Raw genomic sequence first — 72,089 nt, forward strand, 5'->3', positions numbered from 1 at the left:
GAGATATTCTTTCTCATGCTCGTGAAACTGCCTTCAGGGAGAAGAAGGAATGGTTCTAAGAATTTGCTGGGAACCTCTGAGCTTGCCAAGGAAGAAGCAAATGAAGCTCAAAGGCAAAGCAAGACTGACTTGTTAGATTTATTTATTCATTTATTTTTAATTTGTGAAAGCTGCTCTATTAATTTTGAATAGTTAACTTTTTAAAATGCTTTTTAAGTGTCTTATCTTCACAAAATTAATGATGAGACAAGTAAAAATAAAGTTTTTTTTTGCATTTTGGATCAAACAAATGCTGCATTGGTGAGAATGAAATAAATATTTTAAAGAAAGAGTCCAAATGTGAATGCTGAAACCAATATCAATTGACTGTTAAAATAGCAATAATAGAGGTGATAACAAGAAAGTAACATAAATAATAGTAATATTTTCAGGGTTTTTTATGTAAACAATACTATAACCTTTTTTTTTGAAAACTATAAACATAAAAATACTTTTTTTGTAAACAATTGTTTTTATTATTTCAGTTTTGGTTAATTTAGAAAGGATACAGCATATGACTATATCGTAAAACAATCCTGAACCCCCACCCCCCACCTAGGAAGACTTGTTCTATAATAATTTAAGTCAAAATATAGCTGTAAATAGAAATATTTTAAATAAAATAAATAAACAAACAAACAAACAAACAAAAAACACAAAAATAATAATGTTAAACCACATAAAGAAATGAGGTAAGTACAAATAAATAACTATTACATCATGAGATAAAGTACATATAAACAGAAAAGCTGTACATTAAAAGGTAGAAACAAAAAAATTGGCAATATTAAAAGCTATAATCCAGCACTTAAAAGTTTTTAACTGAACTCCATGCGCGCTGTTAAAAGTTCCATACAAATAATGTTCAGCCCCATTGACGTCTACTCATAATACGAGGATGCATCCAACATGAAAGTAATTTAGTAAAAAATTAAATGTAAGGATGTCAACTGAGTAATATATAATAAATAATTATAATTATAATTATAAATAATCCTAAATAATTCTGTGTTAAAAATCAGTCATTTAGATTGGTTGGGTTGAGTTTGTAAGGGTGTGAATCATGTATAAAAAAATTAAATCGCTAGAATAATTACCATAGAGCAAAGAGAAAAAGTCAAATAAACAGTTCCGGTTTTCTGGAGAGCCAAACTATATTCAGATAGAGAAATCTAATAATGTAATATAAAATATTATAATATAGTCTTATTGTATCAACAAATCAGCAAAAATGTTGTTCATTAAAGTTAAAAATGTTTATGTTGTTGCCCCCAAATACTTTACACTTTCTTGAAAATCCTTTAAAACACATGCAAATGATAAAGTTTCACTCTGTTATAATTATACATTGCAGTGACTTTACAAATCTCATGCATTCTCAATTGTTGATCGACTCTAATCCCAACTTAACATTGTATTTCCTGCGATGTGACTATTGCAGACACACACATTGCGATATGCATGTTGAAACGATTTAGGCATATGGTGCCGCCCTACAAGAAAGTAATTAACATTTTTTACCATACCATATACAATGATGATACCATTTAGACATTGTACAGGCTTATCTTTGAAGTATGCTAACTTACTCTTCTATTCTTCTAAGCCAAACCTAAAAATAGAGGCCACGTCCCATAAGTGATAATGCATTTAACAACAGCTCAAAAGCACAAATTGAAAAAAAAGAAACAACAACAGCAGTGTGCAAATAAATATTATCAGTATGGTTTCTGCCATGAAATGCTTAAGAAATGAGTAATACAGTGAAGCAGTGAGAATATAGTAGTATGTTCGCCTAAGAGCAAGAAGGTCGCTCGTTCGAGCTTCGGCTGGGTCAGTTGGCGTTTCTGGGTGGAGTTTGCATGTTTTCCCCGTTCTCTGCGTGGGTTTCCTCTGGGTGCTCTGGTTTCCCCCACAGTCCAAAGACGTGGTATAGGTGTATGGATGTTTCCCAGTGGTGGGTTGCAGCTGGAAGGGCATCCGCTGCATAAAAACCAAGTGTGCCGCAAGCCTACGTTTGAGTGAAGGTTTCGGCCGTTAGATCGCCCCCTGGGGGCTGGCTGCAGTACAAGTCATAAAGCCCGCCTCCTCCGTGTTAATGAAGGAGACTTGAGCCCAAATAAAAAAAAAATATTACACTTGCAATAAAATGTCCCGAAAGATAGTTCTGGTCGATTAAGGCACTGGTTATTGTGCTGAAATAGGTGCAGATCTTCATTTTTGTAAACAGTTTGTTTTTAGCAGTAATTTAATGCTGGGCGTGTCATCGTGATTGACAGCTGTGATTGACAGTTTCTCAAAGCGCGGCGTCTGAGCTTCGGCAGGAGACTGAAGTAGACTGAAATGTTTTTATTCGATTTCTGTGTTATTTTACCATGACAAAATGAGTTCAGCAGTAAACTATAGTTTCTGACATACATGATCCTGGTGGAACACTGTTTATTCGCTAAGTTCAGGGCTTTTTTTGGGCTTTATTAGTTTGCTGATACACGCCTAGCCACCCAGATAGCAAAACACAGTTCCGGCTAGATTCTCGCCTGCCGGAGACTTATCTCTTAGAGCTCAGACTGACTAATGTTACCTCTGCTGGACCTACTCCGGATGCCTGGACTCACTACCCAATTCCAGCCCGAGTCAATCGAGCCAGATGCGGCGGCCAAGCGAGCAGGCGCTGCCGCATGCGAGCCGGAATCAGCCCGCGACGCCGCGAGTAAGTTATGCGCTGCGGCCTGGAGCTGGCGCGATTGAATATATAAAACCCTCATATTTGTTAACGTTATTACATCCATTTGTATTGATATGACAGCAAACGCATGCTGAGAAGTTCGGGGGGCGTAGTTGATTTTACATAAAGCGTTTGATTGGAAGCTCGACTCTGCTCATTTTCGCGGCTCCTCCTCTGGCTCCATCAGACAATCCTTCTGCGCATGTCTGGCTCCAATTTCAGCAGTCTTTTGCGACAGTTTGTGCCCGTCAAGCAGGCGTTTTGCCCTCAAGGCGTTCAATGGGAAAAAGGGCTGTCGCGTCGTCCATATTTTTTACAGTCATTGATAAAAACATATGCTGGATAAGTTGGCGATTCATTCCGCTGTGGCGACCCCAGATTAATAAGTGGACTAAGCCGAAAACAAATGAATAATATAATATAATATAATATAATATAATATAATATAATATAATATAATATAATATAATATAATATAATATACATTTTTTCTTGCCTTGAGCTCAAATCTCTTAACAAAACCCATATATTCTGAGGAAAAACAGTGTTGTAGTGCAGATCTCCAAGGCCAGACCCCGCTATAAAGATAAGCTTGGACCGTATCCTTACGTTTGTTCATAAGACTGTGCTCTGCCATGGATTATATTAATAACACATTTCTGATATTACACTCTGCCGATTTGATACTTAAAAAGGCAAGAAACAAAAGGCTTTTGGATCATATCTGCATGTTTTAACTGTTGAGAGCGTGCAGTGCCTCTATTTTCTATTTCTGTGAATGATGTAATTTCATTTGTCATGCAAGCTATTTTAAAGCATTCAGAAATGTAATGGATACATTTATGTAAAAATGTAATAACATACTTATCCTAAAAAAATGTATAAACATTTGAAGGATAGAGGCAAAGCATAAACAGTCTTTTATCATTTTATAAACTGATAAATAAACGGTATACCTGACAGAATTTATAAACTACTGATAATACTAAATACCATTTTAATGAGTGTATTCTGTAAATGTGTAAAACAGATAATTCACACAGGCTCACCAAAATTGCACAATAAAAGATTGGAAAAACGTTGCCTGATCTGATGAGTCTCGATTTCTGTTGCAACATTCGCATGATAGGGTCAGAATTTGGTGTCAACAACATGAAAAAATTGATCCATCCTTCCTTGTATCAACAATTCAGGCTGCTGGTGTAATGATGTAGGGGATATTTTCTTGGCACACTTTGGGCCCATTAGTACCAATTGAGCATTGTGTCAACACCACAGGCTTCCTGAGTATTGTTTGCTGACCATGTCCATTCCTTTATGACCACAGTGTACCCATCTTCTGACTTGGCTCCTTCCAAGCAGGATAACACGCCATGTGATAAAGCACAAATCATCTCAGACTGGTATCTTGAACATGACAATGAGTTCACTGAACTTAAATGGCCTCCACAGTCACCAGATATCAATCCAAAAGAGCACCTTTAAGATGTGGTGAAACAGGAGATTCGCATCATGGATGTGCAGCTGACAAATCTGCAGCAACTGTGTGATGCTATCCTGTCAATATAGACCAAAATGTCAGAGGAATATTTTCAGTACTTTTTTGAATCTATGCCACAAAGGATTAAGGCAGTTCTGAAGGCAAAAGGTGGTCCAGCCCGGTACTAGTAAGGTGTACCTATTAAAGTGGCCAGTGAGTGTATGTATAGGTAAATGTAGTATAAGCTATGTAGTATATGCTATGTATATACCATATATAGTATTTTACATCTTATCTTCTAGGGGTATTGGATTCAATTGCTAACGACAATTGGATTGAATCGTTTGTGCACTCATAAATCTTCGGCCAGATGTTTGAGATGAATAAATAATCAAAAATATACTTTCTCTTTTTCCTGTCCTGAGGGTATCCATCTGGCATGACACCAATTCCTGAAAATCAAACTCACATATTAGGAGATAAAGCAACCTCCAACTTTGCTCATTCAGTCCAACACGAGGTGACATCTAAATTAAATCAAAACTAAACAGAAGAAGCACAAACTCTCGTGCTGGGAGTCACATGAGACGTTAACCATGGACGTCACTCGCCGTTTAAACTTTAAATGTGTATCCAATTTTCTCCAACACACCGCCTGTTTGTCTTCCCTGCCCTGACATGGCAGAGTCCCGCATGCCATTTTGCAGAGCTATCCCTCCAAGTCATCCAACAAGGCGCTCGCATGAGTGTGGCAAGAGCAATTTCTAATTTATAAAAGCCAAAAGGATCGATTCAATATTCATGAACAATCTGTCCTGTCACAATGAGCCATTTCTGTAACTGGGGGGCCAGTATGATGACAGCGCAGCGACATAAAGGAAAAGTTCTGCCTCCGCGTATTCAGGACGACTTCAGCCTACATCTTCCTCGGCCTACAACTATTGCATCAACTCTTTTTCTTTTCCTTCAGATATCCACCTTTTTGGCCCATGATGGTTTGCATGAACTATGGGAGTAACTTTTGTTAAACAATCCAACGCAATCTCACTGCAATTCAGAACTTTTTTTTATTTAGAGGCTGATTTGTGTTCATTTGTACACTTAAAAATTATTGTTGGATTTACTAAATAATTTTTAATGTAATGGTTTATACCAGTGGTTCTCAAACGTTTTTCATCAAGTACCACCTCAGAAAAATATTGTCTCTCCAAGTACCACCAAAATAAGCAGTATTGAAATACAGTAGCGTAGTAGGCCCAGTAAAGGAGCTACAACTCTGCACAGTTAAAAAAAAAACGTGGCAGATTACCTCAGAAATATAGGCTATATGTCATATATGGCATATTATATACATCATTTTTGATAAATTTTGAAATGTGTGTAGCATGTACATGACATATTTCATTCCTCTGCGTACCACTAGAAGGAAGCCTGCGTACCAGTAGTGGTACACGTACCACAGTTTGAGAACCACTGGTTTATACAATTCACTGAATTAACTGAATTTAAATAAATTATCTTGAACATTACTAAATTTAATTTGCTGGTTTTAATTTAGTCCATATAAATTGTTTACAACCATTAACCTTAAAAAATGTAGTTAATCAATCATATTTTTTAGTGTATACAATTTAATTTATACAATTTTGTATGATTTGCCCATCCGCCAATGAGGTGCAGAGTTGGGGGAGAGCTTTAAATATATAGAGATCTCTTTAAATATAAAGCAGGACAGACAGACAGAAAAAAATAAATACTTTGCCATCTTGCCAAATGACAAACGTTCCAGACATACATTATATGCACGTGCTCTTTAATAAAAACTCAATCTTAGTTCATATGGTTTAATATGCAGTTAAGCGGCGAGGCAGTGGCACAGAAGGTAGTGCTGTCGCCTCACAGCAAGAGGGTTGCTGGTTCGAACCTCGGCTAAGTTGGCGTTTCTGTATGGAGTTTGCATGTTCTCCCTGCGTTCGCGTGGGTTTCCTCCGGGTGCTCTGGTTTCCCCCACAGTCCAAAGACATGTGGTACAGTTGAATTGGGTAAGCTAAATTGTCCATAGTGTATGAGTGTGGGTGTGAATGTGTGTGTGGACCATAGCCGCTAGTGCCTCTGTTGCACGTACAAATTAGCCACTCTTCTGACAAGTCAAATAGTTATGTTTCTTTGTGCATTTGAGTTGAAACAGTGAGAATAAAAAAACAATTTGGTGTCATTATTCTCCTCAAAAGTTCATCAATCTAATATTAAAAAGGAAACTTTATAATTAACAAATTAGCCAACTTTCTGCACACTAAACTAGAACTTTCAACAGAAATTTATGGAGATATATATAGAGTTAAAATCAGAATTATTAGCCCTCCTGAATTATTAGATGGCTTGTTTATTTTTTCCCCAATTTCTGTTTAAAAGAGAGAAGATTTTTTCAATACATTTTTAAACAAAATAGTTTTAATAACTCATCTCTAATAACTGATTTATTTTATTTTTGGTGACAGTAAATAATGGTGACAGTAAATAATATTTTACTAGATTGTTTTCAAGACACTTCTATACAGCTTAAAGTGACATTTCAAGGCTTAACTAGATTAATTAGGCTAACTAGGCAGGTTAGGGTAATTAGTCAAGTTATTGTATAATGATGGTTTGTTCTGTAGACTGCCGAAATAAAAATAGCTTAAAGGAGCTAATATTATTGTATTTAAAATGCTTTTTAAAAAATTAATAACTTCTTTTTTTCTAGCTGAAATAAAACAAAAAAGGCTTTCTCCAGAAGAAGAAAAAAATATCAGACATACTGTGAAAATTCCCTTGCTCTGTTAAACATAATTTGGGAAATATTTAAAAAAGAAAAAGAAAATTAAAGGGGGACTGATAGTTCTGACTTCAACTGTATATTCAAAATGACTGTATTGAAGGGAATACAAGCAAATAATCTGCAAAAAAACCTTGCTACAACCGAAGTTGACTAAAGTACTTTACAATAAAACTAATTACACAGCAAAACCTAAAAACAAATAAATATTGCATAAAATTCAAATAAAAAAAATAATAAAATAAATAAATAAATAGAGAAGTGACAGTGCACTGGTATAAATTTTTAATAATGGGTCTTTGGCTTAGGTCAGTGATTATACAGAAGTAAAGAGTTTTAGATACAGATATGCTTGTGACGATAATGTCATATTAAAATACAAAATATATTGTTGTTTTTGGGGTGAAGCAGTGGCGCAGTAGGTAGTGCTGTTGCTCACTGCAAGAAGGTCGCTGGGTCGCTGGTTTGAACCTCGGCTCAGTTGCTGTTTCTGTGTGGAGTTTGCATGTTCTCCCTGCGTTCGCGTGGGTTTCCTCCGGGTGCTCCGGTTTCCCCCACAGTCCAAAGTCATGTGGTACAGGTGAATTGGGTAGGCTAAATTGTCTCTAGTGTATGTGTGTATGTTTTCCAGAGATGGGTTGCGGCTGGAAGGGCATCCGCTGCGTAAAAACGTGTTGGATAAGTTGGCGGTTTATTACGCTGTGGTGACCCCGGATTAATAAAAGAAAATGACTGAATGAATGTTGTTTTTAAAATCAATGATAAACAGTGTAAATTGATTTTTTTTGTCGAACAGTCTTATTATTTGAAATTATTTAGCTTTAGATTCTTTTCAGTTCCATAAACTGGAATTGCAACCCATAATCTGTAATACAAAAGTCATGAGCAGCAAAAGGTGGATCTTTTTTTTTTTTTTTTGTGACTTGCACAGGGTATTTTGTTGCAGTCTGTTTTTTCTCAACAGCACAAGAGAGGAGTTTTTTGGGTCAAGATCCTGTCTCTACTTTCATCATGGAAAAAAGGTTCAAGCTGATTTGCCATTTTAAAGAACAGTAAACTTGCCTTTCTTGAAACAGGACAGAGAAACTGTGCTCCTATGTCTTCTACAGGACTGCTAGATCTCACAAGAAAAGCTTAAATCAGACCTATGACAACAATATCTGGAAATGAGAGCAATTCCTCATTGCTCATTCATGTTTAAACACAACTGTGAAAATAACTATTGATATTATTTGGAAAATAATTTGGGACGAGTATATATATAAAAACACCTCTTACTGCTGATGGAATAAACTTTTCAAAGTTATTTCTAAGAAAAAAAGACTAATTCTGGACTTCTGTACAGCTCTGTTCTTCATTACGAGGTGCAAACACAGTAAACCATTGTGCTGATATTGCATTTGTTGTAATTAGATTACCATGTGGTGAAATAAATACTTTTCCCTCACATCTCAGGAATTTTAATTAGAAATGGTAATTTGATGACTGTTTTTTTTGTTCAGGACCACAAACTAAAATGTGGCACAATCATTCTGTTAAAAAAAGAACAAACATAGATTGTGTTGAGGAACACTTTGTAAGAAACAGAGCTACATAAAGAGTTATAAAGTGTAAGCGCACACTGCCATCTAGTGAGCCATTTTGAGTCTGAAAACAGTCATCATTGTTTTACGCAGGATTTGTTCTTGGATCATATGAGTTTTTTTCCTTTTGTTTCCAGAATGTTAGCAATATAACATGAAGGATATCAAGCTTAAAGATGAGGTTAAAAATAGGTTTGGCATCATATATATTATTTGCACAGAATGATTAGTCTCAGTATAAATGACAATCAACGAATGAAGACAAATAAACAATTGAAGAGGTCAAACACAAAAGCCTTTAAGTGCCATCTGGAATTTTCTTTTAAAATGAGGAGCCTCCTCTTTCCTACCCCAAACATGCTTAATAATGTTCCTGTCTGGTGACTGGGCTGGCCAAAATTGGAACACCTTAACCTTCTTTGCTTTCATGATGTGGAGGCTGAGAAGGAGCGCTATCCTGCTGAAGAATTTGCCCACTTCTGTGGTTTGTAATGTTATGGGCAGCACAAATGTCTTGATACCTCAGGCTGTTAATGTTGCCATCCACTCTGCAGATCTCACGTACGCCCCCATACTGAATGTAACCATGATTTTTCCTTCACCAAACTTGACTGATTTCTGTGAGAATCTTGGATCCATGCGGGTTCCAATAGGTCTTCTGCAGTCTTTGTGATGATCAGAATGCAGTTCAACAGATGATTTATCTGAAAAAAATCTACCTTCTGACACATTTCCAAATGATCAACTAGTAGTCAAATTATTATTTGTTACTCTTACAACTGGGATTGATTGCAAGACTTGTCACGTAGTTTAAATATAGAAGCCTGAGGAAAAAAATGCTAATTTTAAAAGGACATTTTAGATGGCACATTTGGAGGCTTTTGCATTTGATCTCTTCAAATATAAACAAGTACAGACAGACATAAAAAAAAAAATAATATATATATATATATATATATATATATATATATATATATATATATATATATATATATATATATATATATATATATATATATATATATATATACACACACACACACACACACATATATAAACTGATTTGTGATCATGCCAAATGACAAACTTTCCAGACAAACATTGTATTGCCAAAGATTTTAGGGCATCTGCCTTTAAATATGCACATGATTTTTAATAAAAACCCAATCCTAATCCGTATGGTTTAATGTGCAGTTGACAACCCCTTGCAGCTACAGCAACTTTTCTGGGAAGGCTTTTCTTAGGTTTCAGGGTGTGTTTATGTTAATGTTTGACCCTTCTTCAAGAAGTGCACTTGTGGGTTCAGGCACTGATGTTGAATGAGAAGGCCTGGCTCACGGTCTTTGTCTAATTTATCCCTAAGTTTAATCAAGTTGAGATCTGGACTCAAGGTCTGGTGTAGGCGAAATAAGTTCCTCCACACCAAGTTCAATAATTCATACCTTTGTGGACCAGGTGTAGAGTCTAAATAACAAAGGCATTCTTGTCTTCTCCTTTGACATTTTTCTGTTTTTAATCATTTTCCTGACACTTAAATCTTATATGAAATTATGTCCAACCAAACACTTGTAATCTTCCCAAAAAATTCTTTCTATATGAACCTTGGATTGTCCAAAAAATTGGACAATCAGACCTACCATATGTTGAAAAAGATTAAGAACTGGTAATATTGCCAAATCTATGTTGGGACAGAAAGAGAACACATTCCCATCACCATCAACGATACACCAGTTGAGAGGGTCAGTACTTTCAAGTTTCTTGGAGTCCACATTGCTGAAGATCTGACATGGACTGCTCACACACATGCAGTGCTGACAAAGGCACAATGCCTCTTCTTTCTCAGGCATCTCAGGAAGTTTGGAATGAGCCCGCACATCCTTCTCTCGTTCTGCACCTGCACTGTGGAGAGCATCCCAAATGGCTGCATCACCACCTGGTATGGAAACAGCACCAGCAGCAATTGCAAAGGTCTACATAGGATTGTGCAAACTGCTGGCAACGTACCTCCCTCCAGGACATCTCCACCTGGCAGTGCATGAGGAAAGCCAAGAGAATCATCAGCGACTCCAGCCACCCAAGCTATAGACTTTTGCCATCAAGTGCACTGCACTTTAACCAATCCTTACTTAAAACAATATTGCCTATTCATTTTCCACCAACAGTCAGACTATATGTACTCTTATTTATTGTCTTCTACGTATTACTGTCAACATTGCTAATTGTATATTGTTTTGTTTTTTGGGAGTATGTCGTTGTATTTGCACGCTCTGCAACTAAGCTTCTCACTCATCATAGTACACGTGCAGCTGATTATGTGACAATAAAAGTAATTGGAAGTTAGATTTGAAGTGGTCATCACCAAAATTTTCCCACAATTAAAATTGAGCATGGAATTGTCTATAATGTCTTGGTATGCTGCTGAAGCATTAAGAGTTAATTTTATTGCAGAAGTCAAGCCGAAACTCTGAAAAACAACCACACAACAATCCCCCTCCACCAAACTTAATTATTATTTATTTATTGCCACATCAGCAACTTTTGGCTATTTCACAGCAAAATGGATATACATAAAATATCACATGATAAAAACAAATTCGTATTACAATAATAAGCTACTTAATATAATTAAAATTAAATAATTAAAGTGTTCACACAAAAATATATTCAAAGTTAAATATGACTTCAGTTTAATTTTTGATAAATAATTTAAGATTCTTTCTGTTGATAGGTTTTTAAAAATGTCCATCAAAGTATACTCTCCTTATAAAAAAGTTGTCTAATGGTTTTCAATCTTCCAAATTTCAACAAAATGTTTCGTGCTAAGAGCAGCCTGCCAGTAATTATATTTAGGTGGTGCTTTCTTATTCAGTGAATACAAACGAGTCAACCTAGAATGTCCAATTCGACATCTAGTATAGATAGTTTGATCATGCCTGGTCTCTACCAAACTTTAAACTAGGCATGATGCAACCAAGTAGCTACCGTTCTCCCGGCAACCACCAAACCCAAACTCATGTATCAGATTTTCAGACAGAAAAACGTGATTCCTTACTCCAGATAACATGTCTCCAGGTCTTTAGAGTCATGAGTGGTGCGTGACATGCTTCACACCAATGTTCACCACCATAGAAACTGTGATAACACAGTACACACAGTTCTTAAGGCCACACCAATTTTGGAGGTCTGTAAATATTGCTCTAAATATCATAAATATGTGCACTGTGTCCCCGCTGTAAGAGTCGCAGTTGTTCTCACTTGTGTATACTTTGTTATAACACCACCACTAACAGTTGACTGTGAAATAGTGGTGACAAATTTTCACAAATGGACTTATTGCACAAGTCAACCTACAATGCTCCTAAGATTGACCCATTCATTTTACAAATATTTGTAGAATCAGTCTGCATGCATTGGTGTTTGATTCAACCTGTGGCCAGGGAAGTGATCAGGATTTAGACACAGGAATTCAATGATTTAGAAGGGTGTCCAAAAACATTTGGCAATAAGACCTTCCAGTGTACTTCTGCAATTCAATTGATTTCAATTCATGTTTATTTCTAAAGCGCTTTTACAGTGTAGATTGTGGCAAAGCAGCTTCACATACTGTAGAAGTTCTAGTAAATTGAAAATGTGTCAGTCCAGTTTTAAGAGTTGAAGATCAGTTTAGTTCAGTTCAGTGTGGTTTAAATTTCACTGCTGAAAGTCCAAACACTGAAGAGCAAATTCATTGATGTGTAGCTCCACAAGACCCAAACAAGCAAGCCAGTGACGACATCCGCAAGAAACAAACTTCACCGAGTGACAAAAGGTAAAAAAACCTTGAGAAAAACCAGGCTCTGTTGGGCAAGACCATTTCTCCTCTGGCCAAACTTCCTGTGCGGAGCTGCAGTCTAGGCGCCGGAATGCAGTACATGATTGTGGTACATTTGTTTAACATAGTTATCTGCTTTTGTTTTGTTTCTGGATATCTATCCAGTTTTACTATAAATGAATGTTAATTAGCTAAACGCTATGTTTAATCTAAAAGTAAAAATGTTTGCAATGTCAGAATGAACGAGAAGTGCTTATCAGGGTTAGAATAACAATTTGATCAATTTAAATTAAAAACAAGCACATCAGCCTAATGAAAAAAATATATTTAACACCCTCCACAATTTGTTTTTGAACATTTAACAGAAAGATACATTTGGTACACATCATTTACAATATTAATTATTAGATTATTTACAATGGTGCCAATGAAGAATGAAAAAGAAAATAATAAGAGGAAAAAACAACATAAATTAAACAAAAAACAAAGAATTATCAATAGGTTATCTGATATGAGGATAGATAATAGATAAAGAAATTGAAAGTTAAGAGGGATCAACAGCAATTTAGAGATTCAATAGATTATACAGTATAATATATTAAAAATTTATGCAAATTATATAGGTTTTAAATGCTTTCTTGTTAAGTTAAGCTTGGAATTGTAAGTGAGCAATTTCAGTGTTATGGATGTGACATTTGCAGGAAAAACTCAATACATAAATTCACAGAAAAAGTATATGTTAACATTATATTGAAACATATTTAAGGCGAGGCAGTGGTGCAGTAGGTAGTGCCTCACAGCAAGAAGGTCGCTGGGTCAAACCTCGGCTCAGACCCAACACAATGCTAACCAAAAGGATAAGGGTGACTCTCTATAGAACAAACATGAATGATTTTATTTTATTGTACATTTTTGCATTTATGAGGAAAAAGCTTTGTTATGGATGTGACATTTTTTCGTTATGGAAGAGACATGTGAAATTGCCACTTGTGTGATTTTTTTGGTTAATCAAATATAATAGTTTGCAAACACTGACAGAGACATTTTAAGGTACTGTAAAATACTTGCTTAGAAACGTTTTCGCTATTTTGTTAAAAAAATTTAAAAAATTTAAATATAGCATGGAATTGCTCAAATAAGTACTGTAATGTAAATCTCTTGTTTAGACCATTTTGCGAGATGTAATCAGAAACACTGCAACGTATTTCCTGTTTTACATTTTTAATTTCTAGCTTCCGAGAATCCAAACAGCCACATAGGCTATTGATAAATAATGTTATGATAGCTGTTTTAACATTACATAGTTTGATAACAAGCAGGAAATGTTCATGAGCCAACATGACCACATCGAAGTGTTCTAAATGCTATAAGTTGGCTCCACTATTAAGGAAGGATTGTGGAGGCAATTGACACACACTTGTTTATACTATTTTATAATTAAAATGCTAAATATTTTACTAAACTACATAAAACTAGCAAAAGATAAAAATGAAATATGAAACACGTCGCAGAACAACTCACCAGTAACCTCTTTGCTTGTGGCCGCTTTCTGTCTCCAATCCGAGCGGTGGCGCCATACAATAATATATTTCATTAAGACAGGCGAAGTACTTTCAGTGACGACAAGATCAACAGGAAGTTCCAACCAGCTTTGTTTACCAACTTCACGGTCGCGCTCACTTCTTTTTGAAGTCCGCAAAATTCAGTTTTCTTTTTATGACATGATTTATGCAACAGCAGTCTTAAACATGACCTCGCGCTAACTTTATAACGTAACCTTACGCAATGGCGAGCGGCTCTTGAAAGCAGTGAATGGCATAAGAGAGAGAATCAGCTGATTATTTGACGCACTGTCAACACTCATGATTCATCTAGATCTCTGCTGTTTGTACGAATCATATGCGCCTAAACCAAACCAATGCGGTAGAACTGACAAGAACTCAACTCCGTTTTTTTTTATCTGTAGCAGCTTCTGTGTGAAACTCCACTAGAGTGTAATGTGTGTAGTGTGAGAGAGATCCGAGTGAGCGGGGAAGATGCCGTGCACATGCGGGAACTGGAGGAGGTGGATTCGGCCTCTGGTGGTGGTGCTCTACATCCTGCTTCTTTTGGTTGTTCTTCCACTGTGTATATGGGAACTGCAAAAATCAGAGGTCAGAAGTCTTTTCAGAAATGCACTGTTTAAACATTCAGCTGCTTTCTCTAGAATATGCTCTTAAATGATGCTAAAGTTCAGACAATTAGACAAATGTACTTACTCTTCGTTTGTACCAATGCCTTTCTTCTGTGGAACGCAAAAGATGATATTTTGAAGAATGTCAGTTACTTGATAGTTTATGGTAACAATTGACTTTCATGGGATTTCCCCTACGTTACCTTTACTGTTAAACTAAATGGCTAAATACAGCATGCACTTCTTTTGCATTCAACAAAAAAAGACATGCATAATGGTTGTGAACAACTCAGAGGTGAGTAGATTTCTTTTCTGTGTAAACTATGCCTTTAACCACACATTGACCTTTAAAATGACACTTAAGACTTATTTGACCCACAATGAAAACCGTCAATTAATAATAGGTAACAAAGATTTGAATCTAATACGGATGAAATGTTAAATAATTTTCTGTCAAAACTTCCTGGTTTATTCTAGTAACTTTTGGTGTTGAATTTAATCTATTCTAGTGTAATGTGTTTTTATAAAACATACAAAGAGTTCAGATGCAAAAAACCTTTTGAGTGCCATCTGAAATTGACAATTAACATTTTTCAAAGCCTCCTTTGTTTATGTTGACATATTTCACTTTAAAGACCAGGAAAATAACTTATTCTTTGCCATAACAGTGATATTACTGAACATACACACAGGAGCTTAATAAAAATAATAATTTTAGAGGAAAATTTTTGACAGCATTTAGAGGTTTTTGCATCTCTCTTCATATATACTCTTTATATATATAAATGTTATTTTACCATTAATAAAGTATTTCAAAACATATTTTACAATTTAATAATTTGAGCTTGTTAAAGCTGTAAATGCAAAAAAATAATAATTAAAAATGAAACAAAACAAAGATTGTATACATACATACAATTTGGAAACACAACACCAAAAAAACAGTTTTATTTATATTTATCAGACATTAAACAGTAGTTTTAATGCATTTGTTCCTCTTAATACCAACCTCAACATTTATCAATAAAAAATATTATTAATAATAAATATGAATAAATAAACATCAGGATAAATAATAAAAACAACAATGACACATAACAGAATTACTAAAATTAAAATGAATGCTGTATATAAAAATTATTTTTATTTCATAATAATGTGTGTATAAAAAATATTTATATATGATATACCTAAGCATGACTTTACATTATTTTTGCAATGTCTGGTTTTCATAGTGATATAATTCTCTCTTTTTAATCGTATAGGTTGGTACTCATAATAAGGCATGGTTCATCGCAGGGATATTTGTGTTTATGACTATCCCCATCTCGTTATGGGGGATCCTGCAGCATCTGGTACACTACACCCAACCTGAGCTACAAAAACCTATTATCAGGTAATATAATCAAGAATATTAGTTTTCAATGAGTTTATTTTATGTTCATTGGATCTTATTAATTATCTTGTGCTTTTTGTGCAACAATCAATAACATTCTGTATTTTAGTTTGTTTTTTTTTGTAATTATTTACTATTACAGACTTGATCTGTTCTCCACTTTTTGAGAATGGATCTAAAAAATGACATTTTCATCTTAAAGTGTGGCCTATCTTGAATGCTTTGGGTCACAGATGTAATTTTCTTTTTGATGAAATTAGGACACATTTTAAAGAAGCAATTTGGCATGTAAACTAAAACAAAGTTAAAGTAGTAGGTTTGAATAACTGAGATTCCAAGTTAATGAAGTTAATGAAAAATGATAGATAGATAGATAGATAGATAGATAGACAGATAGATAGATAGATAGATAGATTTGTTCATTTTGAACTGAACCCTATTTTTTACTTTTATTTATAATTATTTATATATTTATTTTTTGTTAACATTGAATGTCCAATACCTAATTATTTATGCATTTGATTTATATCGATATCGAATTATAATTCACTAACATTGAATTATGAAGTTGTTAATATTACGTAATATGTTTTTTTTTTTACAAAAATTGTATCTAATTAAAATAGCCATAAGTTGCTGATGTGGCAAAAAGGAAAAAAAAAAAAAAAGAAACAAAGAAAGAAACAAACCAAGATGTGTACCATTACAGTGAAGTAAAAAAGTCTGCAACATATCATTAAATACTGTCATTATTGATTGTTTTGATGATTTGTTTTATCTTACAACTGTACATGTATGTCATATAGACATCACTCAGACAAAGTTAGTCAGTTAGTCATCTCTGATTTTAAATGTAATGTAAAAATGCAAAAGGTGCAATTTCTTCTGCTTTGAAAGCTGCTTTGAAATAACCAAAATAAATGCAAAGTAGGTGCAGTATTGTACTGACATTATTATCTGTCCTACATTTTTCCTGTTTCTCACTTGCTCCCTCTGATTTTTTTATTGTTTTACACCCTCAGAATATTATGGATGGTTCCTATTTACAGCCTGGACAGTGTGAGTATCCAAATGTTGGTATTTGAATCACAAATGGCAACTCTGATGTTTGTTATCCAATATAAAGTCCCTTGACTTCAGCACTGACCTTTTTCTGTTTGACAATCAGTTAATATGAGGCCTGATGTTGCAGATGCTCATGACTTGATTACTTTAAGAGTTCAACCAGTAAAAGTGACTCGTTTGAGCAATCTCATGTGCCTCCAATCTTTTTTTATTTTATTTTTTTGAGGAGGATGATGCAATTTGTCATGTCTATTTTTTTCTAACATCTACTATTATTTTCACAGTGGATCGCTTTGAAGTATCCCAACATTGCCATCTACGTAGACACATGTAGAGAGTGCTACGAGGCCTATGTCATCTACAACTTTATGATCTTCCTTCTCAACTACCTGGGGAACCAGTATCCCAGTCTGGTGCTCATGCTGGAGGTCCAGGAGCAACAAAAGCATCTGCCCCCACTTTGCTGTTGCCCACCGTGGCCCATGGGAGAGTGAGTTTTTGCCGAAATGCATTAAAATATGTAAATATATTGATTCTGATTTGTTTATCTTTTAATTAGTTTTTGATTTGATTGTAGATTTAATACTATTTATATTTAAAAAAAATAATCAGTCAACGCTGCAGTACACATGTAGCAATTGTTCTCACTTTAGTCATGGCTGACTGTTTACATATGCATTTCAAGATTTAAGTGTGCATTTGACTGTTCAATTTACAATAAGCAGCAAAAGTGAGGAGAATTCAGCTCTCGCACACTAATGTCTCTTTCTTTGTGGCGCTTCAAGTTCGTGCCACAGAAAAGTGCCTGTTAAACATTTTTAAATGACTCATAACTCGCATATACAAACCCTATTGTTGTCTTCATCCATGTTTCTTGCTGCTGCTGTAATTTGTATAAGCAGTACTGTAATGCACATAGACAATTTTCAGTCGTTGATATTATTATACAGTTGAAGGTAAAATGAATTAGCTTCTGTACACTTGTATTCTTTTCAGAAAGAAAAAGATTTTGGTAACACTTTAGTTTAGGCCACAATTCACGGTCATTAGCAAACCTTTAACTAACGCTACAAGCTTAATAAGCTACTAATTAGCTGTTTATTAATAGTTAGTAAAGTTGGGTTTAGGTTTTGGGTACGAATAGAGATGGAAAATAAGATCATACTTTATAACTGCTAATGAAAAGTTAATATTTGAATTAAAGGCAAGTAATAAACTAGTAGTTAATCGCATGAATTTTGATCTAAAGTGTTCTCAAAAAAAAAAACTGCACATTGTTTAACAACAGATTTAATAACTGATTTCTTTTTATATATATGTTTGCCGTAAAAATAGTACATACTATTTTACTAGATAGTTTGCATGCTAGTGATTTAGTATTTAGCTTAAAGTGCATAAAAAGGGTTAACTAGGTTTATTAGGTTTACTAAGCAAGTTAGGTTAATTAGGCAAGTCATTGGACAACAGTGGTTTGTTCTGTAGCCATATCTGAAAATAACAATTTCTTAAGGGGGGTATTAATATTGACCTTAAGAGAATAAAATACTTTTATTAATATGAAATTTAAAAACCAGTATCCCAGTCTGGTGCTCCTGCTGGAGGTCCTGGAGCAATAAAAGCGCCTCGCCCCACTTTGTTTAGGTTTTGGGTAAGATTAGAGATGAAGAATAGAAACATGCTTTATAACTGCTAATGAGCAGTTAATATTCAATATACAAATTAGGTTAATTAGGCAAGTCATTGGACAACAGTGGTTTGTTCTGTAGCCGTATTAAAAATACTAATTTCTTAAGGGGGTTATCAATTTTGACCATAAAAGTATTTATATGAAGTAGTGTAAAATGTCCGTGCTCTGTTAAACATTTTAAATAAAAATACTTTTAAAAATATATGAAATGACCAGTTTTTAAAAATGTAAAAAATTTTTTTGCAATGGTCTAATTGGATATATGCCGAAGTATGCGGAAGGACCTTTAATTTGTCAGTAAACTTGGTCAAGCGCTTCTGATGAACTGTATGCCGTTACAAATTGGCGCTATTAAAGTTTGTTTTCTGAAGAAAAAAAAAAAATGCTATCTTCACTGGCTTAGTGATATCCGATATAAAGTTGGTCTCAGATTGTACAAGAAGCACTGCATTAAATTACATTTTTCCCTGCCATGTCTTTAGAATATTAACATTTATTTTATTCCAGTATATTCAATGGAGCTTCTGCGCTAGCCTGCTAATCCTGATGAGCATGTGATTGTAAAACGGCTTTTCATCTCGCTTTACATTTGAACAACTAAATGGATGCTTAAGTCTATTTAACTGATTATATTTTAATTACATTACAACATCGATGCTGTAAAAGGAACCGTATAAAATGAGTAAAAAAGGAAGTCATTTTAACCATTTATCATTCACGGAAGTTTATCAGTATGGGAGGAAACACTAGCTCTGCATTACTGGGTTAAAGATGCATTCCCACAAAATTGGAGTCACTGTAATTATGAGATTCCAACTAGCACAAAGCACCCTCATCCTAATTATGTTCATAATTAAAACCTTTTAGCTGAAACATTTTAACTTGTACAATAGATAGCTGCATCACCTAAGAGAATCGATTTGACACTACGTTTAGATGTAAATTAAAAAAAAAAACATAAACGACAACGCAATTGCATAGAATTTCATGTTGCCTTCTTGAAATAAGAGTGACTACATTGTGTGAAAGCAGCTTAACCTAAGACAGGATGTGGTATTTAATGCCTAGAAAGTCTAGACATAATGACTGAGGCTCTTATGTTGAGGGCCTCCATTACCTGTTTACCATCTTCTCCTTTGGAGCCTTCTTCAAATGAAAGGCTTGGTTTGCAGCTAGGGATTTCTTCTAAACTGCTTGCAGAGTGAAATCTTTCTTGAGGTTGTTGGCTGCATTTACTTATGCTGCTGACAACAGCAACTTTTAAATTCACGTTAGGCAGTGGTGGTAATGTTTGAAGAGTTTGCTGATTTGAACCAGCAGTGTTTAAACTGAAAAATGTGTTTGTGTTTAAGGGAAAAAAAAAACTTCTTTAGAGAACAGTGGAGCTTCATTATTCTGTCAGCTTAACTTAAGTAGATTGTTTGCGATGCCAGGGAAATATTTATTTACACTGGAACAATATTTTCTCAAGGTCTATTTTTCTCCATTTTTATATTGAGAACTGTACATTTCACTTTTTTTTTCTTCTGAACAGAGTGCTTCTGTTGAGATGCAAACTAGGAGTTCTGCAGTATACGGTTGTGAGACCGGTCACCACAGTCATTGCTTTGTAAGTGTCCTTCATGTTAATAATTTTTTTGTGTGGTTTTACACTATTAAAATATTCAAAATATACACTTATAATCTGATTTGAGCAGCAAGGTTGATTTCATTTAAAGGTACACCAGACCAGGGTGTCCGCAGGATCTTAAAATAGGCCTTAAAAAGTCTTAAATTTACTGAAATTTTGCTATGTAGGCCTTAAATATTTTTTAAACAGGACTTAGTTTTTTTCTTTGTTTATGTATTCCTACCCAGTCTGGCCAAAACCTTTAATCACCAACAATTAAACAAAAAAAAAATATTCACCAACAAACTATCTCAATAAAACTTTAAACTTTTTATTTAAAAAAGGTTATTTTTTAACTCTATTTACCAATCATTTTCCTTACATTAACATTTGTTTAAAAGTGCTCCATGTATTTACTGCTGAGGACACCGACCTAGACAGATTGTTGTGCATAGATTTAGTTTATTATAGTTTTTAAAACTTTTAAAACATTTGTCCATTTTTATTTTTTATTTTGAAGAAAGTTTATATTGGAAAAAGTCTATGGATACAAGTAGAGCTTGCTTGTTTTTACACAATATTTAAAATATTTAGCTTAGAAATATCTAAAATATAACATTTGTGTTATTATTAAATTATTATTATATTATTAAATGGATTAAATTATAAAGATTTTTTGATGGGGCAAAAAAATCTTTTCCATCTGGGCCATTAGAAAAATTATTTAGCATTTAGCTCTTTATGAGCCTAAAATTTCACTCATAATGGTCTTAAAAATGTATTTCAAAGTCTTAAATTTAACTTGGCGAAACCTGCAGAAACCCTGCTAAACACGTCCTTTACTCCTGGTTGACTGTGTGTGTTTTGGGACTGTGTGTGTTTTGGTAGACTCTCGTCACAAGCAGTTTTCAAATATTGCTTGGTACAAATTTGATCAAAATTACAACAAAACCAACAATATTGTGAAATAATATTTCATTCATAAAAAAGTTTCATTCAAAATTTATTTTAATAAACTGATTACTGTTACTTGTTTAGGCTCACATGGGATCTGCACCACATCTAATTTCCACAGATTTTTTTAGCCCATCATCAAGTCTGTTTACATGTTTCTAAACATATCTATTCTATTTTTAAGTTAATTTAAAGTTGATGTATAAAATAGTTTGATCAGTAAGATTTAATTTGGGTGCTGTTCTAAATGTTTCTGTACAATGAAATCAGCTTCCCATTTGTTTCCAATTGGGTTATTTGTGACTGTGAACTAATCACCCTCATGACCCTCACCCTCATATTTAATCTTATTGAAACGTGTCCATGATATAGATAGATCGATAGACAGATAGATAGACAGACAGACAGACAGATAGATAAGTAGATAGATTGATAGATAGATTTGTTCCTTTTAAATTAAATGCTATTTTTGTTTATTTATTAATATTAATATATTTTTGTGCAAACATTGAATGTACCGATACCTGATTATTTATTTTTATTATTAATTAATAAATTAATTTAATATCATCTCTTATTGAATTATGATATCTCATTTTTATATAAATTTCATTAATATTACTAAATGTTGTGCAAATGTTTAGATGATTTATATAAATTAAAGTAATATTTATGTCTTTTAGAAGATGTATTACTTTGTTAACAAAAAAGGTTTTAATTGGATTTGCGTTCTAAATGTTTTAGATTTTTTTTTAAATTTCATATGTTTACCTTTTAGTTACTTTCAAAATCATTTAGCACAAATCGATTTTTATTTATTTATTAATTTACAAAATTATGCACAGAAATAGCTTAAAACTGTAAAAATACTGTCTGGTACTAATAATGTTAAAAATGTTTGTGTTACTTAAATGGTTTTGTGTAAACTGATCATTTTTATTATTTTCTATATTAAATCAAAAGTTCAAAGCTTTTTACATTTTATTTATATTGTAAATATATTATATTTGTTAAACATTTGAACAGCTACATAGTTTCAGCAAATGAAATGTACATGGTTCATGTGCTCTCATGCTTCTTTTTTTTTTTTAAATAAAATTAAATTTAGTATGCTGGTGCTAAATTTACACTCTCTATTATAGGCTTTCTTTTAAAACATAACCTTAATTTAGCATGTAACAGGATTGTCTGTCAGTCATCTTTCTGTTTTACTGAAATAGGATTTGTCAGCTTTGCGGGGTCTACGATGAAGGAAACTTCAGTTCAAAAAATGCCTGGACATACCTGGTTATTTTCAACAATCTGTCTCAGCTTGTAAGTGCCTGTTTTTTTCCTACTTGAATATTATGTAAGACTGCCATGTGAGCTGAATGAGTCTGCAGTTTCACCCAGACAACAAACCAGAGTAACTAAACTAAATAACTAAATCCCTTTTTACAACCATATTTTATGTTTTTTATTTGAACAACCTATTTTTTGTAAAACCTTATCAGTCAGTCCCTCATTTGTGTTTATAGACCTTTTTCATGGCTGCTGCATGGAGGGCGCCATACCGACCAGCATCTTCCGGTAGAATGCTAAAAACTTCCGTTTACAGCGTGTACAACTCGTAGTTTGCGCTCCGAAAATGGGTTTCAATAACGTTTTTAATGGATAACAGAGTGTTTTTGTGACACACAACTTAGAAATATGTCTGTTAAAGCCATTATAATCTGTCACATGTGGTTCTCCTAGTTCACGTGTCTGCTGTCAGAAATAATGTGTGTGTGTGCGTCCCCGGCCTGTCAGCTGTTAGCTCAGCAGCTCTTTAACACATACACACACACACACACACGCACACACACACGCACGCACACACACCGAGAGAGAGAGCGCAAACCACAGTACTGGCAAGAAACTTAACAGGTATGAAAGTCGTGCAATTTACAAAAATGACCAATAAAAGTCTGTTATTGATACTCTGCTGGCTGATTTGCTGTTCATTCTAATCGCGAGCCGTTTGTGTTTTATTTCGGTTTGTGTTTTTCTGTCTTTTCGAAATGACACTAGCCTATATTTTCACTTTGTCACAGTTATTAAATCAGTGTCAGTGGCACAGTACAGGCTATGCGTGTGTGTGTCAAACATTTTGGTGAATTACATTTGTTTGGGCTGGTTATATATTTTAAATAAAGAGAAAATGTTTACTTTAGCGATGACAAGGCTTCATTTAAACTGCAGAAGATGCCGTCTGACAACGAGGGGAAAATGCCTCACAGCAGCTGTTTTTCATCCTATTAGATCGCATTTCTTTAAAAGATCAGTCCAGGAGATGGTGCTGATGGACAACAGTATTAGTTCAAAAAGGATACAAGCAGGTAAAATAGATTAAAACTATCGTTTCAAAGCTGTCCAAATGTGACTGTTTACACGCATCAGCTGCCGACCGGAAGTTCTTTGCATTCTCCTTGCGCATACACGCAAAGCATAATGGGTAATTTTGCATTCCAGGAAAAAGGTCTATACTCTTTGTTAAAATAATAAATAGCTCATAGAATTTTATACAAGTCTGACCTGTTCACCCCAAGCACAATTACTATAAAGATAACGATAACGTCTAAAAAATCATTATAAATGTAAAACAACAGCAGAATTCAGACCACAACTAAAATGCTAAAAATGCAGAGAAATAATATCGTTGGGATCACTTTCAGAAGTTTCTGAGTTAATAAATGACAAAACACTGAAAGCCAGTCAGAATATATTAAAATAGAAATGATTTCTTCAATTTAAAGCTACAGACGACAATATCAGTGCTGCTTGGTGTTAAACCCCCTTTCAAAGATTATTTAAAGATTAAGTTAACGACTGTCTAGAAAACAATTGGTTACACCATAGGAAAGAGTAATAAAAGTACATGAAAGTTATGAAAGCTAAGTTAGCAAACTGAAGTATAAAAGTACCTCAGACGTCCAGTGCTAGATTTAGAGTCTTTTGTGTCTTTGTCTTTTAAAAATGCTGGGGGAAATAGTGCATTGTTTTTATTCCACTACACTGTCTACAATCTCTAAGTTCATTTGATTTAAATGATACAGTTTTACTTAATCATTCACTGACAAATGTGCTAGTTGCACACTGAGGACATGTGCTGGTCACAAGGATAGAAATGCTGAATGAAAAGCTTAAATTATGAATAAACATTTCTATATTTCTTCAGTGTGGACAAACATTAATCACTATATTTATAATGATCATAATTATTATAATTATTAACGAGGCTTTAAGGAGCACGAACTACCTATCTTTTTTTTTTTTTTTTTAGGCAGTAATCTAATAACCTAATGGTTGACTTGTTTTCTCTCCTCAGTTTGCCATGTATTGTCTTGTGCTGTTCTACAAGGCTCTGAGAGAAGAGCTCAGTCCCATCAAACCTGTGGGCAAATTCCTTTGTGTCAAGCTGGTGGTGTTTGTGTCATTCTGGTAAAGTGTTTCCCACACATATAACACTGCTTTTTAGTTCCTGTGTTGTTCAGTGTAGTTTAAACCATTCAAGCACAGCTATTATAAACTATTACAAGCACAACTATTTTCTCAAAAGTTAGTGCCAACAATGGTGCTAGATCTATTTAAAACAGTAGCAGCATGATTGGGGGTGTAAAACATCAGTTTAGCACTGAGCACTGTTTGCTTTGTATATTTTCTCACTTGCTGGTAGTTGACAATGTTCTTTTTTGGGAAAAACAAAGCATTTTTCATTGTCATTACTCAGCTGTCCAATCACAGTGGAGCAGTTGTAGTAGTAGTATATGTTGTTGTTGTTGTTGTGGTGGTGGTGGTGTAGTAGTGGTGATAGTAGTAGTAGTCGTTGTTATTGTAGTTGTAGTAATAGTAGTAGTTGCTGTAGTAGTAGTTGTCGTAGTAGTAGTAGTTGTTAATGTAGTAGTAGTAGTAGTAGTAATAGTAGTAGTTTTTGTTGTAGTAGTTGTTGTTGTTGTGGTGGTAGTAATAGTTTTTGTTATAGTAATAGTAGTAGTTGTTGGAGTAATAGTAGTAGGTCTTGCAGTAGTTGTTGTTGCTGTAGTAATAGTTGTTGATGATGATGATGTTGTTGTTGTTGTAGTAGTAGTTGTTGTGGTAGTTGTAGTAGTTGGTATAGTAGTAGTAGTAGTAGTAGCTGTCGTTGTAGTAGTAGTTGGTATAGTAGTAGTAGTAGTAGTAGCTGTCGTTGTAGTAGTAGTTGGTATAGTAGTAGTAGTAGTTGTATTAGTCATAGTAGTTGTTGTGGTAGTTGTAGTAGTAGTAGTTTTTTTGGTGGTAGTAGTTAGTTGTTGTAGTAATTGTTCTAGTAGTAGTAGTATTAGTAGTTGTTGTTGTTGTAGTAGTTGTAGAAGTAGTTGTTGTTGTAGTAGTAGTAGTAGTAGTTGTTGTTGTTGTTGTTGTGGTAATAGTAGTAGTAGTAGTTATTACTTTATGTTTTAGTAATAGAAGTAGTTGTTGTGGTGGTGGTAGTAGTAGTTGTATAAGTAGTAGTAAAAGTAGTTGTTGTGGTAGTAGTAGTAGTACTAATACTAGTAGTAGTAGTTGTTGTTGTTGTAGAAGTTGTAGTAGTTGTTGTTCTAGTGGTAGTAGTAGTAGTAGTAGTTGTTGCAATAGTAGTTGTAGTAGTAGTTGTTGTTGTTGTGGTGGTGGTAGTAGTAGTAATACTAATAGTAGTAGTAGTTGTAGTAGTAATTGTTGTTGTAGTTGTAGAAGTAGTTGTGGTGGTGGTAGTAGTAGTACTAATTGTAGTAGTAGTTAGTTGTTATAGTAGTTATAGTTGTAGTAGTAGTAGTAGTGGTTGTTCTAGTAGTAGTTGTTGTAGTAGTTGAAGAAGTACTAGTAGTAGTAGTTAGTTGTTGTTGTTGTTGAAGTAGTAGTAATTGTTGTGGTAGTTGTACTAGTAAGAGTTGTAGTAGTAGTTCTAGTAGTTGTAGTTTTATTTTAGTAGTAGTTGCTGTTTTAATAGTAGTAGTTGCAGCAGCTGTAGTAGTAGTAGTAGTAAATGTAACTGTAATCATTATTTTGAATTCATATTATAATTATGTTGAATGTGGTTTAATTGGAATTCAATTGTAATTTTTTTTTTTTTAATTTATGTACAAACTTCACTACAGCTTTGTTTGTTTTATAATTTTAACCATTAAAAAAATATTTTCCCTATTTGTTTCTTTTATTATCTTTTGTAGGCAAGCTGTGTTCATTGCACTTTTAGTGAAGGTTGGTGTAATCTCAGACTCTCACACCTGGGACTGGGACAGTGTGGAGGCTGTAGCCACAGGTTTACAGGTATGTACAATCTATAGATGAGATTCAGAAGTCTAAACTGTATTCCACTAGAATCAAATACATTAACATCCCAGTCTCTTTGAGAGTTGTCTTAACAAAACCCACATTTGTAAATGTGGTCAATGGCTGGATAGCAGCTAGTAAAGCACCAGTCTAGGTATTTTAGAAAATAATCATTCATTGTCTGGCCTATCATGCATTCCACGTTCGACTGATGCTGCACAGCCGTTAATAGACTAATGGTTGCACAGATGGAAGTAACCTTCAAGATTAAAACTTTGTGATTCTCTTTTCTAACAGGACTTCATCATCTGTGTGGAAATGTTTTTGGCAGCCATTGCCCATCACTTCAGCTTCACTTACAAGCCCTACATACAAGAAGCAGAGGAAGGTTCCTGCTTTGATTCCTTCCTGGCCATGTGGGATATTTCAGACATACGGGCTGACATCTCAGAACAAGTGCGCAATGTTGGTGAGTCAACAAAGTCTTTTCAACAAAAGTGTTTGCCCTAAACCTAATAACTGGTGGGGCGATTTTTAGCAGTAACAACAGCAATCAAGCATTTTCAATGACTTCAAAGTGTCCACGGGATCTTAAAAAGTATTGAAAGTTGATAAATCAATGAAGAGAAATTCTTGTATGCTATTTTGCAAGGTATTACATTTTATATCATTTAATTTTTATTTTTGATTATGCAATGTATGGTTGTATGCTAAAGTTTGCCTGAATTAAATCTGCAAATATCAGGATGCTGTTGAGTTTATGAAAGCACTTAAATCCTACTAGGTTTGACATCATGTTGCTTTGTTTACTGCAGTAACCAAGGCAACGTCATTATTTCTGCAGTTCTAAACATTCAGGATGCGCACACAGGGAGGTGGTAGAAAAAAAAGGAGCGCTAGCATTTACAGCCAGGGAATGACATCCGATGTGGTACAGAGTTTGTTGTTGTCTTAGTAATAAGAGATATTGATTACATATTATATATATTATTTGCATAATGCTTTCAGCGCATTGCAGCTTGTCACCCATTGATAAGCACAGTGATTTGGCAAAATTAATGTAAAGTGAGCAGCGTTTATCTAACAGGTCCATTTGCAATAGCTCCCTCCAAATGGATATTGGATGAAACTAAATGACCAAGCATCCAGCCCCAAATATACAATCTCATTGAAGCTCCAAGTGATTTTACAAGAGAGAAGTTTAAGGCCTACTAGTCTTTGGATGCCAACAATGTTGTTCTGTGTGTTCATGTGCAAGAAATAATGTTCCATGATGACCAGATTCAACACTATGTTGTGCTAAAAACCGAGATTCTGCCTAGCCAAAGACAAGGAAAAAAGACGGAACTGTACAAGGCCTGGGTAGTTAGTCATTGACAAGCAAAATGACTGCATTCTGACAGCGAACTATGTGACTGCGAACCATGTGAACCTACACATAGAGGTAAATTTGGTTTTATATTCACACATTCTGACTTTCTCCTTAAAATAATTTCATAAAAGTATTATTTGCCAACTCTAAATAGCGAAATCATATTAGCAGCCAATGACTATCAAAGTACAACACTGTTCACAGTCAAATAAACAGTGTTAATGTTGTTTTCAAGTCACACTTGCAGGTTATTTCAGACCGAATATTCAAAGTTCCGTGGTAAACAATATAGGGAGTGTGTCACAAGTTGTCACCGTAAGAATGTGTGAATATAGAACCAAGTTTACCTTAATAACTTACACTTTCACGTTTCATTTTTAGCATTCAGTGTACGCAGTTTAATTAACCATATGTAACTCTTTTTGCTGAAATCATTGCTGCAATCAAAAAAGAGTAATGTATATGATTCAGCATAGCTCGAACTTACCTGATATAACATCAGAACTGCAGAGTCCAGCATTTTTAATTAGGTCCTCACTTCAATCAGCTCCCCTTTAGCCAAAGACGTCTGCAGTTGCCATTAAAGCAGTGTGGTGTATGGTTAAAGTTAAGTTTTCGATTTTTAGACTTTCAAATTTGGCATCCTACCGCACAACACAACATGTTTGCTATTTTTTTTTTGCAACCGGGGACTCGTGTGACGTCATGTGTGACGTAGGTTGGTATTTTGTCTATAGGCGTCAACCTATTGAATTAGCTAATTCAGCAGGTTGGCGCCTATAGAACTGCAGAAATAATGATTTAATATATTTTCAGTATATGAATAAAGTTTTAGTTTTGGATTAGTTTCTTACATTAATATTTAGTAAATATACTGTAAGGGTTAGGGGTAGGTTAGCCACATTGGAGGGTTTTCGAGCATGAACCGCTATTTTAATATTATGCCACAGAATCTCAACTGGATTCAGGTCAGGATTTTGACTAGACCACTCCAAAGGCTGTATAATTTTGGATTTTGTTTTTCCTTAATAACAAAAATCTTAGTTCAAAAACTGCATGATGTGTTTACTTGTGTTATCTTTGACTGATGGCTAAATTAGTTTGATGATCTGAAACATTAAAGAGTGACCAAGTTGTATAGAAATCAGAAATATAAGAAACATATAAGAAATCAGTAAGGGGCAAACACCTTTTCGCACCCCTCTCTATAAAAAAAATGTGAACTATTTTAATTCCACAATCTTCAGGAAATTCCATGAGCCGTGGCAACCCTGTAAATATACTGGCTGATTAGATATTTGTGTTAGTGGCTAGTAATAGTACATCCAAATGAACTGATTAGATTAAATCAGTGTCACCATGCTTTCGTTTGATTTCTTTAGGGAGAACAGTCATGGGTCGTCCAAGGAAAAACTATTTTGGCGAAGAGGCAAACCATGATGAGAACAGAGGACTACTGTCAGCTGGTTCACAGGATGCCGCTATTGAATCGTCCTCCACTCCTCCATCACCCAAGGGCCGGTATCAGGGAATGGGCCACACAGTAACCCCTCATTCCATCTCTGCTCCTGCTAATCTTGGCTGTGTACCATGGGAAGGAGATGTTGATGATATCCCTCCTACAGTTATATCTGACGATCACACAGCCCAACAGGACTCAGACTATGCACCTATCATTTAGCATTACAAAGTTTGAGCTGCCAAAGCTATTACAGTTAATGCGCGTTAGTATAACGTGCATTGGCTACCATATGGAATATATGCATCCACTGTTAACTCTTTGTAGCGGTGGTTAACGTGTTCAGAAAGGCTCAGTGCAGATTCGGTAGCAAGAAGAAATATGAAGAGCAGTGTTGGTCCTCATTTTATATGTCCGTTTGGTTTTATTTTGTTGGAAACCTGACCAAATTGGTTTTAAACTGACCTTAGAGTTAAGCACAGTAATTAGTGTATTCAGTTCATGGTACTTTTAAGACAGCTTTATGAATGTTTACTCTAAAGCCCAATGTATACTTCAGCTTTTTATGGGTATACAACAATATGTGCACAGCTGCTTTTTACGCAGGCTTTGTAAAGTAGCTAATCTTCATTTGATAGAATGAACACAGATGCCAGACGCGTGCACACTGCAAGTTTTGCTACATCAATTCAAGCAAATGTCTAATGAGGAAAATGATGGAAGAACTAGTGATTCAACCTGAACCTTCATCAAAAGCATGACGTGAGTAGGATGTTTATAGACCTTTTTCTTAGAACGCATAATTACCCATTACGCTTTGCTTGTATGAGCAAGGAGAATGCTAAGAACTTCCGGTCGGGAGCTGATGCGTATAAACAGTCACATTTGGACAGCTTTGAAACGATAGTTTTAATCAATTTTAATTGCTTTTAATGTCTTTGAACTAATCCTGCTGTCGATAAGCGCCACCTCCTGGACTGATCACTTTTAAAAAATGTGATCTAGGATGGAAAACAGCTGGTGTGAGGCAATTTCCCCTCGTTGTCAGACGGCATCTTGTGTCGTTTAAAATAAAGCCTCGTTATCACTGAAGTCAACATTTCCTTTTTCTTTCAAACATATAACCAGCCCAAACAAATGTATATCACCAAAATGTTTGACACACAAAGGTAGCCTTTACTGTTCCACTGACACATTGCTTAAATAAGTGTCACAAAGTGAAAATAAAGTGACGTTTTGAAATGACAGAAAAACACTACCTAACTCAACGAAACATAACGGCTCCCGATTAGAATCAACATGCAAATCAGCCAGCAGAGTATCAGTAACAAACTTTTACTGGTCATTTTTTAAATTGCATGACTTGCATACCTGTTTCATGCCAGTTATCTGGTTTGCTCTATATACGTTTTTTTCTTGCACTTGAATTACATCTGACAGATAATAACGACTTTAACACACACTTTTCAAACTTTCAAAGATGTATGTCACAAAAACACTTCGTAATCCACTCAAAACGCTGTTGAAACCCATTTTCAAATCACAAATGACCTTTTGTAAACGCTGTAAACGGAAGTTCTAACCATTCTACCGGAAGACGCTGGTCGCTGTGACCCCTCCATGCAGCAGCCAAGAAAAAGGTCTATACTGTGCGCATTAAAAGTGAGGTATACTTTGGGTTTACAGGGATAGATCACCCAAAAGGAGTTTTTTTTCACACTCTGAACTTGTAACTCTTTCTTCTGTTGAACACTAAAGTAGATACTCTGAAGAATGCTGGAAACAATCAGCCATTGACATCCATAGAACACATAAGAAATTATTTGAATAGTTGAAATGACACAATTCTTTAGGACTTTTTTTTTTTTTTTGGTTAAATTTGTAAACTCAATCGATTTGTGTTGGGACGACAAGAAGTAATTGTGTAGAACCCAGCATTTTTTAGTGTACGAACAAATACAATGGGAGTTAATAGCTGATTTGTCCAACATTCTTCATTATATCTTCCTATGTGTTCAACCGAAATTCAATTGGAGGATGATGATGAATAAATAATGACAGGAGTTAAATTTTTTGGTGAACTATCCCTTTAAGAAATACAGTGTATTAATAACACTACATGTTTTTACATTTTCAGTACTGTCCTGTGTTTTGTTCTTAATGTCTTTTAATACATGACATCTGTTACTTTCAGGTTTTTCTTCTGTAAATTGGAATCATTTCTTTGTTTTATTATTTTAAAAACAGCACTTTCAACATGATGGACAGTAATTTGAAATTGCCAGAATGCCATGGAGATTTGTTCAATTTTGTCTCAGCTGAATATATGCATGATCTAGAAGATAGAGCAACTACATCAGCTCTAAAGCACAACATACTGAAGCAGTCATATCTCTGCTCGCTATGCTTTAGAGCTTAGCAACTTCCTGCAGAGAAGCTCCATCTAATAACCTCGAAACATAATTGGCTATGCCATTATTCTTTATTTCCATTTCTTTAATTATTTGCATTCTTATACCAAAAATTGTGGTTTAAAACTTAATTCAGAAACGTATAGAAAATATATAAAATACTGATTTCACATTCACATCGGGAATAATGCAATGTTCTAAATATTAGCCAAAGTCAATGTATTGCTCTTAAAACAGTGGTCTCAAACTCAATTCCTAGAGGGCCACAGCTCTGCAGATTTGAACTCCAACCAACTCCAAATCACACCTGCTTAATGGTCTCTTGTATTTTTGAACATCTTGAGTAGTTGGATCAGCTGTGTTTGATTAGGGGTGGAGCAAAGCTGTGCAGAGCTGTGGCCCTCCAGGAATTGACTTTGAGACCACTGTTTTAAGAGCAATAAAAGATTAGTTCTACACAAAAAATAACTGCCATCATTCCTCTCATGTCATTCCCAACTTATAAGAATAAGTCAAATTTTTGAGTAACAAGTGAAAGTATTTTTAATGAAACTTTAGGAAGTAACCTCTATTATTCTCCGCGTACGAGCGGGCACAGCCATTTGAATCATTTTGGCACGAGACTCCGGTCTCATTCACTTCCATTTATTTATAGACGTTAAAAACAGCTCGTTTTGCTGCTTGATGTTGCTTACTGACATTTTCTCATTATATTATTCTGCTTTGTCTGTGTAATCATGCAAACACTTCTTTGTAGAGCGAGTAGTTTGACCGTTTTCTGCTGTTTAATATTCCCAGTCATTTCTCCCATAGGCGACTGAACCGTAAATTCTATAACAATCGCAAAAACAAGCGCACTTCCGCAGTTTAGAATAAGGTCAATAATGACCCTTGCATATCAAACAAGTTTACCTTTTTTGATGTGCTCTGTGTATGAGATTTAAGTTTATATGTGAATGAAGTCTAAATCAGGCCTGCTCCAACACACTAAAGCTGCGGTCACACTGGACTTTTTTCCCCACAGACTTCCATATATACGCACGCGAATGCGTCAGACCAGCTTGGTGAACTCTGACCTGCAAAATCGCATCACTTGACTGGCTGAGACGAATCGAGGATCAAAACATGACCTCTATGGACAGAAATTTAAAACATGGACCAATCGCCCGCTTTTTTTATGTCTAATTATCTTGTTTAATCCCGCCCCTTTTCACAGTGCCGACAACAGAATTTCGCATTATCAAACTCTAGTGTGACCGCAGCTTTACCCAGGGGTCACCAATTTAGGTGTCCCAGCAGGGTTTAGCTCCAACTTGCCTCAACACACCTGCCTGGGTGTTTCAAGTATACCTAGTAAGACCTTAGCTTGTTCAGGTGTGCTTGATTAGGGTTGGAGCTAAAATCTGCAGGACACCGGCCCTCCAGGAACAAGTTTGGTGACCCCTGCACTAACCTGTAGGTTTCAAACAAGCCTGAAGGACTCATTTAGTGTGAAGGACTCAAGCCTGAAGGACTCACTTAGGTGTGTTCAATAAGGGTTGGAACTAAACAGTGCAGAGCTGCAGCCCTCCAGGAACAGAGTTTGACACCTGTGGTCTAAAATTAAATTAATACCATAGTTATAATGTCTCTTCCGAAGACTTGGATTATCCCGCTTGATTCATTTTGACTGCATCTTCATGAGCTTTCTGAAATGTGAAAATTTCAGTGCAATATCATGGCAATATTCATAACGTTTTTTAATTTAGTTGCACTCACATTTGTTTGTTTTAGTTTTATTGTCTCCTCCAGCAGTGATGGTTGGGTTTAGGGGTGCGGTTTGGGGCCACACCTTATAAAAATCACATGTTTTTGTACAAATAAAATCGCCTGAATTTGGACAAATTAGCCAATATTTTGACAATAGGTAACAGTTAAGTTTCCTCTTTGAGATTGGGTTGGAACGTTTTGCTTACGAGAACCAAAATTCAAGTTTCATTACAAGTATTTTCATGATTTTATAGGCTTTGAAAGACTTGAGGTTGAATAATTGATGGCAATTAGTATTTTTGGGGCGAACTTTCTCTTTAAAAAAGTCTTTTTTTTTTTTTTTTTTTTACTTCTGTTTTCGCTATCTGTCCTCCAAATTCAGCTGCACATGAGCTATAAATGATATATAGAATTACTGCAAGAGCAGTTTGTTCTGTCAATACAGATGTGGACCTGTGGGAAATTTATTAGTCCCATTTATTAGTTTTGATGAACTGTCATAAGTCTCTCTTTTCCACTGAGAGAGATGCACCTTTTGCCATGGTTTGTACGGCCGTTGCATTGCCTTATCTAACAGTGGTTATCACAGATATTAAACTTCACATGAAAATACATCTTTAGTGTGTCCGCTTGATTGCTCACAAATCTCAGTTCAAACTGTCAGTTCACCAAGATAATATGAACTCGCCCTAACAGTTCCAGACTTTCCGTTCTTCCACAAACAGTTTTGGTTACTATTGATTTCCATTAAACAAATAAATATTTTTTTCAGGAATTTTTATTATTCAAAATTTTTGTTTGACTATGTTATATTAGTGGCTATAACTGTGTTGCTGGTGGCACAGTGCGCTGTTGCCCCACAGCAAGAAAGTTGCTAGTTTGAGCCCCGCCTGTGTCAGTTGGCATTTCTGTGTTTGCATGTTCTCCGTGTTGGGGTCGGTTTCCTCTGGGTGCTCAGGTTTTCCCCACAACCAAAGACATGCGCTTTAGGTGAATTGAATAAGCTAAATTGGCCGTAGTGTATGTGTTGGTGTAAATGCAAGAGTGTTTTGGGTGTTTCTCGGTGCTGGGTTGTGGCTGAAAGGGCATCCACTGCGTAAAACACATGCTAAATAAGTTGAATAAAGTAAATTGTCCGTAGTGTATGTGCGGGTGTGAATGCAAGAGTGTATGGGTGTTTACCAGTGCTGGGTTGTGGCTGGAAGGGCATCTGCTGCATAAAACATGCTGGATCAGTTGGCAGTTCATTCTGCTGTGGCGACCCCTAATTAATAAAGGGACTAAGCCGAAAAGAAAAGAAATTAATAAATGAACCGTGTTGCTAAGGATTATCAATCAGGTTTAGGTCAGGACTTTTGGCTGCCATTTCATCATTTCAGGCAAGCTTATCAAGCTTTAAGTAACTTGATTTGTGACGGCTCATTGTCCTGCATGTAAATTAATCTTTGACTTTCACCTGGACAACCTGCTGTCAGGGTTTTAGTCACTTTAGAACAGATCATCATCCGACAATTATCCAATTATGCCAACAATTATTCAAAAAAACAAAAAAAACAAAGTTCGGCTGCCAGTTTAATATAGTCGGATAAATAAAGAGTTTTCCTTCCAAACATTTGTAGCCTTGCAGGGGCTTCAGTCTCAATGCTTGACCGAGGGTGTGTTTGAAGTTGAGGCTTACCCGTTCTTCATAACAGTGTCAGCCAATGAAATTAATCGGCTAAAATATATTTTATATGCATAAATTCGACTTTGACATGCTAAAATGACTTGATTTAGATGTCCACATGCCTTCTCATTTAATTAACTTATTGTGTGTATTGTGTATTAGCTTGCTCAGTGAGCATGAGCAAATGGGTTGTCGCACTGCAATCAGTTTTTTTTCAGGATTAAGGATTTACCAAATTTATCTCTGACCACACCAAATAAGTAAACAACCAAAACAAGGAAAATATAGCTTTATAGGTGCACTTTTTAGTTCAACAAAACTTTTCTTAAAAAAAAAAAGAAACATTACATTTAATAAATAATCATTGTCATGTGTCTAAAATATGCTCAGTAATCTGTCCTGGCTAAAAGACCCAGATCCCCAGTTAACTACACATAAACAGGAAGTAATCTCCCATTAAAGCAATGTTATTGTAAAAAAAATAAATAATTAAACTATATTAACAAAAATAACTAAGCAAAAGAAAGCAGGTGAAACATACCATGTTTAATAATGAAAGGATGATCACAGTTAATATAGGTTAATTAATATAGGCCTATTAATAATCTGTTCAAAGAACAATTAAAATAAAAGCAGTGACGGCTGCTGTTTACAAAAGAATGTTTTTTTTATTTTTATCTTGAGCTCATGAAAGCAGCAGGACTGTGGGTGCGCGATCATCGCTCTTTGTCCAGTCTATTTCAAAGGGAACCAATCGCACCAGTTGCGCTTCCTCTAGTCACGGTTGCTTTGCGCAAGTAAACGGGAGCGCGTGCGCTTTTTAACAGTCACGCGCATCAAATCACCTGTCCACGCGAGTAATCATCCTCTTGTTCTGTATTTACCTTCTTTTTTGCTGTTTTGCTCGCGCGAACAAAGTTATTTTTGTCATTTGTGCTGCTTCTCAATTAGATCACATTTGCATGAATATTGTCCATGCTTATTATCAAACCCTGCTTTTAAGAAAACTACAATTTAAAAATTATTTTCAACCAGCCAAAGTGGCTAGTGGAGGTGTCTATCTAACCCACCAGAGCTGAAATCTACCCGCATTTGGCAGGTTGGCGGGTGTTAATCTGAAGCCCTGGTTATTTAACTTTTTTTTCAGCAGCTGGGGTGAAATAACAGCCATTAAATTAGACATTTACTGTAAAATAACAAACAGTAAGTTACAGAAATTTACGCTCTGTATAATGTCTGTAATTTACAGCAGTTTTTTTTACGATTTTTATTATTTTTTTAAAGTAAATTATTATTATTTTTTTTTTACAGTGTAGGCTTGGATCAATCTGATTGGATTATTACTGACTACAGGTGAGAGACCAGCTGCGATCAATCATATCACGTGCTCCTTTCGAAATTGGTTTATAAACTTCACTAAGTGTGTAACATGCAAATAAACCAATTCGTTCTCAAAACCAAGAACGCAGAGAACAGACTTGTGTTCTCATTTACATTTTAACTTACTTATACACTGTTTTATACAAATACTTATACACTGTTGCAAATGCTACAAAAACATATTTTGCATTCTAAAAAAAGTATTTTGTTTGGCAAGAAAATAATAGATGATATTTTTAAGTCAAGAAACCAACTTTAAAGTCTGCTCATAATTGTTAATATTATTATTTTAATATTTACACAATTGTAGCAATTATTGAAAACCTAACAATTACTTTTTACAATTTTTAAATCGTCATTAAGGATTTTAATAGTTAAAATAGGGGTCTCCAGGAACCACTATATTATATAATCTTACGTTCCACACAAGAAAGCCACACATTTTGTAATGAAAAGTGTGTAAATGATCTCAAAATATCCGTTGAGCAAACCGTCCATTCCATATCTGCAAAAATCAAGCCACAAAATCCTAGTGAAATTATTTTAATGTTCTGACAAAAGTCTGTTGAAATATTTTGTGATGCGTTTCGTTTTGTTAATAACTTTGTTTACTGTATAGCAATTAAACAACTGCCAAATTCATTGATCATAGAGTGTTTTAAAATACATGATGTTTAAGTCCCTCTCATCATGTGTCATTGGTCGCAGACTCCACCTCAGTGTTGACATCATTAGCGCCTGGCTCCTCCTCTTTAACGGCTGTAATGGAGATGCTGCTTTTATGCAGGCGGACGCTGAGTTGAAGCCAGTCTCCTCTGCTGACGGTTAGAGGCTGCTGGAGGACCACTGCCGCCTGCTTCCAGTGAGAATCCTTGCTGTAGGTGCTGACGCTCTGCCAACAGTCCAGATGGATCTGGTACCAGAAGGGAATGGCACTCACCTTGCCTGAGGTGCTGACCTGCACCTGCCAAATCCAAAAAAAAAAAGTCTAAGATTGTTTGAAATAAAACTCGAGATAAACTGCTTTTATTATCACTGAGTTAATAGATGACACGCTGATCTACTATTTATGCTAATGCTTTATCTGAGACTACCTTTTCATTCGAGATTAGGGCTGCACAATATATCATTTCAGCACCAATAATGCAATGTGCACATGCACAATAGTCACAACGCAAGATATGCAATTTAGAGTCTGAATTATAGTTGACCAGGAGCTACAGAATTGTATTTAAAGACCTTTAACTGCTCCACCAAGGAAAAGACATTTGGATAGCATTTTTAACTCCTAAAGTCGCTAGTAAACACACTCAAGACATTTTTTTTCAACACAATTTCTAAAATATCAACCTCTACCAAATGAATGATATGTTGGTTTATGGTAAAAGTACCAGAATTAATACATATTTTATGAAAAATCTGAAAATTTGAAGTTTAAGACCAATTTTTTTTTTAAATATTCAGATTTAAAAAAAAAATAATTGAATACTAAATCATCTTTATATTTTGAAGTATGACATAAAATATTTCAGATTTTCATTTAACATGCTTTCTTGTTGTTTTCTACAATAAAACCTTAATCAAGTGTAGTATTGCAACAGGATTCATTCATTTATTCATTTTCTTGTTGGCTTAGTCCCTTTATTAATCTGGGGTCGCCACAGCGGAATGTACCGCCAACTTATTCAGCAAGTTTTCACGCAGCGGATGCCCTTTCAGCCGCAACCCATCTCTGGGAAACATCCACACATACAGACACACACTCATACACTACGGACAATTTGGCCTACCCAATTCACCTGTACCGCATGTCTTTGAACTGTGGGGGGAAACCGGAGCACTCGGAGGAAACCCACGCGAACGCAGGGAGAACATGCAAACTCCACACAGAAACGCCAACTGAGCTGAGGATCGAACCAGCGACCTTCTTGCTGTGAGGTGAACGTGCTACCCACTGCGCCACTGCGTCGCCTATTGCAACATTATGTTTGTTTGATTATCTTGTAAACCAATAATGCTGTGTAGTGTAAACCATTCTTTAAATGACTTTAACAGTCAAAATACGCTTAACCCTTTGGTAGAGCAGGCAGGCGGAATTTCTACAATTTATACAAAAAAAGAGTTTTTGTCTTATTTCTAGTACAAATATGTACATTTCAAAGTGAAAACACGATTATTTTACTAGTTTGAAGCAAAAACTCCTAAATTTGACTTCTGAAGTTGAAAACAAAACAATATTTTACTTGATCCAAGAAATTTTAGATATTTGCACTGTGATTATTCAATTTCTGTACCTAAATGCTCTTAGACTCCTCAGAAAACCATAACTATTAAATAGCTCTTGTAGAACTATTTAAACCATCTAGTCAAACTGTATTCAATGTTCATAATCAATATTAAATATTGCAATATCAGATTTTTTAAATATCGTGCAGACCTATTCTAAATCCTTATTCTCAGTCCTTACCCAGTAAAATAAAAAAACAACAACAAGATACAGTGCTCAGCATATACAAGTACACCCCTCCCTCACAAATCTCTCTTACTTATTCATTACAATTTTAATAGGAAGCTATACAATATTATGTTTGTGCATATACATTAGATTAGTCAGTAATGAAGCAAAATCTGGAGCTTATCTAACAAAATAACTTACGATAACGGTCCAAAAACAAGTGCTCCTAAATTTATGTTATAGTAAAATTTTAAATACAAATTTTAAAAAAGAGGAAGAATCAAGAGAAGCAAAATTAATTAAAATTAATATTAATTAAACTAAAATTAATTAAAGTATTTATTTGAAATTTTGTAGGGTGTATTTTTTTGCTTCAATTTAATTGTATTATCTTTCAATTTCTAAATATGTTTGGTGATTAAAATATTACTTTAATAAATATATCTGTTTAATAAATGTGTTTTGTTTAAATGAACCAAAATATATTGCCTATATTCACTGAGAAATGGATATAAATATTCATTTTCAAAATGGGGTGTACTCAATTATGCTGAGCATTGTACAAAAATCATTACTTAAACATGTTGGAATCATTCAATTTAATTTTAGTTTGCTCTTCATTTCTTACACATCTTTTATTTTAGGTTTCATACATCGTTGTGGCGAAGCAGTGGCCCAGTAGGTAGTGCTGTCGCCTCACAGCAAGAAGGTTGCTGGTTCGAACCTCGGCTTAGTTGGCGTTTCTGTGTGGAGTTTGCATGTTCTCCCTGCCTTCGCGTGGGTTTCCTCCGGGTGCTCCGGTTTCCCCCACAGTCCAAAGACATGCGGTACAGGTGAATTGAGTTGCTGTATAAGTTGGCGATTCATTCTGCTGTGGCGACCCCGGATTAATACAGGGACTAAGCCGACAAGAAAATGAATGAATGAATGAATGACACATCGGTGTCATTTAAATATTTTGTAATATATGTGACTCAAACCATTCTTATGTTGCATGGGTATTTTTTTTACACTGGCAAAAACCAAAAATATACAGTATGGGTCAAAATTCTAGTTTTTTTAATGCCCAAAATAATTTCAATATTAAAGTGACAGTTTATTCAAAATGTTTAACTGGACTGAATATTTACGCACTGTGAAGTTGGTCCAAAGTGTTTCCATTTTCTGTTAAACACAAAACAAGTTATTTTGAAAAATAGGAAATAGGAAAAACAAATACTATGGAAGTCAATGGTTACAGGTTAACAACATTTTTCAAAATAACTTGTTTTGTGTTCAACAGAAGAAACAAACAGGTTTGTGACAAGTGAATGAGTGAATGTTGACAGTGCTCTATCCCTTTAAGTAAAGATCATGTTCCACTCAATAAATGATGTTCGCTATTAGTTTAAACTTCTTATTTAAAATGATCTAAACCAACACAATTCTTGAGTTTTTTGGGGGGACAACTTAATTGTTTTATGTTCAATCCACATGAATTTGTAAAAACAAATAAGTTAACTTAATTTTTTCATGTTTTCCCAACACAAATTGATTGTGTGGAACCCAGCGAGTTTCATAGACACTTTGTAAATATACTATCACAATTTAATTAGTGATTAATAACAACAATATATAAACATTTTAGTTAACAATATGATTTAGCGAAACAAAAGAACAAAAACTGACTTTAACTTGTTTGTCAGTGTAGTTGGCACTGCTGTTCATGAGGTCCAGTGTGAAGAGTTCAACTGGTTCACTAAGTTGCCTGCATTCAAGGGTGGACAGGTCCAAAAACATATGAACAGGAACCTGGGAAAGGAAATAAATAAGAGACACATTAAACACACAGTCTAATTTACAGAAAACATACTGAACGTAATCAAATTTCTTTCAACACCCACTTATCAGGCCACAGCTTGAACACAAGAGGGCATTTAAATAAAATAGGATAATCTGCAACCTGGAAAATATCTTGGGATCTTTCCAACTGTATAATGTTTTGTCTTCTCTTTCTGATAAGGATGTACGGCATTTCACAATACTCCATACAGCAATTTTATAAATAAAGCGCTCATGCAGAATTCTTTCGGAAAACCTAAGGTGTTAAAAAAAGCAGAGAATGTAACATAAACACTGTGATTCAGTTCAGAGAACTGCAGCAACCACCCTGTTCTGGCATCTGCTCTAGAATGTGCCCTTGAGTTTGCAGGTCAAAGTCCAGTCTTGTAAAAAGAAATGGTATGCAAACATTATATAATAAGTGATACAAGGCTAATAAGTCTCTGACTCTGATTGAAGCTAAATCACTCTTATGCTCACTAAGGTCGAAAATGTTTTGTATTAAAAATACAAAAAGATGTGTTTTCAAAATTCAGCAACATTTTATTTTAGAAAACAAATTGCAGTTCAAATAGTCTGAGTAGATTATGTGTATGAAACCATACATCTGTGCAATGTTCAACACAACGTAGTGGCTTCATTAGTAATCCAATAATTTTGTTTTATTATGTCAAAATATGATAAACTTTGTGACACTGGCAGGCTTGGATTAAGAATTCAGAGGCCCTTGGGCACAATGTCTTGTAAGCCCCCTACCTGGCCACACCCCAAAAGTTAAATTAAAAAATAAGATCAATATATTATTTTTGAAATAAATTTAACATATAATTTATTGGCCACATTTTTTAAATAAATGATATACAGTACACATATTTCTAGTCTACAAAGATTTAACTTATTTTTAAAGCATTTAAGGCATACTTTGAAAACAAAGACACTAATAAAACTATTGAAAATTTATGGATTTTAATATACTTGTTTAAGTTCACCGAAGCAGCACAAAAATGTATATTTAAGGGTATTTTTAATGTCTTTTACAAACTTATAATGAAAAAAAAAGGGCCTGGATTCGAACTGGGTAAATGATCGATCACGTCTAAACATGTTGCCATTTGCTTTACGAGCTACGCTTCTCATACTGCTGTCTGTTGCGCTCTTTAGTTATGTTGCCTGTCTAATAAAACGGTGATGGGCGGGAATCACTCAACTAGCTTATTCCAAGGAGGTGCGCTATTTGCACTTAGCCTAAATAGACACTCCAAAATCAGCATCCCCCCCCCCCCCCCCTCGCAGGGTCCCCAAGTTTGCACGGGCCCCTGGGCCTGTGGCCATAATGCCCATTGGTTAATCTGGCCCTGGGCACTGGAAATGTAGTAAATTGTGAAAAATTAGAAAATAAAGTCTTCAATTGCACTTAAAGGGATAGTTCACTCAAAATGTCAATTATGTCATCACCTGGGCCCGGTTTTTCAAAAGGTTTAATCCAGATAAAATTGATCCGAATTTAGTAATCCTGTTTTTGCAATCCGTGATCACGTAATCCAGCTTACTTTTTTGAGCCAGTTTTTTCAAAGCAACATTGGATTGGATCAATCTGATCCGGATAAGAACTTTTCAGGATCACTAAATCTGGATTACCAGTGCTCAATCACAATGTAGATGGATAGATAGGCCTATGTAAAGAGCAACAAGTAGAATAGCCAGTGTGGGGTAAATATAAATTTATTTTTATTTGAAATGAAAACTAAGAAAATTTTATAAATAATAAAATAATTATAATAATAAATAATAAAAGCAAGAAAAACCCCACCCCATCCTCTTCCAGCAGTCCGCTCATCTGAGATCTACAACACTGTACATTGAGGATATTTATAATAAGTTTCAAATATAGATGTATTGAATAAAAAAAAGACAATGTTCAAACCTCCACAATAATGTCAGACTTCCTCATCTGATGTGGAGGGAGCAGCTTGTCTGAGCGTATTCTTTAGGAGGCAGATCTCAAGTGTGGTCTTGGTTTGCTGCAGTTTGGTCAGAGTCAGTTGTTCCTTTGCAAGATGAAGCTGAACTTCTGCCCAGTCTCTTTTTGCAATTGTTGAAAGTGATTTAAAAAATCAGGCATTGCCATTCTTTGCATTTTTTGTGTTTTTCTGTAATCATTGCATGCATCACTAATAAATATTCTTAACACAAAAATATTTTCCATTGTGATATATATATATATATATATATATATATATATATATATATATATATATATATATATATATCAATTAGTAACAGAATAAAATGTATTGTTTTTGGTAAATTTTGACAGCTGTTTGGGGGGTTATTTTATGAGGCCAAACTCTTTCTATTTTGCTGTAGGCCTATACTGAAAGGCTAAATACGTTAAAGCCAATAATCACTATAGCCTGACAGATGAACAAATAAAATTAAAACCTTATGAATAAATAGTATATCTCGTAAGATACTGCATGATCCAAATATAGTTTTATTTAATATATTTTTTAAAGTTTTTATTACATTTTGGGCATGAAATCAACACTAAATCCACCCTTCTGATGGGATCAGTTTAATCCAGGTTTTTTGGATTAAAGTGATCCAAATTCTACAAAAAAGGTCTGAAAAACCCAAACTAAAGGTTTGATCCAGATCAAAACCAAGATTGGATTACGTGATCTAATCCGATTATGTAATCCGTTTTGTAAACCGATTTGATCCAATCCCTTATCCAAAACCCTAGTGGATTACTTTTGAAAAACCGGGCCCAGGTTCTCAAAGACAAAAGATGGAGATCAGCTACAGTACATACTGTGAATTGATTGATGAATGGAGCGATGTTAAACCCGAGTGTTGGTTCGGTTCCCTGAACGGCGTTTTCAAGAAGCAGCGTGTCTGACTCTACCAGCATCCCATGGATCACAATGCGCTCTGGAAAAATCTGTCCACCGTCCTCCAACAAACACCTGAAATGTTCACCAAACAAACTACCGTTTACAAACCGAAAGAAAAGAACCACAGACAATTTGCTACATTTAGCAACTACAAATAACTCTCTGGTAGTTTTTGTTCATTTTAGACAGAAAAATGTTTGCTTTTTTGACATTTTAAAAATGACAGAATGATTGGAATGGCCAACAAATTCACAATTCACCATGATGCTGAAAAAAAGTCTACAGGAGTGAAGGAGTGACACTCTGTAAGCCTAAAATGCACACACACACAGAGACACACTTTCACACACACACTCACACTGCATCATACAAAATGTTAAGGCTTTTGTGTAGTCTCTTTATATAGCCTTATGTACAGTAGTTTTTACTAGAGCTGGGTGATTTTGGAAAAAAATTATCACAATATCATGTTTCATATCATTCGATATTGATAGTTATTGAATATTTTTAACAATGCATTTAGGAATATTAAAATTTCATTTAACCACTTTATTTTAACTTACCAACATTACTAAGGTGTTGTAAAGGTGTTCGGTCAATAAATATCGATACCCATTTTATCGCGCAGCCTAGTCATTTACAAAAATTACCACTCTAAATCAACTTGTCAAACAATAACTATCTAAACCTTGTCAAAAATAAGTATTTTAGCTTGTCTAAATGTATATTAAAACCCACAATTCCTTAGTAATGCCTAAACTAAGGAATTCACAAGCAGCATTGTAGAGATAGTAATACTAGAACCTTTTGGTTACACCAGTAGTGCTCAACCCTGTTCCTGGAGATCTACCTTCCTGCAAAATTTAGCTAAAAGGGTAAAAAAAAAAAAAAAAACATGTCTAAAAATTAATGTATCATGAAAGCCACAAGAATGCAGTTAGAATTAAACAATTACATTTGCAAGATATGACTGTATGTTTGGCTGTCTTCACAAAAAATGGCAAGTTACGATATTCCAATTTGACTGAATATTTTAGTGAACGTTTAAACGATTAATTCATAAAAATAGCTGCTTTCTTTATTTTAAAAACGAATCAAACATTCTGAATAATCTGAATGATTCTTCAACACAAATGACTCATTAAGACAAGGTGGTTTTAGTTCATATTTTTGTTTTATCCCTGACAGGCCTAAACCAACCCAGATACCAGCAACAAATTCACTGTAATATATATGCTTTCCAAAACAAATTCTTTCCAAGTAGTATGTCTAAATTTAATGCATTAAAAAAAACAGTTGGCGAAAAGTACAGGAGAAATCCACAGGAGAGGATTAATGAATGGCAGTGAACTGACACTAATAAGTCATGCTATGTTAACAAAATGGTGGATGGAGTCGTATTCCATTCGAAAGGCCTCATGCCTATGCCTCAATCCAGGGGTCACCAACCTTTTGGAAACTGAGAGCTACTTCTTGGGTACCGATTAGTGTGAAGGGCTACCAGTTATTAAATAACACATTTTTCTTAATTTACTTTTAATTATATGTTATTATTAATAATTAATAATATTAATCTATGGGAAGACATTGATCGTGTTAATGATTTCTCACAGTTGTTGTCAACAATGATTTAACAAGTTAGATAAATATCAATATGTAACACTTGTCTGAAAATGTTTTTAAAGTTATTTTTAGTAAATAACTTAAAGTAATTTTAAAATTTACACCAATGCAAGTGGGATTTAAAAAGAATACCTATAAAAATATTAGATGCAGCTTACTCAAATGTGGTGCTATGGTGAGCTATTTTAAAAACAGGCCCACGGGCAACTCATGTGAACCTGACGGGCACCATGTTGGAGACTCCTGCCTTAATCCCTATAGGTTTTACCCTCTGAAGTTACAGTGATGAGCACTTTAAAGGAAAAGCATTGTTTGACACAAAAAAACTTTGATTAGGGGCTGGAAGTGTCCATCAGTTGTACCCTTCATAATCCTTCATTTCAAAGTGTTTTTTTGACTATGAATATGGCAGCCATGATTTTTTTTTTCCTCTGAAGTGCCCTTCAAAAGGGCAATGTATCGTGTTTGGAACGCACTAAGGTTGGGCGATATATATATATATATATATATATATATATATATATATATATATATATATATATATATATATATATATATATATATATATATATATCACACTACATATATATTTTATATGTATAATATGATATATATTAAACATGCTACACACATTTAAATTGTGTGTCAAAACAAGCTTTTATTTTGCATGCAAATAATCGCGATTAATTTAGTACAACTTTTATTTTCGAAAAAATCTCTTACCTAGCCAATGATGCTTTCTCCAGCAGTTTCTGTCTAATAAGGCCGCATGTCTCTATGCAGTCGAGTATGATGGCGCTCCAGAGCTTCTCTGTTGCCGGTCGCTGGAGAACGGCAGAATCGTCCTCCACATGAGTCAACCAAAACTCCAGTGCGCTTTCAAGCACCCCGTTCCCTTTGGCCAGCAGTTTCAGCAGAGTCTGGTGATGCTCCTTTTCAACCGAGCTGTAGGCTTTAACCAGTCCAGAATTACTGCCGATTTGTTTGTTGAAACCTAATTGGGCTGATATCAAGGAAAGAACCGAAAAGCCCTCAGAGACGTCGAGCACGTAAACTGGATCCGGTTGTGCGTTAGACTCCTGTTGCCTTCTAGTTGACTGTAGAGAATCTAGAAGTTTGCTCATGGCCTTCTGGAAGCTGCTGTGATAGGCTGTGTTGTTGAGGAGGGCAATCTCTGAGGACTCCAGCATGAAAGCCAGAGATGCTTTCTCTTGGTTAGTTTGAAGGCCAGCCAGAGCACTGCAGAGATCCACCTCAGGGTTCGCAGGGAGGCTTTTAGGAGCTCCTTTAGTTGCACTATCCATATGGATTGTGTTTCCGTCTCTTATGATGGCAACACAGCATAGCCTCAGGTAAGAGTCTTTACAGGATACTTCCACCAGTATTTCGTCACCACGTTTCACCGAGTCTGAGGAATGACATGGATTAAAGAGGTTATTATTGATAGCATTTTTATTGCCTCTTAAAGGGCACCTATTTTAACCCTTTTACAAGATCTAAAATAAGCCTTTGGTGTCTCCAGAATGCATCTGTAAAATTTTTAGCTTAAAATGTTTATCAGATTATTTATTATAGCCTTCAGATTTTGCCCATTTTGCTGTCTGAGTATACTGTAGCTGTTTTTGTAACGTGGCTTTAAACACAAATTAGCTGCTTCTCCTTGCCCACCGTTCCCATGTGCATGTCTGCTTCTTATAATGCAATATGTCAGATAAACAGCACAGAGACAGAAACAGACTCAGATGAAGCTGAAATAAATGTTTATAAGTTATATGTTTATATAGAAACCTGGAGTTTATCAATGAATTTGGAAGGTTGGGAAAATGTACTCCTACGTCACAATGTGGTGGGCCTCAAAATCACTGGGATTTAAATCCTCTTTTAACGTCAGTAAACTAAAAAAAAAAAAAAGAAAAGAGACTTGTTGGGTTTATATCACTCCAATATGAATGTGGACATACTGTACAAACACACAGTTCTGCCCAAACAGCTTACAAAAGTTGATTTTCATTATAGGTGCCCTTTAAAACAAACTTTTTAAACACATTTAATAAAATTAGTGCTGGGAAATATTTAATCGGAACCAAAATAAACGTTTGTTTTAACATTATTTAAGTGTGTTTGTGTATACTTCACACACGCACGCACGCACGCACGCAAGCACGCACACACACACACACACACACACACACACACACACACAACCACAGGCATGCATATATTTGGCATGCGTATATTTGAGGGAATGTTTATTTATTTTTAGATATGGATTTTAGAATTTTATAGATTTTAGATATAAGATAATATAATATGATAAAAATATATAATTTAAAATATCTATGTAACAAAATTGTTTTGTATAGTTTTGCTTTTATGTATGTACAGTTGAAGTCAGAATTATTAGCCCCTTTTATTTTTATCATTTTTATTTTTATAACTATTTTCCAAATGATGTTCAACAAAGCAAGGACATTTTCACAGTATGTCTGATAATATTGTTTCTTCTGGAGAAAGTTTTATTTGTTTTATTTCGGCTAGAACAAATCAATTAAAAAAAAAAAAAAAAACATTTTAAGGTTAACAAAATTATTAGCCCCTTTAAGTCATTTTTTTCTGATTGTCTACAGAACAAAGCATTGTTATACAATGACATGCCTAATTACCCTAACCGGCCTGTGTTAAATTTCGTATATCATGAAAACCAACCACTTTCTTTTTGACCACATATACAACGTACACACATCTCGTACATTTTGTTCTATTTTTGCATTACTGTCGTAAAGGAAATGGTGGAGGCAAAAAACAATAACTACTGAAGCTGACAAAAACTACTGATGCCCATGTTGATAAGCACTCATGAAAGGGGATTAAAATGTATTCTCAACTCTTATTTTAACCAAATAAACAGAGATTTTACATGCTTATAACTTATAGAGAGAAAAAAAAACACTGGACAAGAATAAATCTTTCTAGTGCACAAACAGTTGTCATATAATTAGGGATTTAGGAAAACATTCCACCCAAATTAAATTAAATAAATATGTACAAGTCTACATCAAATAATGCATATTAAGCAAAACACAGTGCTGGTCAGTTCAAATTTGATTATCTGGTTTCCTGAAATAAGGGAACACTTATAAACGAATGATTTCCTCCCTCCAAGCCTGCTTTTGTAGTATCATCAATTTCCAATAACCCATCTATAAACTGCACAACATACAAGTGGATAATCGGTAAGATGATCTTTCAGTGTTTAAATAGGCAATTCTTTGATAAGCTGCAACGATCACCACAATTAATTTATCAAATCAAAAGTTTATGTTGGCTCCATATGTCTGAGCATATTGCTGTTAATGTGTAGTTTTGTTCTTGAAGAGCTTCTGTCAATAATGCATCAAGAAACTCGCTGGAGAATTCACGGCTCCTTATTGTCCACAACAAATATATTCGAAGCCCAGGAAGTGTTCACAAATTCAAACATAGTACTAATTACATTTTAGGACTCCAGACTTAAAAGCTAAAGGTTCATGTTTGGTTTACTGGATATTGTTTAGGTATATGGATCAAGGAAATAATATTAATATTTTTTCATTCAAATCTTTAGGGGTGTGTTCAAATACAGATGCTGGAAATATGTCTCTTTACAGAAGTATTTTTGTCGATATTTGTGTGTGTGTGTGTGATTGACAAATGTCGTGTCCTACTTTAACTCATTATATAATTAGCTTTTTTTTTTTTTATTCTGAGTTTGTTCTCATGTGTGTTCAGCCCAGAACAAAGCAATGTTTTTGATGTTTAGTAACTATCTTTAAGTATGGACTTAAAGGGATTGTTCACCTAGAAATGAAAAGTTATCATTTGCCATGTTTCAATCCAAAAATGCAAATTAAATCCATGCGCAAAAAAAAAAAAAAAATCGCATAAATGCTGTGCAGATAAAGCAGCGTTTCCATTCAACAAGTCAAAGCGAACAAAATCACAAACAGTCACTTCCTGACTAACATACGTCAAGTATCAACAGTAAAAATGGAACTTGCAGTGGCAGGAGAAGCTATGTGAATCTTTTCTTCATTTAATAAATGACTTGCACCTCAGAAGGCAATCCTGACACGTAGTGAACACGCGGTGGTGTTTGAAGGCATGAGATGCGGAGCACAGACTCTCTTGATTCTGTAGGTCAATAATAATATAATAACACTAATTCTGTAATAGTTAAGGCGTCTTAGAAAGGCCAAAACAACATTTCAAATGTTTTACAGTGCGCTCACCCCGCTGGTTTGTCCATTCAAGTGCATTTTTATAATCATACGATCTCTTATAACAAAATCACATGACTTTTAATGCGCATACTGGAATTTGTTCGGTAATAGTGTTTCCAATGCAGTTAATGTGCATCTTTTCTTATCGAATAAAAAGTTTTACCTACTCCGTTATGCACATACATTTTTATCCGCATTTTCAAAATGTATGATCATCTTGGTGTTTCCATCAAAAATGTGTTTATATGTATGTTTATATTAAATGCATATCCAAAATGCGTATAAAAATAGGTGGATGAAAATGTAGTTATCAACTCATTCTTCACACATTCTCTTTTCTTCTGTTCCAAAAAAAACAAAACAAAAAAAACAGACATTGACAATGGGATAAAATTCCCACCTAAAGAATCACGGTCGCAGATAGAAAAACAAAAGGAAAGATATACTGAAGAATTTTGGGGGAAAAAAACAGACATTGACTATGGGATTAAATTCCCACCTAAAGAATCACGGTCGCAGATAGAAAAACAAAAGGAAAGATATACTGAAGAATTTTGGGGGAAAAAAACAGACATTGACTATGGGATTAAATTCCCAAATAAAAACAATCGCAGTCATGGCTAGAAAAATAAAGCATGTGCATAAACAAAAATTGACATTGCGCTTAAAATATATCACATTTAAAAGCAAAGCCCATATGTAGATTCAGAAACAACATGTTGCGTATCGAAATTTAATGAGCGTGAATCAGAAATTATAAGGCGTAATAGGAATAGGTGTCTTTATTATCCTGGAAACAAATGCTTTTGAGCATCCAGGAGTTGCATTGGTGTGACGTCAACTCCCCCTTCGCCTGATTGGCTGGAGGAGCAACTGTCAGTCTCGACAAGTGGACCAATGATGACGCTGAAGCCCGCCTGTGATTTAAATACAACTCGAATTGCATCTTTTGGAAAGGCAAGCACATAAGACATTCAAACTTGAGTGGAAAAACTAATGTTGTCTAAATCTGTATTTATATTTGATTCACCCTCGTTAAATTTCAATACGTGACCTCGTTTCTTATTCTGCATTTAGTTCAATTTGCGTGTTATAATTTCATACACAATGTCAATATTTTGATTTACGTGCATTATTTTTCTATCCGTGACAGCGAAACTGTAGGTGGGAATTTTATCCCATAATTGACTTACATATTTTTTGTTCCTACTATGGATGTCAAAGGCAAACATTCCTCAATATATATTCCTTCATGTTTAACAGAAGATAGAAACTCAAACAGTTTTGAAATAAGTGGAGGATAAGGAAATTGTGAGGAAATTTGGTAACACTTTATAATAACTACACATTATGAATAATTTATTAAGCATTAGCAAATAGTTAATTCATATAAGTAATAGTTAAGCATTGACTCTACATTATTAAATGTTAGTAAGCAGTTTATAAATAGAGATACAAATGATTTATTCCTGACTTATAAGCACGTTAAAATGTGCTTCATGATTGTTTTCACACTTTGTTAATAATTTATTTTCATTACAAAATTAAATTTTAAACTATTTACAAACCTTTTCTTATTTAAAAATAGTTGTTTTTTAAGAACATTCTTAATGTGCAAGTAAATGGTTAATGAACTATTCAAATTAACATTTATGTATCTTATTATTCATATTCATTCCTATTTACGCATATATTGATAGTTACTTCTATCAATAAATGTTTAACTCAACTTCATGAAGTTTTTTGACCTAATCTAAAATGACTATCCCTTTAAGACAGCACGGAAACTGCAAAATGTAAACACAGCATCATTTAGAGATACAGTATGTGAGAATGAAAATAAGACCACAATTCTGTTTCAAGACAACTTTTAGCCATCTCTAGGCCTCTGCAGGTTTGACCAACATCTAGATTTATCTTTACACTTTTTGCTCTCGATATTTTTCTAAATGATATGCTTACTGAAAGTGCTCTGCACTGGATAGATGGCCTGCTCCCAGCATGTTTCTTCTTGTGGGCCAGTAGACAGATGGTTGTCCTGATCCAGGTGTAGCTGAAACCAAACTGCCAGAGCATCAAGAATGCCATCCTGAGTGACACACAAGCACAGCTGCACCACCTCCCTGGAGCAAAGACCCTCCAGCTCCTGCAACAAATATTGATGTCTATGGTCACAGGCTTTCAAAATACCTTCTTTTGTGTTCAAGAGAGAAAAAAAAAATCATAAAGATTTGGGACCAATTGAGGGTTAGTAAATTAGTAATTTTTTTTTGTAAAAACTATTCCATTAAGGCCTTTTCATTCTTTCTTTGTTTCTTTCCTTCCTTCCTTCCTTCCTTCCTTCCTTCCTTCCTTCCTTCCTTCCATCCATCCATCCATCTCTCACTCTCCCTCCCCCTCTCTCTCTCTCTCTCTCTCTCTCTTTCTCTTTCTCTTTCTCTCTCTCTCTCTCTCTCTCTCTCTCTCTCTCTCTCTCTCTCTCTCTCTCTCTCTCTCTCTATATATATATATATATATATATATATATATATATATATATATATATATATATATATATATATATATATATATATATATATGTATTTCTCCAAAAGAAAAAAATATGATCAGACATACTGTAAAATCTTTCTTGCTCTGTTAAACATCATTTTGGATATTTAAAAAAAAAAAAAAGAAACTAAAATCAAAGGGGGGCTAAGAATTCTGACTTTAACTGTATCTATATACAGTTGAAATCAGAATTATAAGCCCCCCACAAATTATTAGACCACCTGTTTATTTTTTCCCCAATTTCCTTTTAATGAAGAGAAGATTTTTTTTCAACAAATTTCTGTACATAATAGTTTGAATAACTCATTTCTAATAACTGATTTATTTTATCTTTGCCATGATGACACTGAATAATATTTGACTAGATATTTTTCAAGACACTTTAATACAGCTTAAAGTGAAATTTAAAGGCTTAACTGGGATAATTAGGCTAACTAGGCAGGTTAAGGTAATTAGGCAAGTTATTGTATAATGATAGTTTGTTCTGTAGACAAAAAAAAAAAAATAAAATAAATAAATCGAAAAAAATTGAAAAAAATCGAAAAAAAAAATGCTTTAAGGGGCTAATAATTTTGTCCCTAAAATGGTTTTTAAAAAATTTAAATCTACTTTTATTCCTATACTATTTACTTTAAATTGCTTTTATATTGTTTTTATAACAGTGTCAGTCACTTTTTTAACAATATTATGTAGCTTTAATGTCTATATTAAAATAAAATCCAAATGTTTGGAGTTGTTAAGATCTTTTAACAGTCTCCTATGCTTACCTAGGTAGCATGTGTCTCTAAAGATACAGCAAAAGTGCAGTACAAATATATAATTAAAAAAAATATTTTATAAAATAATAAATATTACATGTAAAAAAAGGACCATGACACTGTAAAAACAAACAAATTTTATTTTGTTCAAGACCTGTATCAAAAAAAATTTGAAAACACATGACTTTCCTCTGATGCGAGTTCTATACCTGCACATTATTGAAGTCTATGTCCAAAGCTGTGAATGGCTGTGTGAGCTGAATATATCCTCCTCGCAGACGGCTCAATCTTTCAGTGGTGTAGGGCTCAGTGCTGTCCTCCGTGTCAGCCAAACAGCTCACAGGACTGTAGATCTGTCCCACTGCAGACAGATCCAAGCCTCCCACCGAAGACACACACAGCCTGCACAGGGTTGATCGTATGGTGAAGAGCTGCCTTTAATAATTTAACCACTGAATGCTCACTCTAATATTTCTCAAAACATTTTCAGTTGATTAAGTGATTCATTTTTAAATTTAAATCATCTAGAAGAATTGTTATATAACATTTAGAATGTATTATCATTCATCATTTATAATATTTATATTTATAATTTATAAATTAATGTATAAGCAGATTTGTTTTCTTACCTGTGGTGTCTTCGGATCTCTGGGCACTGCACAGCGACTCCAAACACAGTTGCTCCAGCAGGTATTACCCGACCTGTTTGTGATGGGCTGGATAAGAGTTCTCCAGGGTTCTGTTAAGATGAATTACATTTACTATTTATACTTTTCAGCTATTTTCAAGAAAAAAAGGTTACAAGTCTACAAAGCACCCCCGGTTATTTTTTTTAAAATAAAACACAGATAAATAGAAACAGTTAAATGAAAGAAAGAAAGAAAGAAAGAAAGAAAGAAAGAAAGAAAGAAAGAAAGAAAGAAAGAAAGAAAGAAAGAAAGAAAGAAAGAAAGAAAGAAAGAAAAGCATAAAAACCACGAATGTGTAATGCAGCTGTTAAAGTTTCCCATGTATTATAATTTGTTTTGTTAAAACAATAATAATAATAAAAAAAAATAATAATAATAATAATTTAATTGGTTATAGTATTCAACTTTTGAATTTGATCAACAGCTTTAATTTGGTTTTCATTATCAGTTGTCGTAAAACTAAAATGTGCATTGAACAATATTAACAGTTTTGAACACACAATATCAGTGTTATATAAAATAATATATCAGTTTATTATTTATCCTAAATGATTATTTAGTATTAGTACTGTTGATCCACTTCAAATTTTGAGTACAGTATTTTCTGAGGGAGGAAAAACTTCACCATGATTTGCAGAACACACTTTTTAAAAAGTGTTAAATATAGTAATACTTAAAAAAATAAATAAAAAAACATACTTACAGTATAAGCGATATAAAGTTGAAGTCAGAATTATAAAATTTTTATTAATTTAAAATTTTCCCAATTTCTGCTTAACGGTAAGAAGTTTTTTTTTTTACACATTTCTAAACACAATCATTTTAATAACTAATTTCTAATAACAGACTTGTTTTGTCTTTGCCATGATAGTGCATAATATTTTACTAGATATTTTTCAAGATACTAGCATTCAGCTTAAAGTGCAATTTAAAGGCTTAACTGGGTAAATTAGGCAGGTTAGGGTAATTTAGCAAAGTCATTATAACAGTTATCATAACATATAACTGTGGTTTGTTCTGTAGACAGCCAAAAAATATTACTTAAGGGGCTACTAATACTGACCTTAAAATAGTTGTAAAATAAATTTAAAACTGCTTTTATTCCAGCTGAAATAAAACAAATAGGCCTGTTACCCGAAGACAAAAAATATTACAGAAAATACTGTGGAAATTTCCTTAATCAGTTAAATAACGCTTGAGAAATAATTCCACTGTATTTCAATCATATTAACATATAGAAAATGACTTATCAAATGACCTATGGTACAATTGTATTGTGTGCATCACAGTGCATCCCCCATTTTCATCAGTACAATTAAGAGAAAATCTTTCACTTTAATAAATTTATGTTAAACTGAATAATGGTGTATATTTCACACAATGTGTTATTTCTTTTCGCAAGTCTTGTAATTATGTATTTATAAAATTTGAAACACTAAAGCAGCCAGTTTAACTTTTTATGTATAGGGTATCGCCTTTGCAGATTAAATTTGTTCAGCACACCAAATGTGAAATTTGTCTTTGAAATATAACAAAATCAACCTACAGTTAATTAACTCATGTTAATTAATTACCATCTCTGTTGATGGTAATAATAATAATATTAATAATAATAATAATATTAAAAAATACATTATAATACAATAATAATAGTAACAGTAAAGAAATATTAATATTATAATAATATTATAATAATAGTAATAATAATAATAAAAATAAAATTATAATATATATATATATATATATATATATATATATATATATATATATATATATATATATATATATATATATATATTATCATAATAGTAACAGCAATAATAATAATAATAATAATAATAATAATAATAATAATAATAATAATAATAATAATAATAATAATGTTTGCATATTTAAAATTAAAGACCTCTTCAGTGCTCACAAAACTCTTTGGATAATGCAGCAGACAACTTGCTGGTATAACTTAATATACCTAATACAATTATTTTTGAACAGTGACAATTTAAAAACAGCATTATATTTTGACAAAAATTATACTTATATGATGACAAAGTGAAAAAGCTGAATGAATAAATGAACTTTGATTATAAAACATACACCATTTCAAAAATAAAACAAATGTATTTATATCAGATAGCCGCTAGGTGTCCCTATTGTCAACAGTAAAATAACACGAGGATTCAGAAATCTCTTAACACTAAAACAAAAAACAAGTTAAACTATATCAAAACGAATGATTTTGAATAAAGGATTCGAGTATGTAAACTTTTGCTAAGGTAGCTGTTAACATACCCGCAAGACGTAACATTTTCAGAGACAAAAATCTCTGACCATGGTCGGATCAACTTGGGATCAGACAGGATAAAGTCATTTGTATAAAAGGATTATTCTATAATGAGAGTTTAGTTTGCGGCATCACATGACCCCGGTAGGTTTACTGATCAGAATAGTTAAAGCACAGAAACATGCTGAAATCATTGAGAAAGTGACTTACAGGAGGAGGTAGGAGCAGGTGCTTCCATGCATGAATCAACGTCTCAATGATGCCTTCACCAAACAGCCCTGCATCTACAGTCTCTGTAACAACCAGCGACACTCTGATGAGAGAGACATTTAATACAGGTTAATTTGTATTATGTATATGTATATCATATCACTTCTCCTTAGCTACCAAAAAAAATTGTTTAAATGATTAATGATAAAATTATTGGCCCTTCTCTTTTTCAAATATGGCCCAAATGCTTTTTAACAGAACAAGGACATTTTGCACAGTATGTACAGTTGAAGTCACAATTATTAGCCCCCCTGTTTATTTTTCACCCCCAATTTCTGTTTAACAGAGAGAAGATTTTTTTTCAACACATTTCTAAACATATGTTTAATAACTAATTTCTAATAACTGGTTTATTTTATCTTTGTCATGATGACATTACATAATATTTTACTAGATATATTTCAAGACACTTCTATACAGCTTAAAGTAACATTTAAAGGTTTAACTAGGTTAATTAGGTTAGCTAGGCAGGTTAGGGTAATTAGGCAAGTTATTGTATAATGATGGTTTGTTTTGTAGACTGTCGGGAAAAGAATAGCTTAAAGGGGATAATAATTTTGACCTTAAAATGTTTTTAAAAAATTACAAACTGACTTTCTCCAGAAGGAAAATTATTTCCTTGCTCTTTTAAACAATTATTTGGGAAATATATAAAAAAAAATAAATAAAAAAAATTATATTAATAACAATAATTCTGATGTCAACTGTATATTATTTCTTCTGGGAGAAAGTCTTATTTCTTTTAGCTTAGTCAATGTTATTAGCCCTTTTAAGATTTTTTTTTTTCAATTGGCTACAAATCAAACCACTTATCCAGTGAATTACCTAATTAACTTAACTAGCCCAGTAAACGTAATTAACCTAGTTAATCCTGTAAATTGTCATTTAAGATGGAACAAAAAGCTAATAAAATATTATGCACAGTCATACATGACGTAACATAATCCAAATTAAAACTATTATGCTTTAAAATGTGCTTTACTGTTATAAAATGACTTGCCTAATTACCCTAATTAACCTAGTTAAGCCTTTAAATGTCAATTTAAGCTGAATAAACTTAAAAAGTATCTAGCAATATATTATTTACTGTCATCATGGCAAAGATAAAATAAATCAGTCATTAGAAATTGGTTATTAAAACTTATGTTTAGAAATGTGTTAAAAAACTTTTCTCCATTAAACAGAAATTGGGGAAAATATAAAAGAATTGAAATTAAACAAGAGGGCTAATAAATCTGACTTCAAATGTCTGTATTAAATGTGATAAACAAATTTAATTTATAATTTACTTATATACAGTACCATCATTCAAATGTCTAGGCTCAGTGATTTTGATGAAGTTAACATGAACCTCATTGTTAAATTCTTTTATTCATAAAATATACATTCAACTGATTAAAAGAAGAACAAAAATCATGTTTAGGCTAAACAAAATTAATATGTGTGGCTCCTGACTATACATTGAGGTCTTGTGAAAATAAACAATCATTCTGGGAACAAATGATATTGACACTAATGCTTTTAATCCACAGCCATGGCTGTTCATTTCGCTTCATATAAACTTAATTTATCATCAAGTGCCACAGGCATACATTTATTTAATGTGCCTTTTATGGATTACCAAGAACCTAGCTAAAAACCTGCTTTAATGTTCTACTAAAAAAAGCTGTCTAAGGAAGTACTTAGGATGAGTAAATTAACATTAAATATTTATTTTTAGTCAAGCTATTATTATTATTTTTTTTTCATTTTAATTCAAAATGTATCTGTCACATACAGAGTTTGTGACCTTAAAAATAATAACAACAATAACAAAATAATAATAATATTAATAATAATAATAATAATAATAATAAAACAACAATAACAACAACAACAATCTAAATTTGGAGAAATAGAAGTTATGCAAGAGAAACTAAAAGCAAATATCATTCATTCATTTTCTTTCAGTTTAAAAACACCGAAATAATGAAATGGCAGCCCAAAGTCCTGACCTAAACCGGACTGAAAATCCTTAGCAACACAGTTTATTTATTTATTCATTTTCTTTTCCCCCTAGTCCCTTTATTTTATCTGGGGTTGCCACAGTGGAATGAACCGTCAACTTATCCAGCATATGTTTTATGCAGCGGATGCCCTTCCAGCTGCAACCCAGTACTTAGAAACACCTATACACACTCATTCACACACATACACTATGGACAATTTAGCTTAATCAATTCACCTATAGAACACGTCTTTGGACTGTGGGGGAAACCCACACGAACATGGGGAGATCATGAAAAGTCCACACAGAAAACTGTCGAACCAGTGACCTTCTTGCTGTGAGGCGGCAGTGCTAACCACTAAGCCACCATGCCACCTTAAAGGCAAATATAAACTATTTAAAGACCTTCGAAATAGAGTAAGTGGTTGTAGAAAAAAGTACAACGTATAAAAATATAAAAGAGCTGTCTGAACAAACAGAAACCTAGAAGTGTTTAACAAAATTAGATCTGCATAATTAATTGTTTAACATTTAACAGTATAATTAGTAGTACTGCTATTAGTATGTATGTTTACTGCCATTCAGCTTCACTGTCTATTACATGGCAGATACATTTTCACATTTACTCATCATAAACAAAATGCACTAAAAGCAAACATTTTCAACAAGACTTTTATTCACCTGTTTGGGATGTCTTTTGGAATTTCCATGTCCAGAGATTTCCGGTGAAGGATTTTGATGCAATCCGCCATCCCATTGGCTGAGAGCACCTCACATGCCAGCTCATACATTGTCTTTGACAGTTCACAGGCATAGACCTCAGCAGCGCCAGCCATTTTTGCACACATCCTGCCAACAACATGTCAAGCAAACACTGTTAAAACCACACTCACCACCATACATCATTTGAAGCAGATGTTTGTTAAATAACAATGTTACGTAATACGTTTCTGAAAAATCTCACCCGAGGATGCCAGTGCCTGTTCCAATGTCCAGAACTGAGCTGCAACCACCCTCAACAGCCTTCTTTATAGCTAACTGGTACTTGTGGTTTCGTCCATGGTCGTTGAGCATTAAGAAGTGCCAGCGCTCCACCAACCAGTTGGCAACGCGGTAAAAGTTCTCTTTCGCCTCTGGAAAGTCTGGCCGCAGTTTAAGGGCTTTGTAAAAATGGCCAGCAGCCTCATCCCGAAATCCCATTCTGAAATAAACAGAAACAAAAGTCAAACTTCGAAGTCTGGAGTCAGCTAATAAAATTAAATTAAATTAAATAAATAAAAAAATATGTATTTTTTTTATTTAGTTTTCCCCCCAATTTCTAATAACTTATTTGTTGTCTTTGGCCATAATGACAGTAAATATTATAATATTTCACTAGTGATCAAGAGATTAGTATTTAGATTTCTGTGCACTTTAATGGCTTAGCTGGGTTACTTTAGCTAACTTGGCAAGTTAGGTTAATAAGATGAGTTATTGCTCAATAATGGTTTGTTCTGTGGTCAATTATATATATATATATATATATATATATATATATATATATATATATATATATATATATATATATATATATGTAATTAATTTATATATAATGATTAAAAATAGATTTTTTTTTTGTATTTGAGCTGAAAAGAAATAAGGCTTTCCCCAAAAATAAAATAGATATATAAAAGGAAATAGTGTGAAATGTCATTACCAATACGAGGGCTAATATTTTTTGCTTTGACTGTATATGTGCAAGGATTTCTGAAGAGAGATGATACTGAATACTGTAATGAGTGATGACTACTGAAAACTAAAAATGTAGCTTTGCATTCACATGAATATTATTTAATAATATTATTATAATATTATTACATTTATATTATATTTAAAATATAGATTTTTATTATTTAAACGTATTTTAATAGAAAACAGCTATTTAAAATAGCAAAATATTATTTAATATGTCTGTATTTGTGATCAAATAAATACACTCCTGTAAGAAACAAAATGTAATATTAACCATAAATCTTTGAACCAAAGTGTTTACTTTATACACTAATTATAGATATGCAAGTACAATTTGTAAAAAAAAAAATAAATAAACAATATATTTTTTATAATGTATATATATATATATATATATATATATATATATATATATATATATATATATATATATATATATATATATATATATATATATATATATATATATTTGTTATCTTAAAACCACTAAACAACAAGAGCAAGACCAGGCAATAAATAAATGAATAAAAATAAACAAAACCTGAAGAGGTGCTCTCCCATGCTGTTCACTATAATCTCATCTACAGGAAACAATTCCATAGCTTGTTCATAGCAATCAAAGAGGTCCTGGATACGTCCAAGAGAGTCCAGCTCTTCTGCCCATTTAAACAAGGTAAATCTAAATGACTCCTGTAAATACAAAAAAAAAAAAAAAAAAAGGTTTAAAAAAACTTTAAAAAACGTTTGAATCTATATCAAAAATAAATCACTAAACTCCACATTTCTGTACTCCACAGACTGATCAGAAATTAAACAGTGATTAAATAATTAAGGAGGGATGGAAGAAAAAAAAAGTTACATTAGCAAAGTCTTTCAGAGCTGGAGCGAGGTTGAGAACTAACAGATAGTGAACAAAGGCAGTGCCATAGTCCTCACTGAACAGACACTGCTGAGCACTTTCCAAGGATCTTGACACCAGCTCATTTCTTGCAGCATCTTCCCTCTGAGCTCGTCTATGACGCCTCGTTCTCTTTGGTCTTGTAGTGGCATTAGGCATCTCTTCTGTGAAGGACAAAATCAAGATCACATACAACTGGTTAATTGAAAAAAAAATGTATTGCAAATATTAATAATAACAATAATGATAAATAAATAAATAATGAAAAATAAACTTCAATTAATAAGTAAATAGTCAAATAATTTAAAATATCAAAAGTATTTTTGCCATGTCTATTATAACTTCCCAAACATTCTTAAATCAATATACATCTACCTAGTCAAAAATATCTTAAGAATTGATTTCTGAAAAAAAGTTCAATAAATAAATAAACAAAGTTCATCACTGCTTATTTATTGTTTATGAACTTTATTTTTAGTTTTTCCATTTGTGTTTGTTCTATTTGTGTCAGTTTAGGTATACTGGAGTAAGTAGTTCTGTAAAGTAACTTATATGTGACCAAAAAACAATCTGAAAATGACTCGTTTTTAATTAAGAATTGCCTTTCATTAATAGTTTATATGAAAAAAAACGTTTCCAAGCAGCAGAATAAAACCACTACTTCAAATATTTTAGAAATACGAAACCAGAATTGTTGCATTTTCCATTTAACATGCATAATTTTATATTTCATCCACTATCACTCTTTCAATATTTTCTATTTTTATTAAGGAGATAACGTTGATTTACAGCTTATTTTACCTGTTTCCGCTTGCTAGTTTTCAGAATTCAAGCGACTCCAACCTGTCGCTGGATTTACACTCTAAACTGCGCTTTAAACATATTTCAAATATCTCTATATATATAATAATAAAACAGCTTTTCTCCTAAAGCTCTGCTTCTGCACTGCACTGCAGGTCCGTTCCGTTTAAACACGCCGACGGAAACAACATCCGCTATTTTAGAGTTCCACATATCATTTTCACACTCTACTGACTCCGATAAAGCCACTCGTCTTGTCTTATTAAAATATTTACGTAGAAAACAAAAATAGAATTATCCTGAGTGATTTACATGACTACATAAGCTATATGTGTAAATTCCCATAGCATCACTGCCCACACTCCGTTGTTCCCCCTCAAAAAATCCCGATTTTCCAGAGAGCCAAGCGTGATGACGTGATGGCAGAAAAAGCCCCGGAGTCCTGCACGCGGGAGGAGACTCGCGCTCGACTGTCATTCGCGGACCAAAAACCACACTGGATATTATTACCTCTATTTCAAGCGATATCGGTGTAGCCCAGAGCTGTTTTATCTTATCATACGCGAGTTTAAAACCGGGATTTACTTAATCCAGCCAGGACTAAGTTTACTCGTGCGCCTTTGGAAAGAGTTCCATTCCCAAGAGGAGTCCCGACGCGTTTAGTCTTCCTAAAATACACGAGCACGCGTTAGAAACGACTTTTTAACAACAGCCTTTTTATTCAGCTTCTTGATTTGACAATTTTTTGTATTTATTCATTCGCTGGTCGCTTTGTAACGGGATTTAAACGCTAGCTAGTCTGTAAACTAGCTGAGTCCAGTAAAAATGGGTTTACACCCGTTGGAGTTCAGTGAATGTTACCTGGACAGTCCTGCTTTCAGGGACAAAATCAAAGCTCATGAAGCAGAGCTGGAAAAAACAGGCAGATTCATCAAAGAGTTGTACAAAGATGGAAAGAATCTCATCAATGCCACCAAACGTAAGTGTCCTGTCATTTTGACTCTGCTTTAAAACCCATAAAGAATTGTGTATCAAATGAAGAGACAATTTTCCATTTAGTCAATGTTTTATTCATGTTATACAAGTGTAATTTAATATCAACAACTCCAATCAGGACCTTTTTGTGTGTTTGGTCAAGGTCATCACCATGTCATTACTGTTTCCACTACTCGAGAGGTTAAAAAACTGCTAGGTTAAAAAAGCACACCGTTCATTTGGTGTATATAAAATGAGCTTGCGTGGCATAACACTTGCTGACCTCACCCGTTTTTTTGTGTGTGTTATGATTCACACTAATTATGTGCAAATCGTCAGGTGTTTCAAGTTTGCATTTTGATCAGGTTGCATTAAGGATCTTTGCAGCACTCAAGTCAGCTGTTTTAAAAGGCAGTATAAGCTTTCTCAAGTCAAATCAGCAGTTCTGTATGTTTCTTATGAGGCTTATCACCTTTGTCATGTGACCCTCTTCTTCACCTCCACGTGTTTGGCCTATTGTAAACATTTCATGACTATTGGCCTGTGTGTGGATTTATTCATGTCGGCTTTTTTCCGAGAGTTTAGAAGCGAGCAGGAAAAAAAGGCTAAAAATAAACCTGTGTTTTATGTCTTGGATGTTCAGACCATTTTTGGACTTGTTTGAATTATTAGGGTCTGGTTTGACTTATCTTTACTATGAGTATTTGTTGTGATAGCATGACGTATTTTTGCAAATGAGAAAAAGATGACTTGCGGCATGTTTATTTTATATTGGGTGTTTCGTTTCTCTTTTTCTTTTTCGAATTGTTTCACAGTTCCCAGATTACGGTCTACTGTATGGCTAAATTAAGATGTGCAGGCCTGAAGAATCATGATGCATATGCCCACACAACCACTGCCCACATCATAATGATGGCCTGGTTAGCTTAGTTTTACTTGGCTTAAAGTGTAGGAAACATAAAACAAAAACCAGCAACCAGTAATAACACACTTCTCTGATGAATTGACCATTGCTAGAATCTTAGGTTATTTAGTTAACTCAAGATTCCTTCAAGAAATTATTAGACAAGCAAATGACAAGCGAATTTGTATGTGTTGTTTTATTATGTGTTGTGATATTATTATTATTATTATTATTATTATTATTATTAGGGCTGGACAATTTAGCCTAAAAAATCTCGAAGTGAAAATTAATAACTAGCACTTTTGGAAACAAAATCAATTGTTGTCAATTTTCTTTATATTAAAAGTTTAAAATAAGCAGTATTACTTCTAAATAAAATAACTTGTATATCCTGTAAATAATATTTTAAATGGCGGATTTCTTGCATCCACTGTAAACAAATGTTTTCATTCATTCATTTATTTTCTTTTCGGCTAAGTCCCTTTATTAATCTGGGGTTGCCACTGCGGAATGAAACGCCAACTTATCCAGCATGTGTTTTACGCAGCGGGTGCCCTTCCAATTGCAACCCATCACTGGGAAGCACCCATACACACTCTTTCACAGTCATACACTATGGACAATTTTAGCTTGCCCAATTCATCTATATCGCATGTCTTTGGACTTGGGGGGGGGGGGGGGGGGGGGGGGACCGGAGCACACAGGGGAAAACCAACGCAAAGACGTGGAGAACATGCAAACTCCACACAGAAATAGCGCCTAACAAAAGTTTTCATTTAAATAATAATTTTGATCTAATGTAAAGTATGCCGTCTCAAGGCATCTCTGCTTTCTCTGCTCAAGGCATTTACAAAAGCTTCGTCAATTGTAAATGTAGTGCAAAGTAACACAAAAGGAACAAACAGAGCGGTTTCATGTGACTTCACATGTTAGAGAAAGTAATTGGAAAAAAATATACCTGGAAAAATTTGATCGATTATTGGTTCTGAATGTTGATTTTGATTGCTTTTCGATTAATCACCCAGCCCTAATTATTATTATTATTACTATTACTGTTATTTTTATTATTGTCATTAATGGCGATGTCAATCAGTAGGTCTCTCATTCATATTGGGGTAATGTTGGATTTATATTCGCACATTCTAACTCTCTCCTTTATAGTATAATTTCAGAAAAGTATTCTTTGCAATAGATAGCCTATTGACATCATATTAGCAGGCACTCGCTATCGAAGTAGGATACAACAGTTCACAGTCCATTAAATAGTGCTGCTAATATTGTTTTGAAGTCATGTTTGCATAGAATTTCAGACCGAATATTTGAAGTAGCATGGTAAATAATATAGGAAGCAAGTTGTCACTGAACGAATGTGTGAATATAAAACCAGTTTTACCTCAGTCTCATTCATTTGGTGGTTGTACATAATTAAATCATAGGTAAAAGATTTTATTTAACAGATCACTCAGTTTTGAGTGGTTTTCATTTTACCTCCATAAATGTGTCAGTGCACTTCTGAAATTATATAAAAAAAGAAAAAAGAGCTTGCAGTAATCATCATGTTTACCAAAGAAACACATTTTTGATATCTCGAAGTAGACGTCTTTGCAGATGCATATAATTGAATGCATGTTTTATACAAGTGTTTTTAATTAACTTTTATTATTATTATTTTTTTTAAAGAAGTTAAACATAATATAACATTAGAATTGTGTTGTACTTGTAGTGAGTGGAAACTTCAGGCCTTGTCCTAAATTTCACCTTAAGCCCTCAGTCTTTCTCTGAATCCACACTTTATAATTTAATGCTACTTTGACAATTCATTGGAGAGGTCTGCTTGAAACTAAAATGTTTTTGTACTTTTTAATTTCAACTCTATATTTTATTATCTGATCAGCGTAGGTAGAAGGCAAGTAAAAAATCCACATTTCATTTGTAAATGTTTTAAACTATTTGTAAAGCTTCCTATAGAGAAAAACATAACGGTGCTTGCATGTCTAAACTTTTGTGCTCTGTAGAGCTTATAGCAGCATCAGTATGATTTTACCAATTGCTCATTGGCTCTTTTATTTAGAAAGCAGAAGTTGTTGTGACATTGACTTTTTTGTACCATTCATATGAGTGTGCTGATTTTTAAGTCCCAGTACAAGCTCTGCTGTGAAAGTGTATTTGGTTTGCACCCTATTTTCAATTGGAAATGCAAGATCTGCAACTAGCTTGCATATTTTGAATTGTGCTTCTGGTGATTTAATTTAAGCAGGAGCCCTGTTAAAAGACAGCTGTGATATATGCACATTTAAAAAATATTGCATATTATGGTATTAGCACTTTAGTGCTGGTCACCTTACTTGCCTTATGCTTTGCTGGCAAGCACATGTGAAAACAACTATGGCATATTAGTAAATATTATGCAATATGTTAGTCATCATATTATAGGGTTTGTCTTGGCATACATGCATGCTTTGATTCATGTTTTATTGTCATTTCTGAGACTTTCTAAAGCAGGCTGGATCCGGAGCATTCCTTAAGATTGTAGGGATTGGCTTTGATCCAGTGCCCACTAAGGTGACTTTAGCAATGTGGTCTATATAGAATAGATATTCAGTGACCTAAGAGCTGTTTACAGCAATGATGATTCTAACAGATAACAAGCTGGGACATTAATGAAACTAGTCACCTTATGCTAGTCATGCTAAATGTAGATGCAAACACATCTCAGTTATCATAATGGCCCAGTGTACTTTAAACAAAATCAAACATTGAAGTTAATTTTGGCAGTTGAAAAAAAGCTCACCAATGCAACTTTTTTTGCCCCTAAACACCTTTGAGCTGAGGGTGTGTTTTGGAACTCTGCAAAGTGGTATTGTATGAGTTGGCATGGGTCACTTTTATCAGGCTTGGGTTTTCACTGCCAAAAGAGTACCAATGAACAGAAAGTTTCAGTGGACATCATTTTTGTAAAAGTAAAGTTGTACGGGTCATTCACATATCACAGAAGAAGCACTTCTAACAAAACGGATGCTTTAAACATAAATACTTGCATAAATGTTCATTACTAGCCTTTATGTGAACATAATTTATTTATAACTGCAGATAAATGGAAATAACCTACTGTAACGTCTGCAATTTTATAAAATATATAAATGCAACATATATGAACACATACAGCCCCTTTCGCTTTCCGATATGTTACCAATTACAAAAAACTACACACAGCATACTTTAAGTCCTTATTTAGGTACAAAAACAACATGTAACATACAGCCCACAGTCAGTGCAAACCTCTCATCTGAATTTTTAATCTTCACCAGCACATATAACCTCTGTTAGAAAGTAATTCCGTCATTCTGAGTTCATAATAGTCCAAAATGCGATGATAATAGTTGAACGTGGCAGCTTGTTCATAGTTTAGGTTGCTGAAGCAATCATTTGCTCCTTTGTTTTTTTTTTTTTCGGCTTCTCCTTTTTTTCGCGTGTTACTCTTGTGCAGGGGTCAACAACCCTGGTCCTGGAGAGCTACCTTCCTGCAGAATTCAGTCCCAAAACTGATCAAACTCACCTGAACCAATTAATAGTACCTAAAGCAGCACTTGATAATTACAAACAGGTGTGTTTGGTCGGGATTGCAAATGAAATTTCTATAAATCTATAATCTATAAAGTATAATTATGGAAACTGTGTTCATCCTAACTGAAAGCTACGTTGTGTTTGCTGGCCCCTCGCGCATCACGCACATGTCAGTCAGTCAGCATGTCACCTGAACAGGTTAAACAAATAACACGAAGCACTACGATTACAGAAAAGTTTGTGCTCTTATAGTTCACTTACCTTTTAATGCGATTTGGTGCTATTAAAAAACAACAACAACTGAAAGTTTTGAATGAGAAGCTGGAATGTAGCTGTGGCAGGATAAACTTTGGTGTGGTGCCCCTTCATGAATGAATGAATGTAGCGGAAACCACGCCGCATTCCTCCTAAAATACCGGTATATGATATTTTGCCCATATCGCCCGGCCATACTGTAGGGTCGAGTAGCAGAGCTGGAACCGATATATCTGCACCTGTATGATTACCTGCGGAGAGATTTTAAAGACTCGAAGAGGGCCATAAAATGTACAAGAAGAGCCACTGTGTCGCACCATGTCTTTTACAGCTCTAAACGCTCTTTCATTCGGTGTCGATTCATTGGAAATGAATATATGTTGTTTTCGTAAATATACTGTGCCATGGTTGCACTTCTCATCTAATGCGTCGAAGCCTGTTCCCAGAGGTGTATATGAATCTGTTCTTCACTCACAGCTGTCATTCTTGTGTTTAGGGGTTTAGACAAACAGCATGACATATTTTTGCAGCGCATGATACTTACTGCAGCACAGGGTTGTTGTAAGTTAAAAAAAAAAAAAAAAACAGAACATTTTCAAACTACTTGCCCTCAAACAAAGATTGAAAAATAACTTTTTTTTTTTTCAAATATACCGCTGCCTACAGCATATGTTTCATAAAGACATACAGCAAATACTTTTTTCTCAAATAATTTCACAAGGAGCCTAGTATTATAGAGACTTGCAAGTGCCATCTTGAGTTGAATTGGCTGTGACACTGAGGCAAATAACCACAATGGTTTCCAATCCTTCCTCTTACGCGTGTTTGTCTAGTGGTTGTGAAATCAACCAACTTGCTTGACTGTTTTTTTTTTTATCTATATGAAGTTTATTAGTTTTTTTTTTTTTTTGTCAAAAAAGAAACTCATAAATATCATTTGTAAAATTTATAAAGGAAAGATCATCAGTGGCATGTGAAAATAGTGTTTCTCACATGTGTGTGCTGCTGTTACATATAGTACAGTACATACAGTATAATGCATACAGTATAATAGCCAATGCATCATCTTTTGTTTTCAGTCTCTGATAGTCATGTGTCAAACTATTCCAATTGTGTAATGAGTAACTTAGTAAAGAATCCACTCTGAAATGAAGCAAACAACAACCTGAAACTTTCTGGAACATTTTAAGCCATGGTTGCACTACACTTTGGGCACACAGTTTATTCATTTATTTTTTTTAAAAATGGAGTGATGTGTTGCCTTTTTTAAATATCCAATATAATATAACACATACAGCATTTTGTTCAGTTTAAGTGTCGTTTCATTCATAATAAATCATACATTCATTTGCACTACGCAAGCAGCATTACATGACAAAATGCAATAAAATCCACAATAAACAGTGATTCTGTCGACATTGCTTGTTGCAGGGTATGATTCAACACATTCTTGATAGTAAACTGCTGCTGTTCTGTTGGAACTTATTAAAATATTGGGACTTGACATATTGGAGGCATTGGAATGTGCTGTTAACCCTTAAGTTCATGTAAGATTTTTTTTTTCTTCGGTGAACAATAACTCTTTTCAACTGAATGCCTGGCCCTTGGCTGTTCATGTAAATGGAGTCAACAGTGACCATTGCTTTGAGACTATTTTAAAAACTTTTACAAGCAAAGTAAGGTTAATTCTTACATGCATAGAGGACTAATAAAGCAAAATAATTGCCCTGTGCAAGAAAATGAACTCCATTTGTGGATACTTTATTACCTTTAGCCTACAACCTGTCCTGAGCAATTGGTCTAGAGCAGTGCCTGCCAACCTGTCCAACACAATAGATCCTAAAAAATGACAGAAGAATAAGTACAAGACATTAGGGATGTCAATTTGCACAATATCACGTTATCAAATATCATTTAAATTAAAGATTGGTTAATCGTTAATTACCCTTCCATCATGAACACAATTTTTGAATGATTTGATATTTTCAACTAGGCTAACAATTCACCCAGGCCTTTTTCATTCAGAGAATTAGTTATTAAAAGCTCAGTCCTTATAAACAATCCTTTTGTAAAATACATACGAATCTAGGCTACTAAAAATGAGTTATAAGGAATTGAATATGCAATGCATTATGATTACAGCAAAATAAGATAAGCCTTTATTTTATATACAAATTATAAAAATAATAAATAAGGCATTTTAAGTAATGGAACATTATATGTAAAAAAAAAAAAAAAAACGTAACTATTATATAGTCGATTGCAGGCTAAGGGCCTACTCACACTATGCTATCCACACAGTGCCGAGGCCCATTTCCTAGATCATTTGAGAAGTGTCAGTGCTCTGAATCGGGCTCAGGCATGGTTCACTTGGCCGGCCCTGGCCCGGTTGGAAGAGATTCACTTGGTCTTTGGCGCGATGCGCTTGGGGACGAGTGCAAAACGGGCCTGAGTCTGAAACTGAAAGTGAGACGTGACGTTTAAGGGATTGTTTGATACGGATTTATGAATCATTCTTACTGTTCAATGAACACAAACTGTCATAGTTTATTAAAGACGCAAACCACTCACTGCACCAAAGCTTCACATTCAGCAAACCTCCTATGAGCCTATAACCTACTGTACCTAATGAGCATCAAAAGTGGCTGATCTGTTCGGCAAAATATTTGACTGCGTGTCAACGCATATCAAACGACTTTAACGATATAACTGAAGAAATCTCCACTGTGCTGAGCGAGAGCGCTCCTCTACTTAACTGCGCATCATCGATGTCGGAAGTGTGCCCAGGCCTGAATGTAATGCTCTTCTGTTAAAGCTATGAAGAACAGACTATATATGACAGACCATTTGATTTAATGGCTAATTCGTATGAAATCTTACAATCTCAGACAACACAATATCAATAAAAAACTGATGCTTCCTGTCAACTAGCTACATTTATTTTAGGGCTTTCGTTACAACATTGATCTTTTGTTGTCAAGCTTGTTTCCTTGTTAATGTAAATATTAAATCTTTAAAAATCTGTATTAACCTATCACAATTGTCCCTTGTTTCCAGTAAAATAACCAGCCTTTGTATTTATTTATTTATTTATTTATTTTTAAATGTAGGCCTATGTATTCATTCCAGTTTGACACAGGCTAAACTAAATTGTGGCCAGTTTCACTTATTATACCCTTCCGCCTATAAACTCGCCTCAAGTGAGTTGGAGAAAAAGAAAGCACATCAGCATCAAGGAAAAATCAGATGCTCAACACATAATTTTTAAAATATTGACTTGTATTAAGAATGTAGCAAGGGTTCTGTGCTAAAACAATAGAGTGGATCATTAATTAAATCCTTATTTTACACGGAGTGAAACAAATAGTCACCGTTGTGTAGGATGGGCATGAAAAAAATATACACTTCATGTAGGCTATTTTTCTTGGACTAATTATCTTTTTGGCACAAATTTCTTTTGATATAATTTATATCTTTGTAGTGGGTTTTTTGTTCTCAATTGTCTACAAAATAAACAAAAAGAAAACTCGGAAACTCGTGGTAAGAATGGAGATGTCTAACTGTGACGAGCAATTTTTTTTAAATGAGAGCATATTTGTTCCAGTATGACAAGATTGCTTAAAACACGTTAATATTTTAGAGAAAGTAGTTAAAGTTTGCTTAACCAATGATTGATCCTATCCACCTACAACCCATCCATACTTTAATAGCATGCAGCCTATTTTTAATGATCCAAGTAGCACATTAATGGCAGCAAGCGTTGATATAACCGAGATCTGTGCATATCTCCATAACAAGGTTTTATGCGTCACAGAATATGCAATGTCTAGAGAGTGTTTTCATAACGTTGACTGCACACACATAGGGCTACTCGATTATGGGAAAAATTATAATCACGATTATTTTGGTCATAATTGTAATCACGATTATTCAAAACGATTATCAGTTAAAGTCAAAATTATTTGCGCTTCTGTGAATTTATTTTTATATATAAATAATTCCAAAATATATAAATATTTCCAAAAAAACAGATTTTTTTTTTTTTTTTTTTACAGTTTTTCCTATAATATTTTTTTTTCTGGTGAAAGGCTTATTTGTTTTATTTTGGCTAGAATAAAATCAGGTTTAAATATTTTGAAACCTATTTCAATTGCTTGATATTATTAGCCCCCTTAAGCAAAATATATTTTTGGTTTTTCTGCAGAAAAAAAAAAACTACTGTTATACAATGACTTGCCTAATTACACTAATTAAGCCTTTGAATGTCACTTTAAGCTGAAGACTAGCATCTTAAAAATATCTAGTAAAATATTATGTGCTGTCATCATAGCAAAGATAAAATAAATCAGTTATTAGAAATGAGTTATTAAATCTGTTTAAACTGTGTTTTAAGCATCTTCACTGTAAGAAAAACACTTTAGCTACAAAAGTCCTTCAGTCAATGCTTTATATGCTATTATGCAACAGCATGATTGTGCTACAGACTTCAAGAATGTGCTCAGGACTGTTAGTGTGGCAGTGGATTCAAGGTAATAATGTTATAAATAATGTTCATTTCATTCAAAATATTCATAAGACCGCAATATATGATATCATTGAGCCAGTCATTCATTTTTTTGTACCTTATGTTTTTGAAGGTAGGGAGTGGTCCTAAGTCTCTTTAAGTGGGAGGGTCACTGTTGATTTG

The 72,089-nt window shown here is 34.0% G+C and overlaps 3 protein-coding genes and 1 long non-coding RNA gene across 9 annotated transcripts in view; 2 read left to right on the plus strand and 2 right to left on the minus strand.

Moving 5' to 3' along the window:
• Positions 1 to 253: 253 nt before the first annotated feature.
• LOC141386124 (uncharacterized) lies at positions 254 to 14,009 on the minus strand. The gene is made up of 3 exons (XR_015476724.1): positions 13,975 to 14,009; positions 4,648 to 4,696; positions 254 to 2,022 (listed from the first exon to the last, which is right to left on the minus strand). It is a non-coding gene; the product is annotated as an uncharacterized LOC141386124 (long non-coding RNA).
• Positions 14,010 to 14,068: 59 nt separating this feature from the next.
• Positions 14,069 to 34,249, plus strand: tmem184c (transmembrane protein 184C). Its single transcript, NM_001145596.2, is given in 10 exon segments — positions 14,069 to 14,606; positions 15,892 to 16,022; positions 17,045 to 17,081; positions 17,372 to 17,577; positions 20,309 to 20,383; positions 22,558 to 22,651; positions 24,684 to 24,796; positions 26,542 to 26,641; positions 26,942 to 27,113; positions 29,399 to 34,249. Coding segments are annotated over 10 exon segments (1,344 nt in total). The 5' UTR covers positions 14,069 to 14,489; the 3' UTR covers positions 29,698 to 34,249.
• A 2,959-nt stretch (positions 34,250 to 37,208) lies between these two features.
• prmt9 (protein arginine methyltransferase 9) lies at positions 37,209 to 62,329 on the minus strand. Of its 4 annotated transcripts, none has more exons than XR_015475748.1 (13): positions 61,705 to 61,878; positions 60,865 to 61,067; positions 60,547 to 60,695; positions 59,239 to 59,475; positions 58,956 to 59,123; positions 56,228 to 56,330; positions 53,674 to 53,783; positions 53,254 to 53,446; positions 51,699 to 51,882; positions 46,201 to 46,885; positions 43,773 to 43,926; positions 40,031 to 40,927; positions 37,209 to 38,330 (listed from the first exon to the last, which is right to left on the minus strand). XR_015475748.1 is itself a non-coding variant. In XM_087235654.1 (13 exons), exons 2-13 carry the CDS (start codon positions 61,053 to 61,055, stop codon positions 37,370 to 37,372), a joined length of 2,475 nt encoding a protein of 824 aa, XP_087091780.1. In that variant the 5' UTR covers positions 61,056 to 61,067; positions 61,705 to 61,878; the 3' UTR covers positions 37,209 to 37,369.
• Positions 62,157 to 72,089, plus strand: part of arhgap10 (Rho GTPase activating protein 10) — a 125,421-nt gene continuing 115,488 nt past the window's right edge. For 2 of the 3 annotated variants that reach the window (XR_015475930.1, XR_015475929.1), the window contains exon 1: positions 62,157 to 62,683. Coding sequence is in view for 1 of the 3 variants with exons in the window: in NM_001045250.1 (NP_001038715.1) it covers positions 62,530 to 62,683 (154 nt within the window). In the remaining 2 variants the exon portion in view is untranslated. 3 annotated transcript variants of the gene reach the window in all.

The sequence above is a fragment of the Danio rerio genome, chromosome 1, assembly GCF_052040795.2.
Source record: "Danio rerio strain M-AB ecotype USA chromosome 1, GRCz13ab, whole genome shotgun sequence".
Lineage (NCBI taxonomy): Eukaryota > Metazoa > Chordata > Actinopteri > Cypriniformes > Danionidae > Danio > Danio rerio.

Coding starts and splice junctions, on each gene's coding strand:
- prmt9 (XM_087235653.1), bottom strand. CDS start 61,062: ATGCCTAATGCCACTACAAGACCAAAGAGAACGAGGCGTCATAGACGA. Junction 60,696..60,864: donor CTCTGAAAGACTTTGCTAAT/GTAACTTTTTTT, acceptor TTGTATTTACAG/GAGTCATTTAGATTTACCTT. Junction 59,124..59,238: donor ACAGGCACTGGCATCCTCGG/GTGAGATTTTTC, acceptor TGTTGTTGGCAG/GATGTGTGCAAAAATGGCTG.